Consider the following 58809-nt stretch of genomic DNA (forward strand, 5'->3'; position numbering starts at 1 on the left):
CGCGCGCGCTCCAGTCGGGCAGCACGCTCTTCGGGCGTCTGGGGCGCGGCACGTTGGGCAGCCAACGAGACCGCGCGCACTCCAGTCGGGCAGCAGGCCTCTTGTCGGGCATCTCGTCCTTTATTGTGCGCCCAGCCGCCGTACGTACGGTGGCCAGGACGGTCGCCGATGGTGGCGAATCATCCCCACTTTCTCCACAAGCCCGCCGATGGTTGCACTGAAAAAACGTCGGAGATCGCGCCATAAAAACTTTTGGCAGTCAAGCAAACTGCAATATGCCAAGATAGTCACAGTCACTGAACTGCGCAGAGTCACGACAGACAAAGATGACGACAGACAGCCAAATAAATCCTTGGTGGGCAGTTGTGGAACCTGTTGTTCCTCACCTGTGAAAGGAAATTCAAATACTGGTCAAGATTAGCTGTATAATAATAAAATACTGCCAATTATCCTTTTTCACACTCACGATGTATGTATCATGTCAGAATGTAGCAAATACCCAAAGCGTTGAGTAGGCACGTAATATAAATTCATCAACTGAAATTGATTATGCTCCTGACAAATAAACAAGTCACGTGAGATTAGATTATTTACAATGCATCATCATCAGCCATGCTCAATCTACTGCTGGAAGAAAAGGTTCCCCAATATTTTCCCCGATATTGTCACCATCCCTCATGATCTTGTGATCCACCCAGCTCATGCGCATGATCTCATTGCTTCATCTCTGTGATGGTTATTTTCTCACACGTGTTTTCTCCATCGGTTGACATTCTATCCCAAGTTCTGTCCACTTGCTATTATCCCTTTTAGCCACGATGTGTCTTGGCCAAGCCTAATTAAAACTCTACTTGCATTTTTGCAATGTTGCATTGAGGAGAAAGTAAAGTAACCAAAAAATAACTGTATGAATTAAAATAGAGATGGTCAAAATGAAATAAAAGTAATGAACTAATGACTGTAAATCTATCACAATTAATTGAAAAACTGGAAAGTGTGCTGGGAGTGGGGGGGGACTCCAGTTGAATCGTAAACATGGCCACAGGCAGCCATTGGCACCATGCACACATGTCCAGTTAGGGATGTTCATTGAATTTTTAAGGGTGTTGCGATAATTGCATGCACAAAAGCCTATTAAAAAAACCATTACCAATCTTCAGCACACCCACAATGACCGGAGTGAAGTATGGTCAAAACAAGCTCAATGACTGACATGGCGTGGTTAGGCCTTCATCTAGCAGTGGCTTGACCAAGTGGTGTACGTTTATTATATTGTTTATATTGTATCTATAATGATCAGAACAATGACATTGCAACATGCGTCTGTAAAAATGCGTGCCATGCGCCAAGCAGTTTGATCAAGTACTCAAAAAGTAGATTATAGATTCCATGACTTAGGAATCAATACAATATTCCATAAGCAAACGGTACAAATCGATAATAAAAGTGCAGGAGATACAAAACACTGAGTATGCTTCGCCAGTACTCTAACTTACAATACGATATATGTGCATAGGCAGCTTATTCTGCGTCAAGAGATACGAGAAAAAAGCTTATCAATATACTCATGGTGTTTTTAGTGATAAAGCAAATATCTGTGGAGTCACGTACCGCCTTGAAGACTCTTAATAGAAGACTCTTAATATTTACGTTGAAGCCTATTCGCCATTGTTTGAAGCACCATCGGTGTGGGAGGGAGAGAGCACAGAGGTGGTGGGGTTGGAAAGGACTGGCACCAAGATGGCCTCGAGTGGCATAGGAGAGTTAACGCAGCGAATAAGATGCACGACAGACAGACAAATAATCCCTGGTGGGCAGTGTGGAACCTGTTGTTCCTACCTGTATGTATAAAAAATAACTTGACTTTAGGTAGCCAGGCAGACAGCCCCCTTAACTATCGCCCCCCCCCTGCCTTAGGCCCCTCCCCTGACCCCCTTCCCTTATGCCCCTCCCCTGAACACCCCCACCCCATATCCTTAGGCCCCTCCCCTGACCCCCCCCTTAGGCCCCTCCCCTGACCCCCCCTCCCCTGACCCCCCCTCCATCAGGCCCCTCCGCTGTCCCCCCCCCCCCTCAGGCCCCTTTCCTGACCCTCCTCCCTTAGGCACCTCCCCTCTCCCGTACCCGGAAGTAGGTCTCCACCAATCAAAGAGCTGTTTATGTTATATATTTATTTATGCACGACAAACAGACAATCAGACATACAGACAATAAATCCCTGGTGGGCAGTGTGGAACATTGTTCCTACCTGTATAAACTTGCACATCTTATTCCAAATCAAGCTCGAGATCACCAATTTTGATACTTCAGACTGTATGTCGCTTTATAATCCTCTAAACTTGCAGCAGTTTAGAGGACATTGGGGGGGTGAATATTAGCAAATTAACACGAATCATGGAATTATGCATGGAGATGCACATCCTTATTCAAACGGAAGTGTACAATTATGCAGTGAGATGTACATACGTATTATGTTGCTAGATATGCGGATTGTTAATGCAAAAAATTAACAATTGAATGCAAAGTCCATAATAGGCCAAGTCGAGAACAAAAGATTTGAATGCGTGAGCGAAGTTATAAGGGGCTTAAAATCAGACTTCAAGGTCATTTCGAGAGGGATTTTGCTGAGGATAGACGCTCGACTCCTCGCTCTGCAGATAACCCTTCTTCCACGAGACCCAGCCTGGCGAGCACGATTGCTTGGCGACTGGTTGGCGACTTCGCTTCGGGAGAGTTCGTGGCGATCTCTTCAGACGGGTTACAGGGACATCGATACGACGTGCATCCACAAGTAAGTGTCTTTGTTAGTGGATAAACTGGTAATCGCGTGTGTAGTCCGACTTACGAGACGTTACTGTGTTTCAGTTAGACGTTGGTAAAAAGTTAGCTTCTTGGTGATTTGAGCCAGACATCCACGCAGCTTTGAGGGTGTATTTTACTCTAAAAAACACCCGCGACTGTCACTGAAGAATCAGTCACATGGAGCAGATAACCTTTCCACAGCGCCACACACACACGGGTGAGAAGCCATTCAATTTCTCTGTTTGTGTGAAGGCGTTTGCACGTAAAGCATATCTTCACAGGCACCAGAAAACACACTCGGGTGAGAAGCCATTCAATTGCTCTCTTTGTGGGAAGGCATTTTCACTGAAACAAAATCTTCACACTCACCAGAACACACACACGGGCGAAAAGCCGTTCAATTGTTCTGTGTGTGGGAAGGCATTTGCACAGAAATCAACTCTTCAAAATCACCAGAAAACACACACAGGTGAGAAGCCATTCAATTGCTCTGTGTATGGGAAGGCATTTTCACTGAAACAAAATCTTCACACTCACCAGAAAACACACTTGGGTGAGAAGCCATTCAATTGCGCTGTGTGTGGGAAGACATTTTCACTGAAACAAAATCTTCACACTCACCAGAAAACACACACGGGCGAGAAGCCGTTCAATTGCGCTGTGTGTGGGAAGACATTTGCACAGAAATCACATCTTCACAGTCACCAGAAAACACACACGGGCGAGAAGCCGTTCGATTGCTCTGTGTGTTAGAAGGCATTTGCACGGAAATCACATCTTCACCATCACCAAAACACACACACGGGCGAGAAGCCATTCAATTGCTCTGTGTGTTTGAAGTCATTTGCACAGAAATCAACTCTTAACACTCACCAGAAAACACACACGGGCGTGAAGCCATTCAATTGCTCTGTGTGTGGAAAGGCATTTGCACGGAAATCACATCTTCATTGTCACCAGAAAACACACACGGGCGTGAAGCCATTCAATTGCGCTGTGTGCGGGAAGGAAGTCAGATCTTCACACGGTCATCACCCCGAAACAAGCATGAGAAGATCCGCAATGATAGGGAAGTGAAATCAAAAGGTGAAAAACAAAATGCTGCAATGAGTCCTGAAAAAAATCCATCTTTCGAACCTATGCATGGTGGAACCTGAGAGATGCGTGGATGTAGTGGATGTAATGAGTCCTGACGACAATTCCTCTTTAGACCCCATGCGGGTTGATAATGAGAAATGGCTCCTGGAGTTGCTGGATAATCAAAGTATTGAATTATTCTGGTAAAGTCCTGGAATGTGCACGTTTGTGTCTCTGTTAGATCAGTGTATTAGGTGCAATTGATTATATCAGTGATTTCCAGCACTACTCCAAGCTAGTGTCATTATTTTAACAAAACCGATTGATTGCTCTGTGTGTTGGAAGCATTTTCACGGTCATCAACACTTCACAGGCATCACCAAACAAGGAGTAAAAATGTTGTCATGAGTCCTAAACGAAATTCCTCTTTCGACCCCATGCAGTTGCATCCTGAGAGATGGCTTGATGTAGTGGAGTGGCTGAAGAGTCATATTCGTGTCTCATATATTTTGTTCGGTTATTTCTAAGACTTAAAGCTAGAGTGATGTTGTGAATGCTCTACAATGTGTTCAGATGAATATCTTCCTTTTAAGTTCCAGAAGTGTTCACATATTTCAGGATGACAACAATTTTATGCTTCGATAGATACATTGCTTCGTCTCGTCGTTGGATCATCGGGGCTGTTAAATGTGTGGTGTTTATGGTAGAAGGTGGCATGTGTTGTCATCTTCTCACAACAATTTTAAACTATGGACAAATGGCTTCAAGCGAAAAGGACGTCAAAGGGGAAATCGACGTTTACGTGTTTGATTTTAAGAATATATTTTAACCGTTTGAGCATGCGTATTAATAAAGATATCGATACGAGTATTAACGTGAGTTTTCTTGCAGCTCAATAAAGACCTGATTTGTTTTTAAAGATGACTGATCGTACGTAATTGCTATCATATCTTTCCTTTAAAAAAACACGGACGAGAAGACATACACACACGAGTTTGCATCCAAACACGACTGTATATACAGCGGTGTGTGAATGCACACCGCTGTATATACAGACCTGCTATGTTAAAGATTACTGATCGTCCCTTATTGCTACAATGTTCATAGCGAACACGTGTGGAGGCGAGTTTCAGGTAAAGCATCTCCATCACACAAGTTTATCCTTAACTGGCAGCATCGTGGCAGTCCGCTGGTCACACTCACTACACCCACACACGAATGGACATACACAGCGCTGTAGAAACATACACGAATGTGCATACACACTGCTTCATACATACGCACATGCATACAAGTGCGCATACACACACGGGTGTACATACACAGCAGTGTACATACACAGGGATTGCGTTCTACTACACAAACAAATATTCGAACAAATTATTGTACATACCTATACACACACATTCACGCATGTACATATCCACATCAACGAGTGTAAATAAACACACGAGTGGACATACACAGAAGTACAGATCCATTTACATACAAACAGTAGTATACTTGGATAGCGGGGTTTTGTGATTATTTTCACAGTTTAAGCTGACGATATGAATCTTAGATTCCCCACAACACTGAAGTACGTTATGCTAATGACAGAAAAGCGTGCGATTCTAATTCCTTCTCTGTTTCCACTCCAAACGCTTGGATTTATTAACAATATTAGGAATATTGGCCTCATATTTAATGAGTGTATTGAAGTCATAGGTTTCGTTTATTTGCATGAAGTCTTTTTCAAGTTCAAACTTCCATTTGCTTGCCATTGTATCGGCACACTGGTTCGGATTATTCTTGCCATTTATGAAATTTCGCTAGAATCATTTTCTTCATTAATTTATTTGCATTCAATTGCTATTCACGGTACTAAAGCTCCTCATATCTAGCAACATACCTAAGCTCATGTGGCCATTGTGCTTAAGCCTAAGTAGGAAAATGCTAAATCATCGTTCGCTTCCGTTTGAATAGGGATGGGCATCTCCTTGAATAATTATGTGCATGTTGTTAGTTTGCACATTTACAATGGCCTGTAAACTGTGATCAATTTATCGGCTTTATCTGTGAAAATAAGTATACAATGTTGCAATGCTGATGGAGATCATCATCATGGCTTGCCTTCGCGAACGAAGATCTAGGAAGGACATCCACGTCTTCTGCAGGCACGCTGGTGGCTGTCGAGGCCTATGCGGGACAAGCAGGTCCTGCCACAACGGCTGCAAGTATAGGTCTGATCTGGGATGGGTGCTGAGGGATCACAGTTCTTCCTCCTTCTCCTTTTGTCCTCCATACGGGCCCTGCGGGTATCTTCGAAGAAGGAGGTGGCCTGGTGGACTGTGTGCTGCCAGGAGTTGCGATCAGCTGCTTGTGTTGCCCACTGACGGTGATCGATGCAGCAAGCAGTGAGGGACTTCTTCAGGGAGTCTTTGTATCGCTTTCGTAGTGCCCCTATGTCGCGATGGCCAGAGGACAGTTCCCCATAACGCACCATCTTAGGTAAGCGGTGGTTCTCCATCCTGGCGATGTGCCCTGCCCAACGAAGCTGTATCTTGAGGACCATAGCCTCGATGCTGATGACCTCCGCTGACTCGAGGACTTCAGTGTTGGCGACGAAGTCACTCCAGTGAATTTTGAAGATTGTGCGGAGGCAGCGCTGATGGAAACGCTTGAGGTGACGACGGTACGTGACGCCATACAGGAGAGTGGTCAGTACAACAGCTTTGTAGACGTTGACCTTCACGTCTCTTTTAAGGTTGCTGTTGACGAAATCACGCATCCCAAGTAGTTGAACTGGTGGACAGCTTTCAGTTCTGTTTGTTCAATGAAGATGCCTGGTCGATGGTGCTCCTCATGGGGTGCGAGCTGATGAAAAACTTCAGTCTTCCTCAGGCTGAATTCAAGACCGAAGATCTGAGCTGTTTTTGCGAAACAGGACGTAATTCGCTGCATAGCTGCCTCTGTGTGAGCAAGGAGGGCGGCATCGTCAGCAAACAGCAGCTCCCTGATCAATTGCTCCATGGTCTTTGTGTGGGCCTGCAAACGCCTGAGGTTGAACACGCTCCCGTCGAGACGAAAACGGATGTATACGCCATCAGCGTCGTCGAGGTCCTCTGTGGCCTGCTGGAGCATCATGCTGAACAAAATGGTGAACTGCGTGGGAGCAAGAACACAGCCCTGTTTCACGAGGTGATCTTTAGCTATTGCGGGTACCAGTCTATTCAGCAGTACTCTTGCGAGGATTTTGCCGGCGACGAACAGAAGTGTTATGCCACGATAATTGGAACAGTTTTATTTCTCCCCTTTGTTCTTCTACAGGGTGATGATGACTGCATCTTTGAGGTCTCATACATAAACGCAGAAGTAGATATACACACACACACATGAGTGAACATACACACATGAGTGTGCATGCGAATGAAAAACTTGATTTTTAAAAGTTATCTAATAGTTTGTTAACTGTACAATGCTTATATCACACAGATGTACACACACGAGCCAAAGACAAGTGAACATACACAGCAATGCAAATGCACACAGCCTTACAAACTATACCATTTCAGAGGCGTAGCTAGGGGGGGGGGGCAGGGGGGTACACGTGTCCCCGGACGCCAAGGTAAAGGGGCGCCAAAATGAGGCTTACAACGTTAAATTATAACTTATTGCGGCGGGCGCGGCAGCCTGAAACTACTGCACAAATCTACACCTCAACCTAAAACTTCAATGGGACAAGATCGTATCAGCGATCTTGCTCTTCTTAGGGTTGAAAGAGAAACATTGGAAAAAACAGATTTTGATTACGTGATTGACCAGTTTGCGACAGTGAAATCAAGAAAAATGTATCTTTTGTAGACTATGTCAACCAGTCTACGACAGTGACTGAGTGAGCCATGTAATATAATTTCTTAAAATTTGCTTCTTTAAATACAATGTTTCATTTAAATTTAAATTGTTATTCCTTATTCGATGTAATAGGAAAATGTGAATAAACGGGGGGGGGGGGGGGGGGCGCCAATTTTATAGTTTGTCCCTGGGCGCAAAATATCCGAGCTATGCCTCTGTACCATTTAGATGATTATTAAAAGTTGATGACAGCAATTGTACTCTTGATTTGAAGTTTTCGTGACTGCAGGAATCCATACTCTTTGGTTCTTTCGGCAAAGTCACATATATATAAAAAATATTAAAATAAAATAACATATCACGACGTTTCGATCGCAACACAAGCGGTCGTCCTCAGGCATAAAAAAATAATCCAGCTGGATAATTTTAATAATATATCATAACGAAACTTCGTGATATATAATTTTTTGTTTTATTTTAGTCTTTTTCTATCTACGTGACTTTACCAAAAGAACCAAAGAGAATAGCAATTGTAATCATTTTCGTGGATTGAATAGAACAAATCACCTTGGTTGTTTTGATGCACCCATATCAACACGAGTGTGTTTAAATATACTGAAAAAACAAGGTCAGACGGTAGAAACTTCCACCTCTTAGACCAAATCACCATTTTAATACTGGCAGTAGTTTGCAGAACATTGCAGGTTGAATATTAAAAAATCTATCTTTATTTGAAGCTGTCGTGACTGCAGGAATCAATACTCTTTAGTTCATTCGGTAAAGTTACGTAGGTACAAAATGACACAAATCACGACGTTTCGGGTGCAACACAAGCGTCCATCATCAGGTGGGAAAGCGTGGTCTGCTGCTGAGGCAGACTGTTTTAAAAGGTTCGAAATGGGTGTAGCTCAAGGGTCATAAAGAAGTGGCCGAAGATAGTGATGTTAATGTGAGAAATTAGCAAGTAAATGTAAGTTAGGTGAGCGGCCTCCTGAACGAGGGATTAGCATGATGTTGATGTGATAGATTAGCATGATGTTGATGTGAGAGATTAGCATGATGTTGATGTGAGAGATTAGCATGATGTTGATGTGAGAGATTAGCATGATGTTGATGTGAGAGATTAGCATGATGTTGATGTGAGGGATTAGCATGATGTTGATGTGAGAGATTAGCATGATGTTGATGTGATAGATTAGCATGATGTTGATGTGATAGATTAGCATGATGTTGATGTGAGAGATTAGCATGATGTTGATATGAGAGATTAGCATGATGTTGATGTGATAGATTAGCATGATGTTGATGTGAGAGATTAGCATGATGTTGATATGAGAGATTAGCATGATGTTGATGTGATAGATTAGCATGATGTTGATATGAGAGATTAGCATGATGTTGAGTGATAGATTAGCATGATGTTGATGTGAGAGATTAGCATGATGTTGAATTGATAGATTAGCATGATGTTGATGTGATAGATTAGCATGATGTTGATGTGAGGGATTAGCATGATGTTGATGTGATAGATTAGCATGATGTTGATGTGAGAGATTAGCATGCTGTTGATGTGATAGATTAGCATGATGTTGATGTGAGAGATTAGCATGCTGTTGATGTGAGAGATTAGCATGATGTTGATGTGATAGATTAGCATGATGTTGATGTGAGAGATTAGCATGATGTTGATGTGATAGATTAGCATGATGTTGATGTGAGGGATTAGCATGATGTTGATATGAGAGATTAGCATGATGTTGATGTGAGAGATTAGCATGATGTTGATGTGAGAGATTAGCATGATGTTGATGTGAGAGATTAGCATGATGTTGATGTGATAGATTAGCATGATGTTGATGTGATAGATTAGCATGATGTTGATGTGATAGATTAGCATGATGTTGATGTGATAGATTAGCATGATGTTGATGTAGATTAGCATGATGTTGATGTGAGAGATTAGCATGATGTTGATGTGAGGGATTAGCATGATGTTGATGTGAGAGATTAGCATGATGTTGAAGTGATAGATTAGCATGATGTTGATGTGAGAGATTAGCATGATGTTGATGTGAGGGATTAGCATGATGTTGATGTAAGAGATTAGCATGATGTTGATGTGAGGGATTAGCATGATGTTGATGTGATGGATTAGCATGATGTTGATGTGAGAGATTAGCATGATGTTGAAGTGAGAGATTAGCATGATGTTGAAGTGAGAGATTAGCATGATGTTGATGTGATAGATTAGCATGATGTTGATGTGAGGGATTAGCATGATGTTGATGTGATAGATTAGCATGATGTTGATGTGAGAGATTAGCATGATGTTGAAGTGAGAGATTAGCATGATGTTGATGTGATAGATTAGCATGATGTTGATGTGAGAGATTAGCATGATGTTGATGTGATAGATTAGCATGATGTTGATGTGAGAGATTAGCATGATGTTGAAGTGAGAGATTAGCATGATGTTGATGTGATAGATTAGCATGATGTTGATGTGAGAGATTAGCATGATGTTGATGTGATAGATTAGCATGATGTTGATGTGATGGATTAGCATGATGTTGATGTGAGAGATTAGCATGATGTTGATGTGATAGATTAGCATGATGTTGATGTGAGGGATTAGCATGATGTTGATGTGAGGGATTAGCATGATGTTCATGTGAGGGATTAGCATGATGTTGATGTGAGGGATTAGCATGATGTTGATGTGAGGGATTATCATGATGTTGATGTGATAAATTAGCATGACCTACTGATCCAATAAACACTCCAACCTGGTAACTCACTGCCAACACACTGATCTACAAAATGACCCTATAACCTTGCCAGCTAGGCTCAGACTCACGACCAGCTGACCTAATAATCCAAAACCCACTGTCCCACCAGGCTACTCCCGCTGTGAAGGAGGGGCCGGTATTGTAAATTAATGTTGTGTTTTTGTTCCGCGTTTAGGCACCACTACCATTACTTGGCCATAAACGTGTTTAAGGCCAGGAGTGTCTGTGCACTCATCTTTCCCAAATGGAAGCTGCTCGTGGTGGAGGCAACATGTCACGTCTGGCAACGCAAAACTAGTTCAGCGCCAATGGATTTGACTAAAACCACTGGTGCATAAGACCAGTTGAAAAACTATCCTGACATTTTTATAAATTAATACACACCATGAGGAGGGTAATTCCTTAAACAGCTTGATAGAAGTGGTCGAGTGACACGGACGTGTGTTCTCCTGTACGTGCATTCCACGTAGTTATGTTCTCCTATAAACGAGGGCTACTCCGAGGAGAATGTGCACAGCGTACGCTGCGCTCCCACGGTTTCGTCTTTACCATGAACCGCGCTTTCCATGTCACAGCGATCTGCAGGTTCTGCGCTTGTTTAGCTTGAGGCTGCAGTCATCGCCGCGATGCCGCGAGGGAGTCTGCTGAGTGAGCTCCGGCGCCCCGTTATCAATCGAAGGCTCGCGTTGCCGAGCCACGTGCCGCCAGGCTCGTTCGGAACACGACGGTGGCAGGGAGGGCTCGGCGGGTTGTTTACAAGTTCTTGGGAGACGCCACCGTGTTTACACAACCAATGGGGAAGCAACGTAGACTCGGAATGAACTCGGCAAAATGATATCACTTGAGAGAGAAGGCTGCAGTTTTGTGCGTGTCGTCTCGTTAGCAGCTTTTGGTGAACACTTGGGTGTCACGTGGTGCATATTATCATTCTCGTGACAGACTGCAAAGGTTGAAGTGGAATTTCCTCACATACCACACGACACAATATATGCACAGACACACGTAAACTTTACCCCCTGTATTTCCAATATTCCTATAACCGTGCTCGATTCAAGGGTTCAGTGTTACTCACTGAGGCTCCCATAAGGTTCAGTGTTACTCACTGGTGTTCTCTTAGGGTTCAGTGTTACTTACTGGTGTTCTCTTAGGGTTCAGTGTTACTCACTGAGGCTCCCATAAGGTTCCCATAGGGTTCATTGTTCATCACTGGGTGTTCCATAGGGTTGTTATCACATTATAAGTAGAAGTAATTATTGTTATTATCAAGTTACAAGTAGAAGTAATTGTTATTATCAAGTTACAAGAGAAATGATTATTATGTCGTAAGTACAAGTAATTATTATCACGTTACAAATAGAAATGAGTATTATTGTTATCACTTTATAAATTATTATTGTTCTTATAATTCACACAGTGCTAGATTACAGGCACACTCCTGTAGTCTGGCACTGTGGAAGGTAGAGAGTGTTGGTGGATCTCCGTACAGTGAATGTTGTGAAACCCTCTTCCCTTGGGCATCTAGGTGCCATCACCTGTCTCGCCAGGAGAAGACAGTACAGCAAGTGGGATGATCGCCATCTTCACCTCTACGGTTTACAGTGTTTCCCCCTCGTAAGCGTGGAGTTTCTCCGGGTGCTCTGGTTTCCCCCCACTTGTGTAAGCGCTCGTCATTCATTGGGCGAAATATATTAAAATGAAAACTCAATTCAGGACCTTACTGACTCAGTTTGGCTTTCCTGGAATAAGTCTATTATTATAAAATATTACAGGAACTTAATATTCAATTCTTATTCCACAACCCTCAATGCCCTTTTAAAGTTCAATTTGTGCATGTCTAAAGACATGATGACACCTGCTGGTTAGAAAAGGGAAGCACGGGTACAGGCACTGCTGTAGAAACATCAAATCCTAAAGGGAGAGGTATCTGGGCCAAAGCTAATGGGTGGGGCTGGCCGGGATGCTCCAGTAACCCACTCGAAGGTTCCACGATAGGGCGTGGCCAGAGGCGGAGCCTCGCCGCGCTTGCGTCGTTATAAGCGGGGGCGGAGGAGGACTCGGGGGTTCGTGTGTGGAGTCTTGGGTCCGGACTGCGTCGCTGCTCGCCGTCATCTCTCTCCATCGTCCGACCACGTGGAAGATCTCCTGCGGCTTCCATCACCCTCCCCAGCTCGCCGTCAACCAGTGGCGTGGCCGAGTGTGGATGGTGGAACCACGCTGAGTGATCGGCCGTGTGTGTGTAGCCCGTAGAGACGCTAACATCCAGTGTTGTGAGAGATAAGCTGTTGTGCCCGTATATGAATGAAAGAAGTACCCTCTACACGACGTGTCGCGGAAGTCGCTCATTACACATGTAAGACTCACAAACATCCATACTCAGAGACCCATAGATTCCAACAGACATCCATAGACTCCAACACACACACGCACATAGACTCACACAGCGACCTTATAGGCTCACACAGAGACCCATAGCCTCACACAGAGATCCATACATTCAAAGAGACCCAAAAACTCACACCGAAATCCATAGATTCGTAGAGGCCAATAAGGATAAAAATAAAAAAGTATTTATTTTGTACTGAAGGACTCTAACGAGTGATAAAGATCTTTTTCACATGTCCATTCGGGCGGATCAAAATGTAACAACAAAAATAGAATACAAAATACGACAGGAGAGGTAAACACATTATTTACAAATATACAAATGAAACTAAACATTTTTTTTATCTTACCACAGACCCCTTAGACTCAAAGAAACCTAAACTCCTAAATTACTAACCCTCTAAACCTCTAGAATCAAAACCCATAAACCTGCTAAACCTCGAAACACCTAACCCTCTAAAGCTATAACTCTCTAAAGCCATAACCTTCTAAAACATAAAACTCTACCCTTAACCCTCTCATCCTCAAAACCGTAACTTTCTAAAACCCTCAATCCCTAACCGAAATCCCAAATCATCTAAACCCCAACACTCTTAAACACCTAAACTTCTAGACCCCTAACTCTCTAAACCCATATTATCCTCAAATACTAACCGTCTCAACATCTAACTCTTTAAACCCTCTAAACACCTAACCCTCTAATCTCATAATAAAGTGTTTTTTGGGTAAGTTCATGTAAATGTCAATGCGTCGTTACACCCGCCACCACCCGACAGCCAATTAATACATTTTATCACGTGACCAAAAAAATGCCAATTTGTTTCTACTTTAGGGCACCGCTGTGTTGGAGACTAACCCAAAAAAAACTTTATTGCAGATAATATTAAGTGTAGGTGTTAAACCCTCTCATCCCTGGCCCTATAACCCCTAAATTATTTAAACCAGTAACCCTTGAAAATCCTCAAACCTATAACCTTCTAAATCCCTAAACACCCCAAAATCTCTAAACTCCTAAAACCGATAACATTATAAACGACTAAACTCCTAAACCTCTAAACCACTAAACCTCTAACAATCGAAATCCATATACTCTATACACCTCTAAACACCTAACTTTCTAAACCCCTCACCATCTAAAACACTAACCCTCAAAACACCTAAACCTCTAACCCTCTAAAACCCCTAACTCTTTCAACCCCTAACCTTCTATACCTTTAAAACCCAACCCTCTAAACCCTCTTAAACACCTAACCATCTAAACCCCTAACCTTATAAACTCTAACCTATAACGCTAAATCCCCAACCTAAATCCCAACCCATCTAAACTCCAATCCTCTAAACCAGAGGTTCCCAACCTCCAGGCCACGGACCACTACCGGTCCGTGGCATGTTAGGGACCGGGCCGCACAGCAGGAGGTGAGCGGTGGGCAAGCGAGCGAAGCTTCATCTGTATTTACAGCCTGCTCATCGCTCGCATTACTGCCTGAGCTCCGCCTCCTGTCAGATCAGCAGCAGCATTAGAACCCTACTGTAAACTGCGCATGCGAGGGATCTAGGTTGCACACTCATGAGAAGTCAGAATCCGACACTTATTTTAGTCCGCGCGTAGCCCGCCCACTTCCGTCTGCGCCTCTTTCCCGTACTGCGCAGTTTTGGTAAGCTCACAAGCTAACCCTAGCCAAAATGAGTAAAAAAACAAACATCGCTGGAGAGCTTCTTTGAAAAGGGGGAAAGACCCAATGATGAACCCCCCCCCCCCCCCCTCTGGTCCGTGAAAAAATTGTCTTCCACGAAACCGGTCCCTGGTGCCAAAAAGGTTGGGGACCACTGCTCTAAACCACTCACCCTCTAAACCCCAAAACCACTAAAACCATAACCCTTTACAACCCCAACCCTCTCATACCATAATAAAGGTTTGTTGGGTTAGATTGTGTAAATGTGTCGTTAAACCCGCCACCATCCGACAGCCAATTAGTAAATCTTGATTTGAAGCTTTTGTGACTGCAGGAATTCATACTCTTTGGTTTATTCGGTAAAGTAAGTAGTTAGAAATAAAATAAATTACGACGTTTCGATCGCAATACAAGCGGTCGTCATCAGGCAAAGGAGTCGGCCTCTAAAGGCAAACAGTTTATAAGGGTTTGGGATGGGTGTTGCCCAAGTGTATCAGCAGCACCAGGAGCATTGGTGGTACACAAGTGCCAATGCAGCAAAAATGCCAATGCAGAAACAATGCCAATGCAGCAGCAATGCGAATGTAGCAGCAATGTGAATGCAGCAACAATGCCAATGCAGTGGGTGAGAGAGCTGCCGTGGCAAGAGGTTACATAGGTAAGAAAGGGGGGAGGAGCAAGGGGGGAGAGAGAGAGGGAGGGGGGGGGTGTAGGAAGATGGGGGGGGGGGCGTGAGCGCTAAGGGGATAGAGGACGTGAAGCCTGGGGGGGGGGGAAGTGGGCGGGGATGCAAGTGGGAGGCTGGGAACGCTGGGAATGCGGGGGGGGGGGGGGGGGAAATAACTCGGAAAAAATAGACGAGTACCCGGCAGATATGATGGAACAACCATAAACAATTAAGGTTTTACCTGGTTAATAACATCCTTCCAATGATTGCTCAATTTGTATCCATCTTCTCGGTTAAAGTTATGTCTATGTTTATATATCTGGATGGCTTCATGAACAAACCTTTGATAGTAGCCCGAAGGTTTGCAGAGTACCTTGGTTTCAGAAAAAACTATATCATGCGAGCCCACAGCGTTATAACAATGGTCAACCATGGCAGAGGTATTGGTTCTGCCGTGTTTCAGATCTCCCTTGTGTTCGCGAACACGGTCCGAGACATGTCGTTTTGTTTTCTCAATGTAGCTGCTACCGCAGGTACAAATCAGTTTGTAGACTCCAGATGGGATTAGATCATGGATTAAGAAGGTACTCCACATCGGCCAATCGTCTCCACTATCAACTCACCTACCTACAAACTGGCCCGTTTTCTGTCTGATACCTTGCTTTCATTCATGGGCAAGACTACCTTAGTAGTACATAACAGCTCACTTGGTCTCTCTAATCAAGGACATTTCACTGTCCCCAGATGATTTGCTCATCAGCTTTGATGTAGTTTCTCTGTTGTTCAAGGTTCCTGTACCTGACACTTTAGCAATAATTGAAGATTTAGTCCAACATGGACTGAATCTTGATGTACCTACTCTGGTTAGGCACTGCCTTACCAACACTTACTTCACTTGAAATGGTACTTTTTACAAACAAAATGAAGGTACCCCCATGGGTTCCCCCTCATCACCAGTGATAGCGAATGTTTTCATGGAGAAATTTGAAACAGATGACATCCAGACATCCACCCTATGTCCTTCCTTGTGGAAGAGATATGTAGATGACACTTTCGTCATTTCGCCACATCAATTCCATACACCCATCCGTCAAATTCACCATGGTAGTGGAGAAGGATGGTAAGCTACCATTCCTGGATGTTTTGTTTGAGAAGAGACCTGACGGCTCGTTGGGACACTGTCTACAGGAAAGCCACCCACACATATTCCTATCTGAAACCTGATTCCCACCACCATCCGGCACAGAATAATTCCCTCATCAAAACACTACACCATAGGGCCCACTGCATTTCCGACCAACACCACCTAGCCAGTGAACTGGAACACGTACACCAGGCCCTCAAGATGAATGGGTACTCGGATCGCATTATTCGCATAGCTGTTTCTCCAACCATGAAGAAACAACCCCCTGAGAAGCTAATCAAAACCATCACATTACCATACATAGCAGGTGTTACCAAAAAGATTTCCAAAATTTTAAACAAACACAAGATCTAGGTCCGATTCAATACAGTACACAAAATCCGTGATCTAATCCCATCTGGAGTCTACAAACTGAGTTGTACCTGCGGTAGCAGTTACATTGGGGAAACGAAACGACATGTCTCGGACCGTGTTCGCGAACACAAGGCAGATCTGAAACACATCAGAACCAATACCTCTGCCGTGGGTGAACATTGTTATAACGTTGTGGGCTCACATGATATAGTTTTTTTCCGAGACCAAGGTACTCTGCAAACCTTCGGGCTACTATCAAAGGTTTGTTCATGAAGCCATCCAGATATATAAACATAGACATAACTTTAACTGAGAAGATGGATACAAATTGAGCAATCATTGGAAGGATGTTATTAACCAGGTAAAACCTTAATTGTTCATGGTTGTTCTATCATATCTGCCGGGTACTAGTCTATTTTTCGGAGTTATTTCCCCCCCGCATCCCCAGCGTTCCCAGCCTCCCACCCACTTCCCCCAAGCTTCACGTCCTCTCTCCCCTTAACGGTAATGCAGCGCCCCCTCATACCCCTATCCCCCCTCTCTCTCTCCCCACTTGCTCCTCTACTCTTTCTTACCAATATAACATCTTGCCATAGCAGCTCTCTCGCCCACTACATTGGCATTGTTGCTGCATTGGCATTGTTGCTGCATTGGCATTGTTGCTTCATTGGCACTCGTGCACCGCCCATGCTCCTGGTGCTGTTGATACACTTGGGCTACGCTCATCCCAAACCCTTATAAACTGTCTGCGTTTAGAGGCTGACTCCTTTGCCTGATGACGACCGCTTGTGTTGCGATCGAAACGTCGTGATTTGTTTTATTTTATTTCTAATTACGTGACTTTACCAAAAGAACCAAAGACCAATTAGTAAAGTTTGTCACATGAACAAAAAGTGCCAATTCGTTTCTCCTTTAGCACACTGATGTGTTGGACTAACCCAAAAAAACCTTTATTATGGATAATATTAGTTGTGAAAGTCTAGGTGTTAAATCCTCTACACTCCTAACCCCTAAACCTCAATACCCTATAAACCTCTAACCCTCAAAACCCCTAAACTTCGAAAACCCAAATCTCCTAAACCCCAAACATCTAAATCCCTAAACTTATAACCCTCTAAAATCCAAACCCTCCAAACCAATAAACATCTAACAATCAAAACCCATACACTCTCTAAACTTCTTAAACACCTAACTCTCTAAACTCATAATCTTCTAAACCCTAACCCAATTAACTCCTAACCCTCTAAACCCCTCACTCTCGAAGCACCTATACCATAAAACCCTAAACCTCTGAACCCCGAAACTAAACCCCTAAAAAAACCCTAAACTCTAAAACCTATAACCTTCTAAATTTCTAACCCTCTAAACCACTAAACCTCTACATATCGAAACCCATAAAGCCTCTAAACCTTTAAACACCTAACTATTTAAATCTCTTAACCCATAATATTCTAAACCCTAACCTTCTAAAACCCTAACCCTCTGAACCCCTAACTCTTTAAGTCCATAAACCCCTAAAACAATGGGTGAGAGAGCTGCCGTGGCAAGAGGTTACATAGGTAAGAAAGGGGGGGAGGAGCAAGGGGGGAGAGAGAGAGGGGGGGGGGGGTGTAGGAAGATGGGGGGGGGGGGCGTGAGCGCTAAGGGGATAGAGGACGTGAAGCCTGGGGGGGGGGGGAAGTGGGCGGGGATGCAAGTGGGAGGCTGGGAACGCTGGGAATGCGGGGGGGGGGGGGAAATAACTCGGAAAAAATAGACGAGTACCCGGCAGATATGATGGAACAACCATAAACAATTAAGGTTTTACCTGGTTAATAACATCCTTCCAATGATTGCTCAATTTGTATCCATCTTCTCGGTTAAAGTTATGTCTATGTTTATATATCTGGATGGCTTCATGAACAAACCTTTGATAGTAGCCCGAAGGTTTGCAGAGTACCTTGGTTTCAGAAAAAACTATATCATGCGAGCCCACAGCGTTATAACAATGGTCAACCATGGCAGAGGTATTGGTTCTGCCGTGTTTCAGATCTCCCTTGTGTTCGCGAACACGGTCCGAGACATGTCGTTTTGTTTTCTCAATGTAGCTGCTACCGCAGGTACAAATCAGTTTGTAGACTCCAGATGGGATTAGATCATGGATTAAGAAGGTACTCCACATCGGCCAATCGTCTCCACTATCAACTCACCTACCTACAAACTGGCCCGTTTTCTGTCTGATACCTTGCTTTCATTCATGGGCAAGACTACCTTAGTAGTACATAACAGCTCACTTGGTCTCTCTAATCAAGGACATTTCACTGTCCCCAGATGATTTGCTCATCAGCTTTGATGTAGTTTCTCTGTTGTTCAAGGTTCCTGTACCTGACACTTTAGCAATAATTGAAGATTTAGTCCAACATGGACTGAATCTTGATGTACCTACTCTGGTTAGGCACTGCCTTACCAACACTTACTTCACTTGAAATGGTACTTTTTACAAACAAAATGAAGGTACCCCCATGGGTTCCCCCTCATCACCAGTGATAGCGAATGTTTTCATGGAAAATTTGAAACAGATGACATCCAGACATCCACCCTATGTCCTTCCTTGTGGAAGAGATATGTAGATGACACTTTCGTCATTTCGCCACATCAATTCCATACACCCATCCGTCAAATTCACCATGGTAGTGGAGAAGGATGGTAAGCTACCATTCCTGGATGTTTTGTTTGAGAAGAGACCTGACGGCTCGTTGGGACACTGTCTACAGGAAAGCCACCCACACATATTCCTATCTGAAACCTGATTCCCACCACCATCCGGCACAGAATAATTCCCTCATCAAAACACTACACCATAGGGCCCACTGCATTTCCGACCAACACCACCTAGCCAGTGAACTGGAACACGTACACCAGGCCCTCAAGATGAATGGGTACTCGGATCGCATTATTCGCATAGCTGTTTCTCCAACCATGAAGAAACAACCCCCTGAGAAGCTAATCAAAACCATCACATTACCATACATAGCAGGTGTTACCAAAAAGATTTCCAAAATTTTAAACAAACACAAGATCTAGGTCCGATTCAATACAGTACACAAAATCCGTGATCTAATCCCATCTGGAGTCTACAAACTGAGTTGTACCTGCGGTAGCAGTTACATTGGGGAAACGAAACGACATGTCTCGGACCGTGTTCGCGAACACAAGGCAGATCTGAAACACATCAGAACCAATACCTCTGCCGTGGGTGAACATTGTTATAACGTTGTGGGCTCACATGATATAGTTTTTTTCCGAGACCAAGGTACTCTGCAAACCTTCGGGCTACTATCAAAGGTTTGTTCATGAAGCCATCCAGATATATAAACATAGACATAACTTTAACTGAGAAGATGGATACAAATTTAGCAATCATTGGAAGGATGTTATTAACCAGGTAAAACCTTAATTGTTCATGGTTGTTCTATCATATCTGCCGGGTACTAGTCTATTTTCGGAGTTATTTCCCCCCCGCATCCCCAGCGTTCCCAGCCTCCCACCCACTTCCCCCAAGCTTCACGTCCTCTCTCCCCTTAACGGTAATGCAGCGCCCCCTCATACCCCTATCCCCCCTCTCTCTCTCCCCACTTGCTCCTCTACTCTTTCTTACCAATATAACATCTTGCCATAGCAGCTCTCTCGCCCACTACATTGGCATTGTTGCTGCATTGGCATTGTTGCTGCATTGGCATTGTTGCTTCATTGGCACTCGTGCACCGCCCATGCTCCTGGTGCTGTTGATACACTTGGGCTACGCTCATCCCAAACCCTTATAAACTGTCTGCGTTTAGAGGCTGACTCCTTTGCCTGATGACGACCGCTTGTGTTGCGATCGAAACGTCGTGATTTGTTTTATTTTATTTCTAATTACGTGACTTTACCAAAAGAACCAAAGACCAATTAGTAAAGTTTGTCACATGAACAAAAAGTGCCAATTCGTTTCTCCTTTAGCACACTGATGTGTTGGACTAACCCAAAAAAAACCTTTATTATGGATAATATTAGTTGTGAAAGTCTAGGTGTTAAATCCTCTACACTCCTAACCCCTAAACCTCAATACCCTATAAACCTCTAACCCTCAAAACCCCTAAACTTCGAAAACCCAAATCTCCTAAACCCCAAACATCTAAATCCCTAAACTTATAACCCTCTAAAATCCAAACCCTCCAAACCAATAAACATCTAACAATCAAAACCCATACACTCTCTAAACTTCTTAAACACCTAACTCTCTAAACTCATAATCTTCTAAACCCTAACCCAATTAACTCCTAACCCTCTAAACCCCTCACTCTCAAAGCACCTATACCATAAAACCCTAAACCTCTGAACCCCGAAACTAAACCCCTAAAAAAACCCTAAACTCTAAAACCTATAACCTTCTAAATTTCTAACCCTCTAAACCACTAAACCTCTACATATCGAAACCCATAAAGCCTCTAAACCTTTAAACACCTAACTATTTAAATCTCTTAACCCATAATATTCTAAACCCTAACCTTCTAAAACCCTAACCCTCTGAACCCCTAACTCTTTAAGTCCATAAACCCCTAAAACAATAGCCATCTAAACACCTAAACCTCTAAACCCCTTACCCTTTAAAACCCTCCCTCTAAACCCTTAAACCCATCATCCTCTAAACCTGTCAACCCATAAACTTAGTCCAATAAGTATCGAACCCTCTAAACTTCCAACCCTCTAAACCCATCACCCTCTAAACCCCTATAGCCCTAAATCCCTATACCCCTAAACCCCTAACCCTCTTAAACCACTAACCCTCTGTGTGGAGTATGTTGGGTAGTGGGTATCACGCTGTGGGTGGGTGCAGGGTGTGTGTGGTGGGTGGAGGGTATCACAGGGTGGGTGCAGGGTGTGGGTGGTGGGTGGAGGGTGTGTGTGGTGGGTGCAGGGTGTGTGTGGTGGGTGCAGGGTGTGTGTGGTGAGTGGAGGGTTTCACAGGGTGGGTGGGTGCAGGGTGTGTGTGGTGGGTGCAGGGTGTGTGTGGTGAGTGGAGGGTTTCACAGGGTGGTGGGTGCAGGGTGAGTGTGGTGGGTGCAGGGTGTGGGTGGTGGGTGGAGGGTATCACAGGGTGGGTGGGTGCAGGGTGAGTGTGGTGGGTGGAGGGTATCACAGGGTGGGTGGGTGCAGGGTGAGTGTGGTGGGTGCAGGGTGTGGGTGGTGGGTGGAGGGTATCACAGGGTGGGTGGATGCAGGGTGTGGGTGGTGGGTGCAGGGTGAGTGTGGGGGATACAGGGTATCACAGGGTGGGTGGATGCAGGGTGTGGGTGGTGGGTGCAGGGTGTGTGTGGTGGGTGCAGGGTGAGTGTGGTGGGTGCAGGATGTGCGTGGTGGGTGCAGGGTGAGTGTGGTGGGTGCAGGGTGAGTGTGGTGGGTGCAGGGTATCACAGGGTGGGTGGATGCAGGGTGTGGGTGGTGGGTAGAGGGTATCACAGGGTGGGTGGATGCAGGGTGTGGGTGGTGGGTGCAGGGTGTGTGTGGTGGGTGCAGGGTGAGTGTGGTGGGTGCAGGGTATCACAGGGTGGGTGGATGCAGGGTGTGGGTGGTGGGTTCAGGGTGAGTGTGGTGGGTGCAGGGTGTGTGTGGTGGATGCGGGTTATCACTGACTGGGTGGGTGCAGGGTGTGTGTGGTGGGTGCAGGGTGAGTCTGGTGGGTGCAGGGTGAGTGTGGTGGATGCAGGGTGAGTGTGGTGGGTGCAGGGTGAGTGTGGTGGGTGCAGGGTATCACAGGGTGGGTGGGTGCAGGGTGAGTGTGGTGGATGCAGGGTGTGTGTGGTGGGTGCAGGGTATCACAGGGTGGTTGGGTGCAGGGTGAGTGTTTTGAGTGTGGTGAAAGTCGTCAGGGTTCACACCAATCCACCACCTCTACCACCCCTACTGTGCAGTGGACCGGCCACCACAAAGCAGCACACGTCGGAGGAGTGAGCGGATGGCTCTCCCTATGCGGGCCAGGCTCCCTTGCTTCCTCTTCTCCTGCTGTACCATCAACTCCTCCACCAGGGTCTCCTGTACCACCAACTCCTCCACCAGGGTCTCCTCAAGTACTACCAACTTCTCCACCAGAGTCTCCTGTACCACCAACTCCTCCACCAGCGTCTCCTCAAGTACCACCAACTCCTCCACCAGAGTCTCCTGTACCACCAACTCCTCCACCAGAGTCTCCTGTACCACCAACTCCTCCAACAGGGTCTCCTTCTGTATCTCCAACTCCTCCACCAGCGTCTCCTGTACCACAAACTCCTCCACTAGGGTCTCCTGTACCACCAACTCCTCTACCAGCGTCTCCTCAAGTACCACCAACTCCTCCACCAGAGTCTCCTGTACCACCAACTCCTCCACCAGAGTCTCCTGTACCACCAACTCCTCCACCAGCGTCTCCTGTACCACCAACTCCTCCACCAGAGTCTCCTGTACCACCACTCCTCCACCAGCGTCTCCTGTACCACCAACTCCTCCACCAGCGTCTCCTGTACCACCAACTCCTCCACCAGCGTCTCCTGTACCATCAACTCCTCCACCAGCGTCTCCTCAAGTACCACAAACTCCTCCACCAGCGTCTCCTCCTGTACCACCAACTCCTCCACCAGAGTCTCCTCTTGTACCACCAACTCCTCCACCAGAGTCTCCTCCTCCTCCAGCACCACCAGCTCCTCCACCATGGTCTCTTCTTCCTCCACAACCTTCAACTTCTCTTTAGAGGCCTGGGCGAGCAAGGAGGATGGGCGCTGTGCCGGCTCCACTCTGTGAAGAGATGCGCACGACACCGTTCCAACTTCCTGCTCCAGCAGAAATCAGTCCCCCCCATCCCCCCCATCGTCTATGGGTGGACTAACTGTGTGCCGCAGAAGATTAACCCAGCTAATTAACAGTGCCGCAATAATGCAGCATACCTTTGCCCACCGTGAGTCTGGTTACAAAATGGGCATTAGTCTGGCGGTGTCTCAGTGGATGAAGGGCAACTTGGGAAAGATGTTGCCGCTTCATTATCTGTCCTCACCCAGAAACCAATTATGGAAAAATAAATCCGTATATAACCGAATCTACACGTTCTCTTTGGCTGGAACTCACAGCCAGAGAGGACCTGGGTTTGATTCCCATACGTGGGCCACTTTTTCTGTGTGGAATGTGGAGTGTGTTCTACCAACCACCCTACCCTGCCTGCCCCCCCCCCCCCTGCATGGGTTCCCAGAATCAGAATCTTTCTTTAAACTGGATGAAGAGGAGTCTGATGAGCTATGAAGCTCTTCTTTCACAGATGTCCAGTCAAGTCACAGGGTCAGCAGGTTATAACAACAAACAAAACAAAAGGAGTCCAAAGTATACCAAAAAAAAGCGTATAAATACAAATGGCTTAAGTAAATAAAATCCTGTCAGTTTTTCAACACTAAATGCAAGCTTGTGCAACGCAGTGAAACAGCAACAAAAACAGCCTCACACCACACCAAGACAACACAATCCTTCAATAAAATTGCAAATTAAAATTTCACTTCCATTCCTCTGGGTTTGGCAACTGAACCCTCACAAACACGCTGTGCAACCAGTGTTGGATGGACATCTCCACCAGTGTTGTAAATTGAACCTCCAAATAACTCGATTGGGATCGTACAGTAGCAGTACATTTGTTCTGTACTGCAAAATACTTGGCAGGACCCTCCTGAAAAAAGTATTGAGACTGAGTGAGGCTATTGCTGGCTAAATAAGCGTAGAAGTAGTAGCAATGAAGATAACTAGATATTAAACACACACACACACAGGAGCAGAGTCGTCCCCCGGGTACGGTGTACAGGGGGTGACCACCCCGGGCCCCGCGCTTTGGGGGGCCCTGCGGTTCGATGTCACGGTGTCAGGCGTAATACTTCCGTTTAACACGTAGGCTATCGCTCCAGATTGGCTCACAAGTGATGACATCACATTTATCACTCTATTTAAGACCGAAAGAGGAGGATTTCTCCACGATTCGTAAGCCCACACGGTGTAACTTGCTCCAGGCCCCGCACCCCCCTATAGACTGCCATGACCACTGGACAAGCAGATGGTGGCTTACCGTCGCTCAGCAGCTCCAGAGTGCTTCACACTGCCAGGAGCAGCAGCGGTGGTGGTGGTGGCTTTGCTGGCCGTGGTGGTGCTGGTGGCCGCAGTCCGGAGCCAGTTATGAGCCAGCGCCTGCACTGGCGTCATACGACAATTCGGATCCCATCTGTTGAGAGATGCACGGGGGACACACGCGGCCACGTGGTGAGAGAGGCATGGTGAGAGCTTTGATGTTCCTTCCCTTCTCCCACGAGGTCCAGGAATGCACAGCAGCAGCGGAAGCCACAGTAGCAGTGGCAGTCCTCTAATGCCCAGCAGCGGCTTGGACAGACCTCCCACTCCTCTACAGAGGGCTAACTCCACAGAGGGCCAGTGGTACCGCTTATTGGCAGGTCCACTCAGCTCCACGTCTTCCTGGTGATCGGTGGAGAGCGGTCGCCAATCAATTGGAGAGGGGAATCCTCGTGGGGAGGGGGTGGGAGTGGTGGGTGGTTCTTACCGCAAACAGGAGCTGATGAATTCGACAAACTCCGGGTCATCGCTTTTGAGCACCCTGTGAAGTGGGAAGCTCCCCGGAACCCTTTTCTTGCTTGGGCAGAACATCTTCCCCCGATGGTCTGCAGGATCCATGCACAGCGGAAGAGACGAAGTCACCAACCACCACATCGCCCATCTACCCACTTACTGACCGATTCATCAACCCACTCATCCACCTACCCACCCATACACTCTTCCACCTACCCAATCGCTCACTCACCTATCCACCTACCCACTCACCCACCCACTCATCTACCCACCCACCCTCTCGCTGACCCACTCACCCAACCACTCACCCATTCGCCCAATTACCCAACAACCTACTCGCCTACTCACCCACATACCCATCCACTTGCCCACACACCCATTTACCCACCCACATACCCAAGTAATGTAAAATACAAAGACGCCCCCTCCAAAACAAAATAACAACAGCCTGAGGCCACTCCCTAAAACTGAATCCGGTCTGTCATTCACCCCACGCTTCAACTCACCAAAGAACTGCGTTCTGTCGGGTGCTCCATTCACCATGTACCTCGGAGGCATCCCCAGAATCTGCACATGGTTGACATGAAGACAAAGGTCACCCGTATAGCTTCGGCACACTGTCGGGACAAGTGCTGTTAGATCGAGTAGCAAAATTAGCAGCGTTTGTTGAGGGCCAGCACTGTGGCACAGAGAGACAGGAGTGGCGGCTGATTTCAGCCGCATCATCTCTCCATAACAAAAAGGCTCAGTCCCTTTTACACGCACCTTTACATCATCCGCACCTAGTTTACACAACAGAGGCTCATTCCTAACAGCGTGCTTCAGCCGCACCGAACCTCACAAAAATAATATTCAGGGCCTACCTTGGCTCCTCCCACCCTCAACCAGTATATATATACAAGGACTGTTTCTTGGAATTTCTCTCACTTGATACAGCTATCGTGCTGTGAATGTTCCACCTGAAGATGGAGGCTTGTGTTGCCTCTGAAACTTCGTGATTTTTATTTTATTTTTATTTTACTTTTATAAATTTTTTCATTTTTTACCTACGTGACTTTACCGAAAAAACCTAAGAATATGAATCCTTGCAGTCACGAAAGCTTCAAATCTAGAATTGACCCAGATACTTTACACACTCCACCAGGTACTCAGTTGAGGCTGTCTCGAACTAGAGGAGGCCCAGGACCAGTTCAGACAATCGTCACTGGTGTTGCCCATGAGCTGGAATCAACCTCAGTTTCTAGCACAGCAGGCTGACCGCTACACTACCGCTCCCCCACACAAACAAGACACACACGTGTACACGCAACATACGACGGCCGTTATTCACAGATCACCAATTGGCCACCCCCCCTCCTCCCACCCCCATAGCCCACGACTCCAAGGAAAGAGAGGGGGATCACGAGCGGACAGACGCCGTGTGGGAAATACCTCTATGCAGCGCGGGAGGTGATCTTCGTGGCTGTTGGACCGGAATAATTCCCTGCCCGTCGCCAACTCAGCCACCGTGCAGCCCAGCGCCCACATATCCACTCCACATGTCAAGCTATAGCCCAGCAACAGCTCCGGAGCCAAGTATTCTAGGGTGCCACCAACATTCATAGCTGTACAAAAATCACAAGGACAACAAACATATGTGCGTGTGTACACACTGTGTCTTAAACAGCATCATCATCATGCACATAAACAGTCACATGTACAGACACTAAGATACTCACACACAGACACACTCAGACAGACACTGACATATAGACACTCACACGGACGCAGAGAGACCCATGCACAAAGACAGCCATACAGACACCCACACGCAGACACTCACACACCCAGGTGAGGTCACTCACGTTGACTTTCCACGAAAAAGCTCGTGCCAAAGTCCGTGATCCTCACGGTGCCAGTCACGGTGTCTTTGACGAGAACATTTTCCTGGAGGATGGGTAGAATGAATTCAAGCTCAGAGGTTATGCCGATATCATTCAGCCAGCAGTGGATCAATCACATACCACGACACACGCTAAACAGGGGAACTAGATGAGGCATAGCCTTGTCGACAAGCGTCAGTCAAGTGCAATATTCACTGTTTTCTGACAGCTGTCACTGGGGGGTGCCCCTTTCAAATATGTCAAAATTGTAGATGTGAGTAGAGGCGTGTCACGTTCAAAGCACTCTCAGGCACCATCAAAGTGAAGGGGGGTGGCTCTATTGACAACCGATTGCCGTTGCTCCAACAGGAGAGCTGCATGGAGCTCACAGCTGGATGAGTGCCCGTTAACGAGTTACAGACAAAAAGCCACACACAAGAGAGTGCACGGATTCTGTGACGCTTTCCACTGGACCTTTGTCTTAGGCCTTTTATCAATTTGCAAATTGGAATTCGATAACGAACAGTTGTCAGGCCAAAATGCACATTTCGCACGTTTTGAAAATTGTTATTTTTGACTCCGTTTCATGTCTCCCAGGGTTTGGGGCAATGCTGATCAACGTTACCGGTTTTCTCCCTGGTGAGTCCCCAAGAGCGACACGACTCTACACTATAGTTAAATTCATACCAGATCACATTCACCAGAGGAGCATGGCCCTGCCTCCTTCCAGTGAGATGGGCAGAGCTTACATATCGACCTTGTGACCAACATGGCCGGTTTTCTCTGTGGAACGAGTCCTCAATAAAGATACACCTCTGCAATCTTAATTTGTAGCTTTCGTGACTGCAGGAATTACTCTTTGGTTCTTTCGGTAAAGTCACATACAAAGCTTGCGTACTTTGTCACCCGTTGTCCTACTCATTGACATGCTAATTTTTTCTCTAACCCCTCCCTCTCTCCGCCCCCACCCCCCTCTCTCTATTTAAGGCCTCGTCACAGAAACGTTCTCTCTCTGTGTGCCGATGTGTGTTCTCTCTATGTATCTTTGCGATGTCTGTCTGCTTATATGTCTGTCTATAGTTTGGTGGTTAGATTTGTGTTGCTATTTCTTTTATACCTGATGACGATTGCTTGTGTTGCAATCGAAACGTCGTATGCTATTATTTTATTTCTTATTTTATCTTTATACGTGACTTTACCGAAAGAACCAAAGAGTGATACACCTCTGCACCAAATTGAAAGCTGAACGCTGTGTCCACTCACAGGCTTGATGTCCGCGTGGACGATTTTCCTGGAATTGATGTGGCGCAAGAACTTGAGGATGCCCCTGGTGTAGGTTTTCACCATCGCCATGTCCAACCGCCGGAGCCCCGCATTCCTAATCACTTCATGAAGGCTCTCCCTGTGAGAGAGGCAGAAGCAGCAACAAAAACACGGCATCAGTACCATCCCCTACAATGCTGCACTGATTCTGATAACGATAATCACGTTCATATTGTACGTTCACGTGCACGTTTATGACCAATATTAAGAGTTATAGTTCCGTGTGGGTTGAGGTCGTCAATTTGCCCATAAACCAAATCAGTTGGCATATCTGCCCACTTGACAACTTGATTTCATTGGCTTTGTTGCCGGGTAGTGGAGGGTTATCCATTGGGAGAAGATAAAAACTCAACACAGCGATTTTCGCCGAGAGGCACAAGCATCACCACTGCCATGCAGCCACCCTGCTGATTGAGTGGAGGCGTGGGTCGGTGAAAGTGGCAGGGCTAATGGAGGAAAGACAAGTGGCCTCCAATGCACCCGTGGCACATGGCAGCTCCACAGGATTACAATGCATGGGTGGTGGCGTGGGCATCTCAACATTAACAGCTTACTCTTTGGTTCTTTCGGTAAAGTCACGTATAAAGATAAAATAATAAATGTAATAATAGCATACTACGACGTTTCGATTGCAACACAAGCAATTATCATCAGGTATAAATGAAATGAAATAGCAACAAAAATCTAACCAGAAAACTATAGACAGACATATAAGCAGACAGATATCACCAAAATACATATGGTTGTCTATAGTTTTATGGTTAGATTTTTGTTGCTATTTCATTTATACCTGATGATGATTGCTTGTGTTGCAATCAAAACGTCGTAGTATGCTATTTAATTTATTATTTTATCTTTATACGTGACTTTACCGAAAGAACCAAAGAGTAATTCCTGCAGTCACGAAAGCTCCAAAATTAAGAATTAACAGCTTGCCGCGGTGGCGAGATGACATCTCCCCCGCCTGGTATGGAGGAGGTCCTAGGTTTGATCCCGACCGTGATGCCTGTAGATTTGGAGATTGCATGTTCTCCCCATGGGCATGTGAATTTTTCTGTGGGTCCACTGGTTTTCCCTTCCACATTAATAATCAAAATGCTACTTTTAGATTTAAAGCTTTCGTGACTGCAGGGATTCATCTTCTTGGTTCTTTCGGTAAAGTCACGTAGAATGGAAATAATAAAATAATAAAAATAAAACATAATAAAATAATTCTCACAACGTTTCGGTCACAACGCAAGCAGCCGTCATCAGGTGAAGAACAGGTCTGTCGGGGAGACAGAGTCTGTCTACGTGACTTTACCGAAAGAACCAAGAAGAAAAATGCTACTTTGATAAGCTTTTATTTGTGGTCTGGTCGCTTCTAAAAAATAACGAAAGTTTGTTTAAGTTAGTTAACCACGTTATTGGCGGAGGGGGGGGGGGGCATGCAGTACATACTTCAACAGCTCCATGACGATACAGTAGTGTCCTCTGAAATGAAATATGTTCAGGACTTTGATGACGTTGAAATCTTCATCACTGCCCTCGTCCTGAAGTTCCAGAGCTATCTGGAGCTCCATCTTCTGGTATGTTTCCTGCTTGGAGCTGCACAGAGGAAGTCCACAAATGAAGAGCCTACATTTGCTTAAGGGATATCCAGAGCCAAATGAAATTCTGAATAAAATAATTTAATATGAATTCACCAGGTCTAACAGCACCAGGAGTTCCAGTAGCACACTCGACTATCATTGGTGAGGAGCTCCCACAGAGGGAGCAGGAGCCGACGTAGGGCACCCAATAGGATTTGGAAGTGAAGAGCCATTCAAATCGGATTGGTCATTTGAGAAATCTAAATGCAAACGCATGTTAACACAACGCATTCTCACTTCAATATGCCTCTTCCATTCGGGCACACTTTTCGCATAACGCGGAATGTGCCCGTAATAACACGAACGCGCCCATTGCAACACGGAACGCTTCTCGTTATAACGTAGAACACGCCTGTTAAAGCACGGAACACGCCCGTTATAACACGATCTGTGAGTAGTCGACAACAAACTACTTTCTTGAGCTGCAATGATACATTACTCGCAATGATAAAGTAACGTGACAGCATACCCTCAGTCATTGGTCTCGTCATCTCAAGGTGTATGAGTGCATTGTATCTCGCCAAACATTATTATTACATTATTTATGGGGAAATTACTTTCGCTCAATACTTTTTTTGCTGAACGCGGAACTTTTCAGGAATGTATCTACAGCATTAAATGAGGAATTCCCGTAATGTGCACGTAATCTTTCAGCAATGGGATGTTTTGCCCCAATATTAGTTTACTCTGTGTGTGTGTATATTAAGCTTTAGGGAGGAAAAATCTGAGAACCCAGAAGGAACTGATGCAGAACAGGGGTAGAACATGCAGACTCCATACAGGAGGGCACCCGAATCAGGAGTCGAACCCAGGCTCCCCTTCTCGCTTTGATGCACGATTGTCACCGCTGCATCGCACGGCTGCCCGTGGCAACGGACTTAACAACAACATCGGCCTCATGACGGTGCGGCTCTGAAGTCTTACCTCGATGGTGACACCAGGATCTTGATGGCCACCAGGATGTTTCTTTTGTGATCAAGGCATTGGATCACCTGGCCTTGACCTCCTTCTCCAATCTTCTTCAGCACCTCATAGCGATAGCGGAGGTGCTCATGCCGGAACTGCACAAAAGGTACAATCATTTAAAGTGAATATAATTAAAATCACAAAATTTAAGAAGCGAGAATGTATATTCTTTGGGTCTTTTGGTAAAGTCACGTACATAGATTCAAAGAAAATAACAAAAAACTAAAAACAATCAAAGGGTTGCCGGGTGAAAATTATCATGTTAATGACAGATTAGTATGTTCATGGAATATCGCAGAGCTGCAACCGAGAGGTCGACACGCAAAGTGGCTGTGTTAGTGTGAAAGCGCAAGTTTGAAATGGGCATAAAGCACGACTATCATCAGAAGGTGGTAGGATGGGAAGATCATAGCCAATTGTGACTTAAACAGGTTGGTAATGTCCTTCCAATGATTACTCAGTTTGTACCCATCTTCTTGGTTTAAATTGTGTCTGTGTCAATAAAAATGGATGGCTTCATGAAGTAATCTTTGTTGATAGCCAGTGGGCTTGCAAAGTACCTTCGTCTTGGAGAAATAAATTTCGTGTGAGACCACCGCATTAAAACAATGATCAGCCACGGCTGAGGTATTGGTCCTACCGTGTTTCAGATCCTACCTAGTTTCAGATTTGACTTATGTTCACGAACATCAGTCAGATCTGAAACTGTCGGGTTGGCTGCCCACCACTTGCATTAATATTGGCTGCTGACATTTGGGCAATGCCCATTTCAAACCCTAATAAACAGTTTCCCTTTGTAAGCTAACCCCCCTTTTCCTGAAGACGACCGATTGTGTTGCGATTGAAACGTAGTTTTAGTTTTTGGTTATTTTCTTTGAACCTATCTACGTGACTTTACCGAAAGACCCAAAAAATATGAATTCTTGCAGTCACGAAAGCTTTAAGTCAAGACTTAAGTGAGAATGTCATTTTCTAATGTATTTTCTGTAATGATTACGCTTTCTAAAATCTGTCGTTGTGGAATGTTCTGATGTTTGCTGGCTCAGTCTCCCTTCAAAATAGAGCTTCTTAGCTGAATGGGCTTTACTCGCGATAAAAAATTCTGATTCTGAAGTGCATTGGTGTGTGTGATAGCCCTGGTTGGTACTTCAGGTGCAATAACAAGAAGCCACAAACCCCGCTACCGATGGGCCCTGTGACCGCCCTCACAACTGGTGTTTTGTTGCGAGCCTCACCAGAATGTAATTTCGTTCTTGGTCGTCGTATCCATCATTGTTGCATCCCTCAGATTTGTTGCAAAGTGCAAAGTACCACACTTCCTGCATGGCTGCGAGTTCTAGCTTCTCACGGTGGGTCAAGTGAGGGCCAAAGAGAGCCATGATTTCTGCAGACATGAGAATAACAACAACATCTGTGTGATCCCAAAGTTGAGCAATTTGTAGGAAAATATTACAGGATTGGGATGTTTTGGCCAATACCAGTTATGTCTGTATGTATGTTCAACTTCTTTTGCACCGTACTTAGCCAATTTTGCCAAATGGAAGGACATTAAACTAAACATGAAACGTCCTAAAGAAAGTAGTTTTCAATCTAGATGATTTAAAAGTGTATAGCTCCAGTGGCTTCCTAATATCGGAAGTGCATCTGAAAGCGTGTGATGTGCTGAGGCCAGAGCACAGATAATCATCCCCATGCAACATGGCCACCATGATGCAGTCCCCCATGCAACATGGCTACCATTAAGTCCCGCATGCAACACTGCCAACATGAAGTCCCTCATGCAACGTGGCCACCTGGATATCACCCATGCATCATGGCCGCTATGAAATCTCCAATGCATCACGGCCACTGTGACATCCACCATGTAACATGGCCATTGTGATGTTCCACCATTCACCATGGCCCTCTGTGACGTCCCTCATTACTGTTCTTACCTTGCGGTGATTTGTTGCAGATGGAGGCGGTGCCCTCTGAGGACAGCGCACTCCACGTGGTGCAAGATTCGCCCTTACTCCTCGCCTCTCTAGCTCGGCTCATCTACACACACACAAAGACAAAGGTCCACCACGTAAACTTTAGCAAGATGTTGAGGAAAGTGCAGGAGGCGAGCACTGAGCCAGGATCTCTGAGATCCTGGGCTCCACAAACAGGAGGGTCCTGCCAAGATGTTGTGTCAGTTCTCAGCGTTGGGATATTTGGCCAATATCTGATGTCACACTTGGGTATTACAATGAGACACGTGTGGATTTAGAGGACACACACAGGTTAATGGCATCCTTCAAACTGTTAAGAGAAGAGGGGCCTGGGCCAGGACATGCCACGGCCAGGAGGAACAACGATGGCCGATGGTCAAGAAGAATAACGGAGCTGCAGCCAAGTATCGGAGCACGTTTGAGAGGACAGCTTCCAGAAAGATGGAGTGACAAAATCGGTGCTTGGTGGATTATGCCATTGCAGGATCGTGAGGGGTAGCAGGAACTCAGGGAAGGAGGCCTTCATCCAGTAGTGGATAATAAAAGTACTGTAGATTATTCACGTGTAGACAGGCAGGTACACAGACAGGATCTCGGGGGAGATACTCTGATAGATGCACACACACTCAGGCAGGCAAGTCGATGTACACTCAGGTATATGGATAGCGACAGGTAGCCACACTCAGAGTGGAGAGCACACGTCCATCAATACTTCACCACACGAGTCGAAGAGCCACACGTACCTCCATGGTAGCAACTTGCAGAGCAGGGTGCACAGATCTCACAGCGTCTCTCGCACAGTCCGGGTCTCTGCGTGCGGAGCAGGAGACGAAGGCGAGGATCACAAAGAGTCGAGGGGGAGTGAGGGCTTCCAGATCTCAACACGAGTCAAGTCACAACGCGGGCTTACATCCTCACCATGAACCCACATCATCAACACAGACTCACATCATCACCACTCACTCACAAGACGAAATACAAAAACAACAACAACCGACATTCGCCACTAAGTAGGGGTGATGACACCACGGCGTCTGTACCGGGCCAGGTGCACTTTTAGTCCACGTGAAGTGTCGAAGGCTGACAAGACGTCACGGGATAGACCCAGGTTCCAAAGGTTGGCTGAGATGACTGGCAGATACACCAGCTGTATCCCCAACTGTGCCAACTTGTTGAATTTTATCCGCTACTCGCTGTGAGCGTCACTCCTCTGTCCTCAGTTGTTGTTGGAAGGCGACTGCCTCCTACTGCCCGTGGGATCCTTCACGAGCTTCCTCGTGAAGGATGCTATCCACACCGCTGATACCAGTCTTCTGCAAGTCCACTCAGCTCCACATCCTCCCATACAGCATCAGTCCATATTTTTTGACAGCCCATGTCGTGCCCGTTTAACCTCCTTTATGCAACCAAAATAAACTGCTTGGGTATGCGGTCTACAAGACCCAGCCAATGCAGCCTTGCCTGCTGGAGGAGCTTACTGGTGGGAATGTCTCCAGATCTTTCAAGCATTTGTGAGCCCCTCACACAATCCAGCCTGGTTAAACCCAGGATGGATCGTACAATCAACACCACCATCAACACCACCAACACCAACAATACCACCACCAACAACAACAACAAGACTATCACCACCATCAACACCATAACCAAAACATCACCAACACCACCCCCATCAACATCACCTCCATCAACACCACTAACACTACCACAACCAACACCACCACCAAGACCACCACCACCAACACGACCACCAACAACACCACAATCAACAACACCACAATCAACAACACCACCATCAACACCACCACCATCAACACCACCAACACCAACAATACCACCACCATCAACACCACCAACACCACCACCAAGACCACCACCAACACAACAACCACCAACACCACAATCAACAACACCACCATCAACACCACCATCAACACCACCAACACTAACAATAAAACCACCATCAACATCACCACCACCAACACCACCACGAAGAACACCAACACCACCACCACCAACAACACCACCATCACAAACACACCAACACCACCACCATAACCACCAACAACACCACCATCACAAACAACACCACCAAGACCACCACCATCAACACCACCAATACCACCACCATCAACACCAACAACACCACCACCACTAACAACAAAGATAAAGATCCCCCTTATAGCTGAAATAGACTGTTGGGGCAAGTGCTGTTAGCCAGCAGTACCTATGAAGGGCAGAACGGCACACGAGGGGGTGGGTGGCCAGCACCACGCCCGGCCGCCTTTGTCTCCCTAGTGGCGATGTTTACACACACACAGACTCACACACACACACAGACTCACACACACACACAGACTCACACACACACAGACTCACACACACACAGACTCACACACACACAGACTCACACACACACAGACTCACACACACACAGACTCACACACACACAGACTCACACACACACAGACTCACACACACACAGACTCTCACACACACAGACTCTCACACACACAGACTCACACACACACAGACTCACACACACACAGACTCACACACAGAGACTCACACACACACAGACTCACACACACACACAGACTTACACACACAGACTCACACACACACAGACTCACACACACACAGACTCACACACACACAGACTCACACACACAGAGACTCACACACACACAGACTCACACAGACTCACACACACACAGACTCACACCATTTCTCACCTTCGCCAGATGCTCCCCCCGACTCTCTAACGGACAAACTGCCTGAGGGAGACACGAGGGGGCGGTACCAAGTGACCACGCCCACTATGACGTCGCAGACCTAAGCCCCTCCCACCCACCGGAGCTCCTCCCCCCACCGGAGCCCCTCCCCCTCAGCGGAGCTCCTCCCCCCACCGGAGCCCCTCCCCCCCATGCCCAACCCCTCGCCCCGCCCCTTCACCCCCCTCGCCCCGCCCCTCCCCCCGCTGCTACTTCCGCTGAGGCCGGGGCGAGTGGAGGCGGCGCTGTGCATTGTGGGTGGCGAGCGGACGGTTTGGATTCCCGCTCGCGGCCACCGTCGGCGGCTCGCTGGCTGGGCCTCCTCTAGGTCGACTCAGCCCGAACAAGGCGAGCACCTTGCACGCTGTGGACGCAGCAGCAGCAGCAGTGGCGGTGGTGGGGGGGGGGGGGCAGAGGAGGCGCCTGCTGAGTTAACGGCCCTGCTGCTGCTGCTGATGATGATGAGGAGAGGCACTGCCAGATTGTGGCTGATGGGATGAGTTACATTTAGTTGTTTGTGTCTCTGGAGGGGCGGATTTGTTGTCGTGGCAGAAATGGCCTCGACTAGAGGCCGCGATGTGGAGTGTTTGGTCTACTCTTCCACGCTGGGCGTGCCCGCACTTTACCCCGATACACACGCGGGGCGTGAGCTCACTGGGCTTGCAATGCAGAGGTGCAGGTTCGAGTCCATTTCACACTCAGCCACTCGGCCACTCAGTCACTCATTAACTCACCTACTCAGCCACTCAGCCACTCACTCACCCACCCACTCAGCCACTCACTCACCCACAGAGGGATACAGACCATTTATGCAGTGGTATTGTAGTATCTGCGTCAATGTTTTTGTTGTTTGGTTGTGGTGGTGGTTGTGGTGGTTATGGTGGTTGTGGTGGTGGTTATGGTGGTGGTTGTGGTGGTGGTTATGGTGGTGGTTATGGTGGTAGTTATGGTGGTGGTGGTTGTGATGGTGGTGGTGGTTGTGATGATCATGGCTTTAGTTTTGGTTGTATAGGTGGTTGTAGTGGTGGTGGAGGTTACAGGTGTGGTGTAGATGGTTATGTTGGTTGTCATGGTAGTTGTGGCTCTGGTTGTGGTGCTTGTGGTGGTTTAGGTTGTGGTTATAATTGTGGTTGTGTAATTTGTGGTTATATGTGCGGCTGTGGTGTTTGGTTATATTTGTTATAATTGTGTAGGTTGTGGTTGTAGTGGACATAGTTGTGGTGGAGGTGGTTATGATGGTTGTTATGGTAGTTGTATTATTTTGAACTTCAATCGCACTCTACCCAGCCGACCGTGCTAATTGGAGGTATGATTATCGTTGCGGTTATTTTATGGTTTTGGTTTTAGTTGTGGTGGTGATTGTGGTTGGTGCAGGTGCTGGGATGAAGGATGGGTTCCGTGTTCTCTGCCCATGCGGCTCCAAAAACGATTGCTCCAACCAGCACTGCCGCCCCTGTGGTCACATGACCTTGCCTCCCAGCATACCTTGCAGTCGTCATTGATTCTGGGCCATCTTTACCTCCTGCATCTCTATAGGAGCTCTCGCTTCCTCCACACACTCTCCTCCTACCTCTGCTCTCTCTCCCCGTGTCTCCATCCCCTCTCTTCTTTCTGGATGGGCCATGTTCAGGGGTCAGGAGTTGACTGGCTGCACTCTGACCTTTGACCTTGGCTGTCACCCGAGTGGGATTATCTAATAGCAGTCAACCCATAGTATCAGGATCTGTCCCGTGACCTCCTGCTGCACCTAGCCTGGCACAGCAGTAAACCCATGGCACCTGGGTCTGTCCCATGACCTCCTCCTCCTGCACCTAGTATGGCACAGCACTCAACCCATGGCACCTGGTTTGTTGTGATGACATTACCGCCACGTAGTGGCGAATGGCGGCCATTGTCGTTGTGAGTTTGTGGGCTTGTGAGTAATGGTGATTGCGTGTGTGACTATCATGTCGTGGTGTGAGTTGGATGGTAGGGGTGTGTTTATGAGGGTGAGTGTGTGTGGGTGTGTGAGTATCATGGTGAGTATGTGAGTGATGGTATGTGACAGTGTGAGTTTGATGGTGATTGTATCATGGTGAGTGCAAGCAATACTGTGAGCTTGACTTATTTCCCCCCCCCTCCCTTTACCCACTCTTCCTCCCTCTCCCTGCCCTCCCCTCACTCTCCCCCAACCCTCTACTTCCCTGCCTCTATCCCTCTCGGCGTGGCCGAGTGGTTACTTCTAAAGAATTATGGAACTCTTTATCCCTCTCCTTTCTCCCGTAACTACCTCGCCTGTTATACAGGAGATCGTGGGTTTGATCCCTACCCTCACATCTGCTATATATTTCGAGTTTGCATGTCTCTCTCTCCCCGTGGTCGCGTTCAGAGTGTTTGGTTTCTATAAATGTCGACGTGATGATAGGCCACTTCGTTGACCTATCATTTGTGGCATTTTCCCGTCTGAAGAAGAGCTGTGTAGCACGGTGGGCATTACCTGGAAAAATTTAAATAGTTTAGTTTCCTCTTTTCCTCCTCCCTTCCTCCCTCTCCACACCCATCCCCCCCAGCACAACAACAAGAAGCAGGAGGAGGATGGTTTGTTTCCCAAGCCGAGCACTTCCGGGTCCACCTTCATGATCCTCCCTCTGCCCCGGGGGTGGGGGCGGGGAGATCCCCTTGAACAGGGTTACGGTACCCCACCCACATACATACGGGGTTGCGGTGCCCCCACTACACATACGCACAGGGGTACGGTACCCCCCACTCACATGCCAGGCTATGTGCACCACACAGAGACCCAAAGACTCGCACATAGATCCATAGACTCGCATAGACCCATTGACTCACACAGAAACCAATTAACTCAAACAAAGACCCGTCGAAACACGGACAATATATTTACACAAAGACCCATAGACTCATACAGACTCATCCACTTGTGCACCCACCCACTCAACGACTCACAGGCTTACTCGCTCACCCAATCTCTCACCTACTCAGCCACTCACTCAGAAACTCACTCAAGAACTCGCTCACCCATTTACCCACCCATTTGCTCACCCACTCGTGCATCCACTCACAGAATCACTCGTAAACTCACTCACTCACACGCTCAGAAACTGACTCACAAAAGAATTCACCCACTCACTCGTGCACTCACTCGCCCACTTACCCATGCATGCACAGATTCACCCACTTACTTACTCGTTCACAGACTCCCTCTTGATAGACTCGCTCATAGACTCACTTGCTCACAGACTCAATCACTCACAGACTCACTTAGAAGCTCTCACCCACTAACTTATTCATAAACTCACTCAACTACCGACCCACTTACTTAAAAACTACTTCACTTATCCGCACCCACTCGCTGACCTACTTATTCATCCACTCGCTCAGCCACTCACTGACTAACTCACTCACAGACTCAGTCGCTCACTCATCCACTCACTCCGAAACTCATTCATCCACCTACCACTCAATAATTTCATTCATTCACTCATCCACTCACTCAACCACTCACTCATTCAACAACCCACTCACTCACCCACTCACTTGGAGACTCTCTCACCCACTCACTCACCTACTCGCCCAGTCTATTAGCCACTCATTCAGAAACTCACTCACCTACTCACTCACCCACAATCGATCAATCACTCATATACTAAATCACCCACCCACACACACACTCACCCACTCTTCCACTCACTTAAGAACCCACTCCCTCAACCACCAACTTAGAATATCACTCCTCCACTCACCTACCCATTTACTCACCCACTCGCTCACCCACTCATTCAACAACTTTCTCACTCGTGGACTCACTTGCTTATCTACTCACTCATCCATTCACTCATCCACTCGCTCATCCACTCACTCACCCACTCGCTCACCCACTCGCTCACCTACTCGCTCACCCACTCGCTCACCCACTCGCTCACCCACTCACTCACAGACTGACTCAGAAACTCACTCATCCAAGCATTCACTCACTGACTCACTCACCCATTCATTTAACCATTCACTCACAGACTCACTCAGACGCACGAAGAAGCTCACTAACCCACTAACCGATTCAGAAACTCAGTCAACCACCAAATCACCTACTCAAAAACTCCTTTACTCATCCGCACTCACTCACTAACCTATCTACTCATTTACTCAATCAGCCACACTTACTCACTAACTCGCTCACTCATGCACTCAGAAAATCACTCATTCACTCACTTAGAAACTCCTACAATCACTGACCCACTCGCTCAAAAACTCACTCATCTACTCGCTCACTTTCTTATTTACTCACCCACTCCCTCACCAATTCACTCGTTTCCCCACTCATTCCTTCAGTCACTCACTCATTCAGCAACTCGGTCAATCATTATCTAATTCAATCACTCACCCATTCACTCGGAGACTCACTCGCTCACTCATCCTCCACTCACTCACCCACTAACCCACTCAGAAACTCATTCAGCTACTCACTCACCACTCATTTACCCACTCATCCACTCATTGAATAAATCACCTACTCGCCCACTTTCCTAACCACTCAATCAGAAACTCATTCACCTACTCACCCACACACTCACTCACCCACTTAAACTCGGGAGTGGGTGGTTTTAGAGTTCAGTGTTAATCATTGGGACTCCCATAGGGTTCAGTGTTGCTCACTGGGTCTCCCATAGGGTTGAGTGTTAATAAATGGGTCTCCCATAGAGTTCAGTGTTAATCACTGAGGCTCCCATCGGATTCAGTGTTAATCACTGGGTCTCCCATAGGGTTCAGTGTTAATCACTGAGGCTCCCATCGGGTTCAGTGTTAATCACTGGGGCACCCATAGGGTTCATTGTTAATCACTGGGCCACCCATAGGGTTCGGTGTAATCACTGGGGCTCCCATAGGGTTGAGTGTTAATCACTGGGTCTCCCATAGTGTTCAGTGTTAATCACTGGGGCTTCCATAGAGTTCTGTGTTAATCATTGGGGCTCCCTTAGGGTTAATGTTAATAACTGGGACTTCCATAGGGTTCAGTGTTAATCACTGGGGCTCCCATGGTGTTGAGTGTTAATCACTTGGTCTCCCATAGAGTTGAGTGTTAATCACTTATAGATTCGAAGCTTTCGTGACTGCAAGGATTCATACTTTTAGTTCTTTCGGTAAAGTCACGTAGGTAAAAAATGAAATTAAAATTTTTACCTACATGACTTTACCGAAAGTACTAAGAGTATGTTAATCACTTGGTCTCCCATAGGGTTCAGTGTTAATCACTGGGGCTCCCTTGGGGTTAATGTTACTCACTCCCATAGAGTTCGTTGTTAATTATAGATTTGAAGTTTTCGTGACTGCAAGGGTCCATATTCTTTGTTTTTTTCGGTAAAGTCACGTAGGTTACAAAATAAAATAAAAATAAATTAAATCACGACGTTTCGGAGGCAACACAAGCTTCCGTCTTCAGGTGGCACCGTCACAGCAGTAATTTTGCTGACGGTGCCACTTGAAGACGGAAGCTTGTGTTGCCTCCGAAACGTCGTGATTTCGTTGTTAATCACTGGGGCTCCCATAGGATTCAATGTTACACACTGAGTCTCCCATAGGGTTCAGTGTTAATCGTTGGGTCTCCCAAAGGGTTCATTGTTAATCACAGACCCATAGATTCCTAAAAACCTAACCCTATAAACACCTAAGCCTCTATACCCCTAACCCTCGAAACTCCTATACTCCGAAAACTATAACCCTCAAATCCCCTTCACCCTTAACACCCTAACCTTTTAATCCCTTAACCCTTAAACCCCTCACCCTCTAAACCCTTCACCCACTAAACCCCTCACCCTCTAAACCCCTATGCCTCTAAATCCAACCCCCTAACCCTTTGAACCCCTAACTTTCTCCAATCCCATAATAAAGGGTTTTTTTTGCGGTAAGATCGTGTGAATATAAAGTGTCTTAAAACCCATCACCACACCGATACAGCCAATTAATAAAGTTTGTCACGTGAACAAAAAGTGCCAATTAGTTTCTACTTTAGCACATCGGTGTGTTGGAGACTAACCCAAATTAACCTTTATTATGAATAACCCCTCAACCCCATAACTCCCCCTGCGCCACCCCCCATGTCCCCCCTCACCCCCCTCACCCCCCCCAGCTGCTACTTCCGTTAAGGCCGGGGCAAGTGGAGGCGGCGCTGTGCATTGTGGGTGGCGAGAGGCTGATTTGGATTCCCTCTCACGGCCACCATTGGTGGTTCGCGAGCTTCTGAAGTGGCGGCTCGCTGGCTGGGCCTCCTCTACGTCGACTCAGCCAGAAGAATGTAAGAACCAAGCGCGGTGTGGACACATCAGCAGTGGCGCTGGTGGGGGGGAGACAAAGGAGTCACCTGGCCTACAAGGTGCCTCCTTTGTCTCCCTCCTCTCTCTCCCCGTGTCTCCCTCCTCTCTCTTCCCGTGTCTCACTCCTCTCTCTCCCCGTGTCTCCATCCTCTCTCCCCGTGTCTCCCTCCTCTCTCTCCCCGTGTCTCCCTCCTCTCTCTCCCCGTGTCTCCCTCCTCTCTCTCCCCGTGTCTCCCTCCTCTCTCTCCCCGTGTCTCACTCCTCTCTCTCCCCATGTCTCACTCCTCTCTCTCCCCGTGTCTCCCTCCTCTATCTCCCCGTGTCTCCCTCCTCTCTCTCCCCGTGTTTCCCTCCTCTCTCTCTCCCCGTGTCTCCCTCCTCTCTCTCTCTCTCCCCGTCTCTCCCTCCTCTCTCTCCCCGTGTCTCCCTCCTCTCTCTCCCCGTGTCTCCCTCCTTTCTCTCCCCGTGTCTCCCTCCTCTCTCTCCCCATGTCTCCATGTCCCCTTCTCTCTAGGTGGTGCAGGTTCAGGAGTTTACTGGCTGCACTCCGACCTTTGGCCTTGGCTGTCGCCCAAGTGGGATTGTCGCACAGCAGTCAAACCCATAGCATCAGTATCTGTCCCATGACCTCCTCCTGCACCTAGCCTGGCACAGCAGTCAACCCATGACACCTGGCTCTGTCTCGTGACCTCCTGCACATAGCCTGGCACAGCAGTCAACCCATGGCACCTGGGTTGTTGTGATATCACCATTATGTAGTGGAAAATTACGGCTGTTGTCGTTGTGAGTTTATAGGTTTGTGTGAGTAATGGTGCGTGTGTGACTTTCATGACGTGTGTGAGAGTAGGATGGTAGGGGTGTGTGAGTGTCATGGTGAGTGTGGGTGTGTGAGTATTATGGTGAGTGTGGGTGTGTGAGTATTATGGTGAGTGTGTGGGTGTGTTAGATGGCTGGCAATGTTGGTGGGTGGTGATGATGATGCAAGCCTTGTGCTCGAGAATGGCACACTGAAACTAATATCATGTAGCTACTTCTGAGTACCCTTCAAGTGCTGTCTGGTCCACATTGTAAAGGGCAGGACTTTCCCACCTGCTCTTTATTTAAGAGCAACGTTGGTCACAACAATGTTATTACTTCTTACAGCTGGAATTTATCCTAAGTACATGGAGAACCACATTGCAGCCATGTGATAGTTGATGTTGTGCAGTGAATGATGACCGGGCTGAGACCATTAACTCGCTCGACTTGAGAATCTGCTTTGATCACAGGTGACTGCCTGGATTCAATCCCAGGTACTCCGTGGTGCCAATTCAGTGCTATGACCGCAAGGTCCATGGGCCACCTCTAAACACCCCCACGTTAAAGACATAAGCAGCAACCTGTTTAGTGAGCAGCAGCATTCTTTAAATATTTTTCCAAAGCAATTGGGATTGTGGAGCAGTGGCACAGTCCTGCATTTCCTTTCTCTTTAATCCACCAAATGCAACTTGCCGCTCGATTGTGGCGCACCCATTTTTACACTTGTTTCAACTGCTGTGGCAGATGGTGGAGCAGAGGGGCAGTGGAGCAGATTGGCAGTGGAGCAGGACAGTGAAGCAGAGCGCAGTGGAGAAGTGGGGCAATAGAGCAGAGGAGCAATGGAGCAATGAGGCAGTGGAGCAAAGGAGCAGTGGGGCATTGGAGCAGTGGATCAGTGGGGCAGATGAGGGGTGGATTTGTCGTGAAGAAGGCGAATCATCTGAATATGTGCTCTGAAGAAGAACCATTTCCCAAAACGTCTCTTTTTATCTATGTCCTTGTCCCGCCGCACACACAGCCGGGACACGGCACACACGAGCCAAGGCACATTTAACCAACCCAGGCAGCACTCGCAAGCAATGCAACATTACGTTGTGTCCTCATGAGTTGATTTCACAAAGTTTATAGTAACAACAACAACAAAAATATTGATCCTAATTCTTAACCGGGTGGCCTTAAGACTTGGCACGTGCAGGTTTTGTTCATTGTCTGCACCAGACCCCTGCAGCCGTCTCTTTCTGGGTCAGCTGCCCCTTACATGTCCTGGAAACCATGGCAAGGTCATCGCATGAGGACCGCCTGGATGAAAACCAGCATGGAAGGGGCCCAGTGTGGGGCCGGCTATGCTAATGGAATAGTCCCATGTGTGTGTGTGTGTGTGATGTGAGGTGTCCTGGAAGCAGTCATTCTCCGCTGCAGTACTGGCATCTGCTGCTCAGTTTCATCCCCCAGCTGTGGTCCCAGTGGCACCGTGGGTCGTGTGGTGATAGCAGTCACGGTTGGCGCCGATCCGCGGCCACCACCCCTACTGGGCGGTGTACCTGCCTCCACAAAGTAGCATGTGGCGGAGGAGTGAGGTGAACGCTCTCGCCATGCGAGCGAGGCCCCCTCGCTTCCTCTTCTTTTCGTGCATCTCCACCTGCACCTCCTCCATCTTCTCCTCTGTCTCATCCTCCATCCCCTCTTCTCCTCCTCCACTAGCACCATCTCTTCTTCCTCCATCTTCTCCTCACCCTCCTGCACCACCATCTCCTCCACCCTCTTCTCTTCCTCCTCCACCACCACCATTGTTTCCGCTTTGTCCATCGTCTCCATCTCCTCCACCACGACCATCTGTTCATCCTTTGTTGTCTCCTTGTCCTCCAATCTCCGTATTGTCTTTATCCTCTCCCTCCGTGCTCTCCTCCATTGTCGCCATCACAATCTCGTCCTCCTTTGCCTTCTCTTCCTCCGTCTCTACTTCATTCTCCATCTCCTTCACCTCTTCCTTCGTCTCCTTCTGCACAACCTCTGACTTCGCTTCAAAGGCCTGGACGAGTGGGGAGGAGGGCTGCTTTGGCTCAGATCTGTGAAGAGACAAACACGACACCGTTCCACCTTCCTGCTACGGCAGACATCGCCATCTCCCATGGTCCGTGGGTGTAATGCGTGGCGGATTAATTCAAGCTTAATACAAACAGCAATAACGACATGGCCAGTGAGTGTGCTTAGCATTGGCGCTGTCATTCTCATGGGGCAAGGCTATCCTTGAGATTGATTCAGCTGTGTCTCACACAGACTGTTGTAGTTTCACAGTAGTGAGTGGCCTTGCTGTGTCAATTTAGCTGAATCATTTGTAGTGACATTTATCTTTCTATGTGTATTCTAATTGATCCCTTGGACATAATGGCCTACGCATTTAAACTGACATCGGTGGAGATCATGAACGTCCACTGTGATGGAATGGGTGTGTATCTTTGTGGTTAATGCAGCGGCAGTAATAGCCAGGGCAGGAAGCAAGATCTGAACTGTAAGTGGTGAGCGATGAGTGCGCGATCCTTTGGCTGCTTCAACCCATCCACGATTTCGATAAAAGATCCGACAGTGATTTGAGGTCGACAGAGCCGCCTCCCTTGACGTCGAAGGCATCTCAGAGTGCATTGAGCGCAATGAGCCACTCACATCTCTCATCTCAACGCATTTGAAATTGGACACCCCTCCCAGTGGTCGCTGTGTCTGTGCATTACAAGGCAACTTGTCAACTGGCCTGGAAACAGGCATGAGATTGCGAAATTATCACTGTGGATGGAGGGTTAAATGGTGAAATATGGCCGCATCGTTATCTGGTCTCACCCAGAAACCAATTATGGAAAGTAAATCTGTCCACAGTATAGCGCAATGTACACGTGGGGTTTGCAGTGTCTGTATATTTTGTGAGTGCAGCAGGGCTGGAGCACCTGTGCCTCACAGCAAAAGGGACCTGGGTTTGATTTCCACGTTGGGCCACGTTATCTGTGTGGAATGTGGTGCCCCCTGTTCTAGGAAGATTCAGCAGCTTTCTCCCTGTAACTGAACCCACACAATCAATGCAAATCGCTCCATTTGGATCACAAACAGCAGAAACTTTGTTACCAACTGCGAGCAAACTTGACAGGACCCTCCTGAAAAAAGTCTTGAGACTTAGTGAGGCTCATCCTGCCTAAACAAGCATGATAATAAATGAAAATAAACACACAGGACACATGCAAGAGTGGTTTACCGTGAATCAGCGGCTCCAGCGTTTACTTTTTCTTCTTGGAAGCCCTCTTCTCCAAAGCTCGGAGCAATCGGGCCCTGCACAGGAGTGGCGGTGGTGGTGGCGGCGGAGGTGGTATTGGTGGTGGTGCTGCTGGTGGTAGCGGTCTGGAGGCAGTGTTGCTCGATCTTGGCGAGGCGCTGCTCCTCGAGGCGCTTCTGCATGAGACGTTTCTCCTCGACAAGCTTCACCTTGCCAAGGCGCCTCTCAAGATGCTTCTTCTCGAAACGCTTCAGCTCTATGAGACGCTTCACCTCAGAGGCGATTGTCTTCCTTGACCCGCCTCTCCTCTATGAGGCGCTTCTCTTCCTCCACCCGCCTCTCCTCTGAGGCGCTTCTCCATGAGGCGCTTGTCTTCCTTGACCCGCTTAGCTTCTATGAGGCGCTTCTCCTCATCGACATACTTCACAATGGCGAGGCGCTTCACCTCAGCAAGGTACTTTACCCTGGCAAGACGCTTCTCTTCCAGATGCTTCTCCTTGAGACGCTTCACGTCGCGAAGGCGCTTTTCCTCCATGAAGCGCGTTTCCTCAAGGAGGCGCTTTTCCATGACGCGTTTCATGTCATTGAGGATCTTGTTTCTAAGGCACTTCTGCTCCGTGAGGTGCTTCAGCTTGGCGAGGCGCTTCACCTCAATGGGGCGCTTCTCTTCCATGATGCGCTCCTCCACAAAGCGCTTCTCCTTGAGATGCTCCTCCTGGAGACGCTTCACTTCTGCGAGGTACTTCACTCTGGAGAGACGCTTCTCCTCACGGAGCCGCTTCTCCTCCATGAATCGCTTCTCCATGGAGCGCTTCTCCTCAATGACGCACTTCTCCATGAGGCAGTTCTTGAGGAGATTGTCTGGAAGGCATTTCTCCTCTGGGATGTGCGTCACCCTGGCAAGGCGCTTCATCTCAATGAGGCGGTCCTCTTCCATGGTGCGTTTCTCCTTCGCAAGGTGCCTGTTCTCCTGGAGACGCTTCACCCCGCTGAAGTTCTTCACCTCCCCAATGCTCCTCTGTTCACGAAGAAAAGCACAGGACCATTCAGACATGCACACGCAGGACAAAATTCATACTCCCAGGCACACAAACATGGACGGGCACGTACACGAACAAAAATGCATACTCGCACATCTATGTACGAATGCAAACATGAACATTTACTCATGCAAACATGCTAGAACACGTGAATATACACCACCTATTGTTATAAAAAATACATGTTACATCATATATTCTCACAAGTTCCATAAACGTACTTAAGGCTGTGATAGTCTGCGACGAGTTCATGGCCATTGTTGGCAACAATCATTACGGGCAAAAAAATGTCCACAATGTTCGATTGTAAAGATCTGGAAGCCCATAATCTAGACAAATTTTACTGCAGCATCGATAGTAGGCAACTGGAATGGCAACTTCCAATCAGCTCACAGACAGAATTCATGAGATTGCATAATATCATTCTGTCTTCATTGGCAAAATAAATGGCAACTTGAAGTGCCTGCACGAGTGGGATATGGCAGCACGTGATGGTGGAGAGATGGAGTGATGGTGTCGGGAGATGGTGTTGTGATATGGAGGTGAAATTGTGGAATGTTCTGGAGAGATGGTGTCTTGTGATGGTGTTGACGCATTATGAGGCTCTATGATGGTCTATTGAGTTGGTGGTGGTGTGATGAGAAAGGTGACGTGGAGAGATGGTTTGGTGATGTTTTGGTGCAATGGTGTGGTGAAATGGTGTGCTAGTGTGGAGTGAATATGGTGTGTTTGACCCCCATATATCCCATAGCCACCTTTGGGGAGCGATGCTCGTAGCTTTGGCCTGGGAAAGGGTCCACTTCATCCATAATGTCCCCCCACGTGGTCGACTGGAGCCACGACTCCCAGTCTATGGAGAACAGAAAATGCATTCAAAGGACCAGTAATGAATTAGAGAACGAAGCACATGAAGAATCACAGAACTAATGCTGACGTCCGTCATTACCTCTTACCACACAATAGGACCGGCTATTGAGAAATATTCATCACATGGCAGTAAAACTTTACGCGTCATATTTTTGTAAGCATGTTGAGATCATCAATTTCATAAACTTGAGACCCCCATACTCTTAGGTTTTTTTCGGTAAAGTCACGCTTGCTGTATTAAGTAAATGACTTTTACTTGATACAGCAAGCGTGCTGTGACGGTTCCACCTGAAGACGGAAGCTTGTGTTGCCTCCGAAACGTGATTTTTATTTTACTTTTATTAATTTAAATTTTATTTTTTTACCTACGTGACTTTACCGAAAAAACCTAAGAGTATGAATCCTTGCAGTCACGAAAGCTTCAAATCTAGAATTGAGACCCCCATTTAAACAAATATGGCTGAAACTCAGATCTGGAACGAGACAAATTATTTTACTTTAAGGAATTTAATAGTTAAAAATTATTCTCAATTAAACAAGTAAAGGTCGATTTATCATTCTTCATTGACATCCTTATCGATTGAAGCTATTCATCCTGAAGTGAAAGCCATCAAACACAGGAACAACGAAAGTGAAATCCACGTACATCCTGAAACCGATCATCTGCAGTAGTTTTTATTAAACAATGAGGAAAATTATTTTGTTTTTGAGCAAAGTTATGATCACAGGGTAATCTGCAGAGCGAGGAGTCGAGCGTCTATCCTCAGTGAAATCCCTCTCGAAATGGTCTTGAGGTCTGATTTTAAGCCCCTTATAATTCCCCTCTAGCATACAAATCCTTTGTTCTCGACTTGGCCTATCATGGACTTTGCATTCAAATGTTAATTTTTACATTTACAATCCGCATATATAGCAACATAGCTTAGCTAATCTTGCCATTATAATTTAACCTTAATACATATACATATCTCACTGAATAATTGTATGCTTCCGTTTAAATAAAGATTTTCATCTCCATGCATAATTCCGTGCTTTGTGTTAATTTGCTAATATTCACCCGACAATGTCCTCTAAAATGATGCAAGTTTTGAGGATTTAACATCGAAGTATCAAAATGGTGATGTCCAGTTGGATTTGTACTAAGAGGTGCAAATGTATGCCGTACTGACTTTGTTTTATAAAAAAAATATTTAAGTACTTGTGTTGATGAGCGCGTCAGAACAATCAAGGTGATTTGTTTAATTTAATCCACGAAAATTATTACGATTGCTGTCATACACTTTTAATGAAAATCGAAATGGTATCGCTTGTAAGCGTGTGTATATACACTGCTGTGTATGTACACTTGTCTTTGACTCGTGTGTGTACAGGTGTTTGTTGGAAGCATTGTACATATAACGAACGCTCAGATAACTTTAAGAAATAAAAATTGTAGTCATCTGCAAAAAAATTAACGTTAATATTGCTATGCATACACAATCGCGTGTGTATGTACACTGCATTGTATGTCTGTATGTACACCTTTGTATATGCACACTCGTGTGTGGTTGCACACTGCTGTATATATATAGTGGTGCTTGGATGCACACTCGTGTGTGCATGTCTACTCGTCCGTGTTTTTTTAAGGAAAGATATGGTAGCAATAACGTACGATCAGTCATCTTTAAAAACAAATCAGGTTTTTATTAATCTGCAAAGATATTTTTTATTAATCTGCAAAGATATTTACGTTAAAACTCGTATCGAAATCTTTATTAATATTCGTTTGGTCAAACAGTTAAGGAACGAGACAAATTATTTTATTTTCAGGAATATAATAGTTTAAAATCTTCTCAAAATAAAACACGCAAATGTGGATATATCGTTCCCCATTGACATCCTTATCGAAGGCATCAAACACAGGAACAACGAACCTGAAATCCACGTACATCCTGAAATCTATAATCTGCAGTAGTTTTTATTAAACAATTAAAATAAAGTTATGATCACAGTTATTCTCCAACTTTAGCTCAACAAGACCACTTAGCCACGAGAGTAAATTCAGGAATTGGACCACCTCACAACCACTGCGCTTCACACCACATCAACAAGTAATCCGATAGGACTACAAGGCACCACTTTAACGTGACGAAGTCTAGAATGAACTTCAACACGCAAGTAGCTGTGAGACGATCACAACACATGGCACCTTCTACCATAAACACCACACATTAAATAGTACCGATGATACAACCACCAGACAAAGCATCGCATCTATCGAAATATAAAATTGTTGTCATCCTGAAATAAGTGAACACTTTTAGAACTTTAAAGGAAGACTTTTTTTCCGAACACATTATAGAGCATTCACAACATCACTCTAGCTTGGAGCACTGGAAATCACGCAAATAATAACTTGTACCTCATTGATTGATCTAACAGAGACACAAACATGCACATTACAGGACTTAAAAAGTTAACAGAAGTACTCAATACATTGACTCTCCAGCCATCATCATCATCACCAACCATCAAAATCACTATCCATCACCATTATAAACACCCATTATCATCAACCACCTATCAACACCATGACCCATCATCACCACCCCTCATCACCACAGATTATCATCGTAACCCATCATCATCAGCACCGATCGTCATCTTTACCCATCAGCACAACCCATCATCATCAGCAACAACCATTATAATCACCATCCATCACATTCATCACCATCATGAACCATCGTCACCCATCATCACCACCTACCCATTATTATCACCACCCATCATAAATTAACACGTAAACAGCTACAAACATAGATATGTAAACTGACACAAACATAACAGACACACAAATAAACAATCTCTCTAACGACTTAATAATAACAAAGTCAATATTACCCGTGCCAGGCTAGGTGCACACAGACAAATCCATTGCACAATAATTTACATGTAACTCAAATTCACACTTAGTACTACCACCTCGCTCACTTAAACATAACTACATAGATTAAGAAAACCATGAATTTAATAGTAAATAAACCAATAAGATTGTGTTTATACGCTTGCAATTTAATGAATGAAATACAAGTTCATAATTCAAATTATACAAAAATTAACCCGTAAAAACAAAGTTTTTCACTATAAATCCTTTATATGCGTGTTTAATGGGCCACAACCCAGCCCACATTGGTCTTTGAAACGGGCGGCGAGAGTCCTCTCGTCATCTGGCTTGAGATGGCTGCCACCTATGGGTCAGATGATTGCCTGCCACCATTAAGCAATTGGTAATTAAATATACTTTTTTTTACCTAAAAAGTGTAAAATTTTGGAAAGAAAATTTCACGAATATAAAATGTCACACACAACGAGTCTGTGTGCAAAATGTCAGCTCGATTGTATCACGGGAAGTGGGTTAAAAAATCGACCGAAAGATTTGCACGGTCGTAAGCGCGCAAGCAAGCAAGCAAGTGAACTTTTAATATGAAGCCTGAGGCCGAGGTGTATGGCAGGCCTAACGGCCAGGCCTCCCCTCTGTCCTCTTCGCAGGAATGGCGACATCAAAGAGCACAAAGCAAGGGGGCAAATGTTTAATTTGTGTAGCGTCATTTAGACTAATTAGAGACTACAAACACTATGTACACGATGTACACACAGCTACACAACGCGCACACACACTCGCCACACTTTCTCGACAAAACACGAACTGCACTCTCTCACTCACTCTGCCACTCACTCTGCCACACTCTCTCTTTCTCATTAACTCACTGTCTCTCACTAACTCACTGTCTCTCACTCACTCACTGTCTCACTAACTCACTGTCTCACTAACTCACTGTCTCATTCTATCACACTCACTGACTCACTCTGCCACACTCAAGCTCTAATGCACTCAATCTCACACCCACTTATTCACTCACACCCACTCACTCAATCTCTCACCCACTCAATCTCTCACCCACTCACTCAATCTCTCACCCACTCACCCATTCACTCACCCATGCACTCACCCACTCACCCACCCACTCACCCACTCACCCACCCACTCACCCACTCACTCACCCACTCACTCAATCTCTCACCCACTCACTCCGTCTCTCACCCAATCGCTAATCGCTCACCCACTCACCCATTCACTCACCCACCCACTCACCCATTCACTCAATCACTCACCCACTCACTCAATCTCTCACCCACTCACCCATTCACTCAATCACTCACCCACTCACCCACTCACCCATTCACTCAATCACTCACCCACTCACCCACTCACTCAATCTCTCACCCACTCACTCACTCAATCACTCACCCACTCACCCATTCACTCACCCTCGCTGTGTAGACCACGGAGTCTGAAGTCGAACCCAGGACCTGCTGTTTCCGGTCCCGCGCACAACCAGCACTGCACCACGTGATGCGCCAGCCGGGCTCGTGGGGGGCGGAGCCTCGCGCTAGTGACGTCACCTCTGTTACGTCACAGCCACGCCTCCACCCACAGTGGAGAGGAATGCACACGAGGGAGCAGCAGAAGAAGCCTTTTGAGAGCGAATCCTCAACGAGGTGAGCGACCCTGTTGACGATGAATGTGGTTTCTTTTTATTTTACATTTTGACCACAAGCTTCATTATTTTTTATGTTTATATGTAGATTTTCTGCAATCAAATTAGAACTGTTAAATAGGTTACTTGGCATGCCCTGAAATGTTGCTGTTACTGTCGTTGTTTAGACCCCAGGCGAGTCAGAATTTAAGACGAGCATAACTAACCCGTTTAAATATCATAGAATATGAATAACATATCTACAATTTGAATCTTTCGTGACTGCAAGGATTCATACTCTTAGGTTTTTTCGGTAAAGTCACATAGGTGATTTATTATATTATTATTATGTTATTATTTTATTTCTATTATTAATTATATTCTTGGTTCTTTCGGTAAAGTCACGTAGAAGGGAAGTAATAAAATAATAAAAATAAAACATAATAAAATAAAATAATTCTCACGACGTTTCGGCTACAACGCAAGCAGCCGTCTTCAGGTGAAGAATGAGACAATGCCAAGTTATTGCCAAGTTATTGTCTCATTCTTCACCTGAAGACGGCTGCTTGCGTTGTAGCCGAAACGCCTTGAGATTTATTTTATTTTATTATGTTTTATTTTTATTATTTTATTACTTCCCTTCTACGTGACTTTACCGAAAGAACCAAGAAGATGAATCCCTGCAGTCACGAAAGCTTTAAATCGAAAATTAATTATATTATTATTTTATTATTATTTATTTTTACCTACGTGACTTTACCAAACAAACCTAAGAGTACAATTATTATGTTCTGATTGCTGGTACAATTGTGTCCTACATTATATGTACTGAATTTTATTCAACATTTTGGGAGGAGTCTGCCTTTAAGTTCAGACCCTAGCCACTGCCATAGTTGCCTCCAATCTGTGATGTCACAGCCACATGGGTGGTACCTCTGACATCAAGTGACCTACGACGTCATGCTCGGGTTATAACAAATTATTTAGGTATGGTCATATGACCCTAATGACCTACAAGGCATATGGGTCTTTAATCAAGCAGTCGATTAATACAAATGGACTGTACATGAACATGCATGTCTAGATTAGAGGTGAAATATAATTGTTAAGTCTGGTGATTATGTTTAATGAAATAGGCAGTTGGAATAAACATGTTCGTGTGGGTGGATGAGTGAGTGATCGGGCGCACACATGAGTGGGCAAACAAGCGAGTGAGTGGGCTTTTAAAGCAACAGTCACGATAGTCTTCTTGGTTCTTTCGGTAAAGTTACGTAGAAGGGAAATAATGAAAATAAAACATAATAAAATACAATTCTCACAACGTTTCGGCCACAACGCAAGCAGCCGTCCTCAGGTGAAGAACAGGGCTGTCGAAAAGACAGCGTCTGAATGAACACCACCAAGCTTGGCAGCGTATATTTAAGCTGGGTTAGAGGGGGAAGGGCGCCTTGACAAAGATATTTGCATATCAACAGAATTTTAGCATATTTATGGAAAATGTAGATATGGGATTAGTCACTACTTGTGAAATGCGTAGGAGGTGGGGGGTGGGGGGTATCAAAGTCATATTATGCCCGTGCATTATGTAGGATTAGCAGCAACAACAAAAAAGTCCCGATAGTGTTTTAGATTTAAAGCTTTCGTGACTGCAAGGATTCATACTCTTAGGTTTTTTTCGGTAAAGTGACGTAGGAAAAAATAAATAATAAACATAATATAAATTATAATAGAAATAAAATATGAAATCACGACGTTTCGGAGGCAACACAAGCTTCCTTCATCAGGTGTAAAAAAGCACAGCAAAATAACTACAGTAATTACAGTTATTAACTACAGTTATTTTGCTGTGCCTTTACACCTGATGAAGGAAGCTTGTATTGCCTCCAAAACGTCGTGATTTATTCTTTTATTTCTATTATTATTTATATAATTTTTATTATTTATTTTTATTATTTATCTATTTTTACCTACCTGACTTTACCGAAAAAAAACCTAAGAGTATAGTCACGATAGTGATTGGATTGGTACAATGAGTGGTCAAATATGTATTAATTAAGAGGATGAGTGATTCAAAAGTTTGCTAAATCTGAGCATTGTTCCAACCTCCCCAGGCCATCCAACTTCAAACAAAATCTACTCCTTCCCAACAACATGGACAGACAAATCACGTGGGCTGAGATCTTGGATGACTATGAGGGTAAGTCCCAGATACCTGCATCACATGGATTATATGCGGAGGAGGAGGCTCCTTGATAAATTAGTTTTCGTAGACATGGCTTGGTGGTAATGGGAAGACGTAATGATCGAGTGTGGCAAATAGGATGGGTTTAGATTTGAGTTTCTGCCATCTTCGTTCATACTCGGTTCTCAAGCTTAGGTAATTTACGGTCTCAAAATGCCGACAAAAACATGACTTGTAAAGTTTGAATGCCGTGTGATGACTATTTCTCAATAGCAGGTCCTGTTGTGTGGTAAGAGGTAATTACTGGGATCTCAAAAGTAGTTCTGTGAAATTCAATGTACTTCGTTCTCTAATTCATTACTCGTCCTTGGAATGCATTTTCTTTTCTTCATAGCCCGGGAGTCGGCGTGCCAGTCGACCACGTGGGGGGACGTTATGGATAAGGTGGACCCTTTCCCAGGCCAAAGTTACAAGAATCGCTCACCAAAGGTGTGTATGGGTTCTAGATTTGAAGCTTTCGTGACTGCAAGGATTCATACTCTTAGTTATTTCGGTAAAGTCACGTAGGTATAAAATGAAATTAAAATAAATAAAAATAAAATAATAAAAATCACGACGTTTCGGAGGCAACACAAGTCTCCGTCCCAGGTGGGACCGTCACAGCTGAATTTGCTGTATAAAGTGAGGCAGGGATTCCAAGATGCAAGTTCTTAAATACAAGTTAAGGAGGGAGGAGGGGGGAGGAGCTTATCAGAATGTGGTAGCCAATGAATGGAACGTATTGGGGGAGGGGGCGGGGCTAGAAGAGAGCACGATGTGTATGGGGTCTGTAGGGTTAAAACACACGACATTGTCTCGAAAACTAGCACACCATGTCACCTCACCAGCACACCAACATATCACGACACCAAGTCTCCCCATCACTTTTCTCATCACACTACACGACCATCAATTCAATACACCATATTAGAGCCTCATCGTGCCTCTATACCATCACAATACACCATCTCTCGAGAACATTCCATTACTTCTCCTCTCCATATCACAACACCATGTCCCGACACCATCACCGCATCTCTTCACCATCCCAGTCATGCAGGCACTTGAAGTGGCCATTACCAATGAAGACAGAATGATATCAGGCAGTCACATGAATTATGTCTGTGAGTTGATTGCAAGTTGCCATTCCAGTTCCCCACTATGGGCGCTGCAGTGAAGTTTGTCCAGAGTATGGGCTTCCAGATATTTATATTGGGACATTCTGTGAAATCTATTGCCAGTGATGATTATTGCCAACATTTGCTATGAAACCGTCACAATCGAGAAAAGTCTTGAGTGCATGCATGGGGTTTGTGAGGATATATGAGGATGTGACATGTATTTTGATTCTATAGGAGTTGGGATATTTAGGAGTTAGTATTACACGTACAATGTAATACAAGTATTGATGGATAAGGCATTCTGTTAACAGTAGGTGATAGTGTATATTCAAGTGTGTACTAAGCAAGTTTGAGTGACTGAATGTGGGTGGCTGCATCTGTATATACATGTGTATGTTTTTTTTGTTTGGGTTTATGTGCACGTCCACGTTTTCGTGCCTGTGGGTATGAATGTTTGCTTGCATGTGCATGTCTGAATGTTCCTTTGCTTATCTTTGCTTGATCAGAGGATAATTGGAGAGTTGAAGGACGTCAGCGGGGTGAAGCATCTCCAGGAAAAGAACCTTGGCAAAGAAAGATGCACCATGGAAGAGGAGCGCCTCTTTGAGGTGCAGCGCATTGCCAGGGCGAAGTGCCGCACAGAGGAGAAGTACTTCCGAGATTATCTCCTCAAGAAGCGCCTCATTAAAGTGAAGTACTTCATTGATGAGAAGCATCATCGCGAGATGAAGTGTGCTGAGGAGAAGAGTCTGGAGGAGGAGGAGAAGTGTCTCGACAACGTGAAACACGTCGAGGAGGAGAAGCGCCTTGAGCAGGAGCAGCGCCTCGCCAGCATTGCTACCATCACCACCACCGCTACGGCCGGCACCTTCACCCCCACCCCTGCCACCGCCAACGCCACCACGGCCACCACCGCCACCACGGCCACCACCGCCACCACGGCCACAACCGCCACCACTGCCACAAAACCCGCCGCCACCACTGCCACCACCGCCACCACCGCCACCACTGACACCGACGCCGTTGCCGCTACTGCCACAAAACCGGCCGCCACCTCTGCCATTGCCACCGCCACCACCGTCACGACCGCCAACACTGCCGCCACTGCCACCACCGTCACCACCACCACCACTGCCGCCACTGCCACCGCCACCACCTCCACCACCGCCACCACCGCCACCACCACTGCCACGACGGCCACCACCTCCATCTCCGCCACCACCGCCGCCGCCGCCATCACCACCATCGTCACGACCGCCGCCACACCGCCACCCTGCCGCCGCCACCGCCGCCACCGCCATCACCGCCACCCACCACCACTGCCAACCGCTGCGCCGCACGCTTAGCACTGGCTTCCAAGCAGAGAATATGGAGAAGAAGACAGAGGTGGAACAGGAACACGAAGAGGAGAAGGTGGAGGTGGTGGAGGACGAGGAGGTTGAGGAGGAACAGGAGGAGAGAATGGAGAACACAGACAAGGGAGAGAAGATGGTGGTGGAGGATGAAGAGGAGATGGAGGACGAGACAAAGCAGGAGGTTGGAGGAGGTGCAGGTGGTGGAGGTGGTGATGCAGGGAAAGAAGAGGAAGCGAGGGGGCCTTGCTCGCGTGGCGAGAGCGATCACCTCACTCCTCCGCCGCGTGATGCTTTGTGGTGGCATGTCCACCACACAATAGGGGTGGTTGTTGTGGTCGTGGATCGCTGCCAACCATGACCACTATCACCAGACTATCCACCCACCCCGTGACACATGCCACCCACTCACCACACACCCCGTGATACTCGTCACACACACACCACATGGTTCGCCGGAGAGACGGTGCCACTGGGACCACAGCTGTGGAAGGAATCTGAGCAGCAGATGCCAGGACTACAGTGGAGAACGACTGCTATCAAGACACCTCACACAACAAACACACACGGGACTAGCCAAAAAACATAGCCGTCCCCATCCTGGGCCCCTTCCATGCTGGTTTTCATCCAGGCAGTCCTCATGGGGTGACCTTGCCATGGTTTCCAGGACATGGAAGGGGCAGCTGACCCAGGACGAGAGAGCTAGAGGGGTCTTGTACAGACAATTGACGAAACCTGCCACGTGGCAAGCCCCAGAGCCACTCCTGTAAAGAATAAGATTCAATACCATTGTTGTTGCTGGTACTATATAAACTTTGTGAAATAAACCCATGATGACACAACATAACGTTGAATTGCTTGCAAGTGCTGTCTGTGTTGGGTAAATGTGCCTTGGCTCGGATGTGAGGTGTCCCAGCTGTGTGTGTGGCAGTACAAGTGTAATGAGTGACTTCCACGACACGTCACATAGAGGGTACTTCTTTATTTCTCACAGTGGGCACAATACAGGCCAACACTGGTTCTTACTCTCACTGAATAGAACTCTCGGCAATAACACCTCTACTGGCTGCACGCAGAGTCGATCACTCAGCGTGGTCCCCTCGCCCTCACTCGTCTCGCCGCTGGCTGGCGGCATGATGATGACGGCGATGTAATCATTCAGGAGATCTTCCACGTGGCCGGACAACGGAGAGAGATTTCGGTGAACAGCGACACAGCCAGGACCCAGGACCCCACACGAGCCCCGAGCTCCGGTTCCACTCCCCATTATATTCCCCCAGGTGTGCCTAAGCCCCGCCTCCAGCCACGCCCTTTCGTGGAACCTTCGAGCAGATTCCCCGAGCATTTCGGCTAACCCCACCTGTTTGCTTTGCCCCAGATACGCCTCCTTCACTGATTGGCTGTTACTTCTGTGCCTGTACCCGTCAATGCCTTCCCAGGACAGCAGGTGTCACTTTGTCATGTCAACAGGTGT

The 58809-nt window shown here is 46.5% G+C and overlaps 1 protein-coding gene and 1 pseudogene across 1 annotated transcript; one reads left to right on the plus strand and one right to left on the minus strand.

Annotated features, from left to right (window-relative positions):
* Positions 1–22466: 22466 nt before the first annotated feature.
* LOC133339996 (dual specificity tyrosine-phosphorylation-regulated kinase 4-like) lies at positions 22467–33884 on the minus strand (annotated as a pseudogene).
* Positions 33885–37825: 3941 nt separating this feature from the next.
* Positions 37826–57098, plus strand: LOC133339995 (uncharacterized; the record flags this gene model as incomplete). Its single annotated transcript, XM_061548093.1, has 6 exons — positions 37826–38525; positions 41977–42219; positions 52446–52663; positions 54753–54838; positions 55218–55312; positions 56490–57098. Coding segments are annotated over exons 3-6 (936 nt in total), but the record flags the coding sequence as incomplete, so codon positions are not given.
* Between the last annotated feature and the right edge of the window lie 1711 nt (positions 57099–58809).

The sequence above is a fragment of the Lethenteron reissneri genome, unplaced genomic scaffold (assembly GCF_015708825.2).
Source record: "Lethenteron reissneri isolate LAM-NWPU_2019-01 unplaced genomic scaffold, ASM1570882v1 scaffold_623, whole genome shotgun sequence".
Lineage (NCBI taxonomy): Eukaryota > Metazoa > Chordata > Hyperoartia > Petromyzontiformes > Petromyzontidae > Lethenteron > Lethenteron reissneri.